Source organism: Cornus florida, unplaced genomic scaffold (genome assembly GCF_030987335.1).
Source record: "Cornus florida cultivar Cherokee Brave unplaced genomic scaffold, ASM3098733v1 CherokeeBrave_3.0.0_Hap2_Chr05, whole genome shotgun sequence".
In the NCBI taxonomy this organism is placed as follows: domain Eukaryota; kingdom Viridiplantae; phylum Streptophyta; class Magnoliopsida; order Cornales; family Cornaceae; genus Cornus; species Cornus florida.
The window spans coordinates 97,426,877-97,498,965 of NW_026775575.1; the positions used below are offsets into that span (position 1 = coordinate 97,426,877).

At 36.4% G+C, this 72,089-nt stretch overlaps 4 protein-coding genes across 5 annotated transcripts; 3 read left to right on the forward strand and 1 right to left on the reverse strand.

Annotated features, from left to right (window-relative positions):
- Window positions 1–4,075: 4,075 nt before the first annotated feature.
- On the forward strand, window positions 4,076–14,250 carry LOC132307830 (protein TPX2). 2 transcript variants are annotated; one of them, XR_009482322.1, is made up of 18 exons: window positions 4,076–4,684; window positions 5,223–5,378; window positions 6,495–6,596; window positions 6,969–7,122; window positions 7,767–7,872; window positions 8,522–8,572; window positions 10,609–10,706; window positions 10,800–10,881; window positions 10,971–11,033; window positions 11,173–11,259; window positions 11,344–11,402; window positions 12,739–12,817; window positions 12,912–12,977; window positions 13,073–13,135; window positions 13,399–13,473; window positions 13,581–13,615; window positions 13,762–13,862; window positions 13,951–13,980. XR_009482322.1 is itself a non-coding variant. In XM_059805703.1 (18 exons), exons 1-18 carry the CDS (start codon window positions 4,513–4,515, stop codon window positions 13,967–13,969), a joined length of 1,578 nt encoding a protein of 525 aa, XP_059661686.1. In that variant the 5' UTR covers window positions 4,079–4,512; the 3' UTR covers window positions 13,970–14,250. The 2 variants fall into 2 exon arrangements, 1 of the variants encoding a protein (XP_059661686.1); XM_059805703.1 differs by having other exon boundaries at window positions 4,079–4,684; window positions 13,571–13,615; window positions 13,951–14,250.
- A 466-nt stretch (window positions 14,251–14,716) lies between these two features.
- On the reverse strand, window positions 14,717–17,373 carry LOC132307829 (guard cell S-type anion channel SLAC1). The gene is made up of 3 exons (XM_059805702.1): window positions 16,787–17,373; window positions 15,630–16,435; window positions 14,717–15,284 (listed from the first exon to the last, which is right to left on the reverse strand). The coding sequence occupies exons 1-3, from the start codon at window positions 17,309–17,311 to the stop codon at window positions 14,903–14,905; spliced, it is 1,713 nt and encodes a 570-aa protein (XP_059661685.1). The 5' UTR covers window positions 17,312–17,373; the 3' UTR covers window positions 14,717–14,902.
- A 1,935-nt stretch (window positions 17,374–19,308) lies between these two features.
- LOC132309801 (blue copper protein-like) lies at window positions 19,309–27,358 on the forward strand. The gene is made up of 4 exons (XM_059808075.1): window positions 19,309–19,466; window positions 19,695–19,862; window positions 26,769–26,881; window positions 27,024–27,358. Exons 1-4 carry the CDS (start codon window positions 19,309–19,311, stop codon window positions 27,356–27,358), a joined length of 774 nt encoding a protein of 257 aa, XP_059664058.1.
- Window positions 27,359–38,864: 11,506 nt separating this feature from the next.
- On the forward strand, window positions 38,865–43,953 carry LOC132309802 (blue copper protein-like). The gene is made up of 4 exons (XM_059808076.1): window positions 38,865–39,021; window positions 39,251–39,562; window positions 43,207–43,368; window positions 43,622–43,953. Exons 1-4 carry the CDS (start codon window positions 38,865–38,867, stop codon window positions 43,951–43,953), a joined length of 963 nt encoding a protein of 320 aa, XP_059664059.1.
- The last annotated feature ends 28,136 nt before the right edge of the window (window positions 43,954–72,089 follow it).

Genomic DNA, 72,089 nt, shown 5'->3' on the forward strand with positions numbered 1-72,089 from the left:
AAGAATAATTTAAATAATAAATCAACTAATGCACATAAAAAAAAAATAAAATCCAATTTAAACAATAAATTAAATACTAGGACTATCCTTTTGAAATTAGGGGTATTACAGGTAAAGAGAGAAAGTTTAGTTGAAAAGAAAAAAAGAAAAGAAAAAAATGTTAAAGTCAGCAACCAATAGGCTACTGACACGTGTTTGAGTGCAGAGATATTGAGGGGCATAATTATTATTTAAAATCAACAATTTCAGTTTAATAAAATATTAATATATAGATAATACTTGGGTCCAACCCAGGTTGGATGAAGTTCATCCAACCTGGGTACGTGGACCAATCAAATTGCGACACGTGGCTAAAAAAATAATATTAAATTAAATTGGGCATTGCCCATCAATTTTCGGGTATAACCCTTTTTTTCTCTCTTATCTCTCTAAAAATTTGCAATCCTCCCTCTTGACGAACACGAGCAGCGTCTTCTTCTTCAGATCAGCCTGAGCTGCCTCCTTTCAATTACCAGCCGAAGCTGTATGAAGGACCCTTAGCCGATGAATGTGCCACAATCGACGGCAGCTGTATGTGCAACAACAGAGGAACGGAGGCCGGACCAGTTCCGGGTCCGGTGCTAGACGACGGCAAAGAATTAATGTTGAGGCCAGAGGGCATGAAGAAGATCACGATCGAAGCTCGAAGCTGGTATTGCAATCGCCGGAGAAGAAGGCGCCGCTCGTGAAAACGCTTTAGATCTACTAGCATCAGCGCGTGATGGCGAGTGGGCGGCGAAGTTCAATCCGGCGATGGTGGTCTGTGCTTGAAGTTCAGTCCGGCGGAGATGGTGGAGATAGTGGCCTGCGAATGAGACTCTCTCTCTATTCAGATTGGGGTGGTAGATGAAGGGTATGTATGGGACTAATTTGGTCTTCCGGCAAGGGTTTGGGTTTGTAATTGGGGTGGTTCTGTTTGGTGGGTGAGCAGGGTTTATGGCTTTCTATGAGATCAGAAAAATACTTCTCCAATGACTTAGAGATTAGATCTAAGGGAGGTTGTTGGACTTGGGGAAGGTACCCTTCAAGAGTACTACTGGTTTAATTGATGTTTGCTATAGTTAAACTATTATATATCTAAATATATACACACATATTTGCGGCAAGTGGGTTTGTAATTGGTGATGGCTGGGTTTGTAATTGCTGTGATTTGAGCTCGCCGCTGCAGATTTTTGAAGAGATGAGAGAGAAAAAATGGGTTCTACCCAAAAATTGATGGGCAATGCCCAATTTAATTTAATATTAATTTTAGCCACGTGTCGTAATTTGATTGGTCCACGTATCCAGGTTGGATGAACTTTATTCAACCTGGGTTGGACCCAAGTATTGCCCTTAATATACTATCAAGAGTATTATTGTCATTTCATAATAATTTAATGATCTGTCACGGAAATAGGGCAACGTGATAGTTTTTGTTAGTAACGATCCACTTCACTACATGTAAGCACTTCACCTTTCCTTTACCCAGGCGATGTGAGATTGTACACTCGTAACTCGCCTAGTGTGGTAGTTTGTCAGTGCCTCGCACCTGCCCACGGCATACCTGTCCACAAGGTCTCCACAATCACCTCCCATTTGGGGCCCAACATCCTCGTTGGTTATACTTCCGACTGAGCCAAACTCTAATACTGTTTGTAACCACCCACTCCACTACATATAAGCATTTCACTTTTCCCTTACCCAGACGATGTGGCATGCAGTGTGTTGCCTGTCAGTACCTCGCACTCGCGCACAAGGTCACCACAATATTATGTATACAAATAGACTTAAAACTATGTAACCCTTGTTACTCATATGTGAAGAATCGGTGAGGTGTTTGGTGTTCCTGTCCTTAATCCACAAGTTACTGCCGATAACGAAACGAATCTATAGGAAGAAAAAAAGACGAAGAATTGATAATGGCCCGGCAATGGTTGATTGAGTGATACGTCTTTCAAATTTGGAAATAAAGAAACAACATTTTATATATATATATATATTTTGCTTTTAATAGGTGTGCTTTGCTCTTGTTTGGGATGCCTGCATCATTTCTTCTTGTTTGGGGTGGTAATGAAACAAATTGATGCATCAGGACTCTGGTGGTGGCGGCGGCGGCGGTGGTGGTGACTAATGATGTATCTGTAGATTTTTTTTATAATATATATTGAATAAGTATTTTTGACTAAATTAATCTCATTTGGTCACTATTTAGCAATTAATTTTTAAGTTTGGTAACTATTTGTCTCTTTTGGAGTTTAAGGTCACTACAAATCAAATTTTTATAATTTTGGTCATTAAAATCTAATTTTCTCAATAACAACATTTTTGAAAGTAATCTTCCAAAAAAAAACATTTTTGAAAGTTTATATTTAATGGCACGGGTCTGGTTGCAACAACTAATGACTCACTATTCATTGAATAGTATGGACTATTGTTGGTGACATGAATTCTATACCCTCCACTTCATGAGTGATAAAGAGTGTATTAAGTTAGTAAACTTACAATTATGCGATTTCAATAAATAGTTTGCAATAAAAACCGAATGATATGAATCTCTTTCTTGTTAGGATATTTATCTCATTGATTATTATATATTTGGAAAATTATAATTGATTGACAAGTTTTTTTTTTGGGTTATGTTATTATTCAATTTTGGTCCTCTCTAAATAAAGAAGATTTGTGACATATTTGACACTTATTATTTTACAAAAAAGTTATTATGAGACTCGAACACTCACCTTGATACAAATGCTAAGAAAATTTTATTGTACCTCACGATAAAACTCAGTTTGATAAATATATAAAGACTATCATGAAAGGTTCTCAAAGTAAGTTTGAATTTCCAAACATTAGATTAAGAACATTATGAGGTCACATTTTCAATCTAACGGTTAAGATGAACCGGCTCATCTGTGTGTTATATGAAGATATTATGTTGAGAAGGGCTTCAAATAAAATACATTTGCTTTTACAAAAACCTTTTCAAAGGTGGAAAAGAACATTTTAAAGTTCACTCTCAATATATTTGTTTTAAAGACATTGATATAGAATTTTTAACTCAAAAAATTTGCAAGCATAATGTGACTCATCTTAAACGATTATAACTAGTTGAGAAGTTACGTGTTCGTTTTGTGACGTGCATTAAGTGATTAAAATTTCAATACATGTACAAAGAATGAGGGATAACACAATAAGATGTACACGCATGCACACTCGAGCATGTAGATAACACAATTTGATGTATATAAAGTAACGTATGTATGTCAAATTCTGTATGTCTGGCATTTTGTGTATCTAATCAATAAACTATCAATATACATATATATATATATATATATATATATTTTTTTTTTCAATCAGATTATGTATTTGTTGTTTCTATTTTTATGGATATTTTGTTAATTGCTGTAATGATAAAGTTAATTTATTTGTCTTGAGTTTTTTAGAAATGAAAACAAGACGATGGAGAATTTTAGGGAGGAAAAAACTTTAAAAAGGCATTACATTGCCGGGTTGGAGTTTAGAAATTTGTGGATGGCATGGGTGGCGGAAGAAATTTGCTGCAGATGACAGAAATAGAGATGAAGAGAGATCGGTGCTCAATAAATTGGTAAGTTTATAATGCTACCAAAAATAGCAATATTAATTACATACTTCTAAACTCTGATTAGTTTTTATTTTTTTAAATTTTTTTTATTACTGTAAAGACCTTGATTTGATATTTAATCTCTTAAATTATCCATTATTTATTGCTAAATTTTAAAATAATTTGTCCTAAGTGGACTTCTAACATATGACAGATGGAAGTTGTATCTTATTCATGGACCTCACCCCACCTCTTTTGAATTTTGCAGTAGGTGGGCCCCATTGTATTCATGCCTTTATAAACTGACAAGTCTGAATAAAACCGTTAGGGGTAATCTCGCAATTCAATGGACTCACAAGGGCAAAGTCGAAGCCGCGCCGAAATTTCAGTATTTTTGACAGTTTTTAGCTCCTGCAGGAGAGTTCAAACCCCAATAACACCGCCCCTCCCGTCAAAGACAAACGAATTCCTCATCTTTCATAAAATTGACAATCTGATCCCCAACCCTTTCTTTCTTTTCCCAACACCAAAACTCTCCACTCTCAACAAACCCTAGGGACACAATCGTCATAAAATAATTAATAACGCTTCCACCATATTATTTATATTACAATAAATGGGCCCCTTTCATTCAAATTTCAGATCGTTCTAAAAGTCTAAACTACACCTCGGTGCCATAAACATATCTCTCTCTCTCTCTCTCTCTCTCTCTCTCTCTATATATATATAGTATACTCATATATCTATAGGTTTTTCTATCTTTCTTGGTACTGCGGGTTTGAACTCTCAGGGTTTTAGAGATTTTAGAGAGATAAATTAGAGAGAGAGAGTGTGTGTGTGTTTGGATGTTACTGCTGGCGTCTGTTTTGTTGGCCTGAGAGTGTTACAGTCCGGCATTGTAGAGAGATATGGACGAAGAAATGGAGGAGAGAATTGAGCTTACCTTCACGGTTGTTGAAATCGATCTTGACTACGAGTTCGACGCCGCTCGGTACTTCGATTTCAGCCGAGAAGAGTCACTCGCCGAGACTCGTGAAGCCGAGCTGTGGTTCGAATCTGCTGGAAGCTATCCACCTTCTCGTAAGTGTCTCATCACTAAGCCCTACTGTGTCTTTGCTCATGTTTGATTCTTTGTATCTCCTATTTTGATTTCTGGTCAATTTCTTTGATTTTAGCATCATTTGAGCTCTCTGCTGTAGCTGTAGATGATTCTCAAGCAATAATCAATCTTGATGCCTTGATTTTTCTTTTTGGTGTCATTTGTGGTGGTGTTTGACTGATTGGAGCTTTAAAAAGTTTCATACATGTAAAATTTGTTCGATTATTGGCAATGGTTAATGGTTTGGGTCATATGATTAGTTATTACCGAAGTTTACATTGTTTTGGAGCAAAACATTTCCCCAAAATTAGTCCAAGAAAAAAAAAGGTTCAGGCGTAAAAGCTGTTTCCACCAATTTTATCACTGTGATTGAACCCAAACCTCGAAAAGGACATTTGAAAATTTCCCTTTTGAGGTTTTATTTATGCGGACAATTTTGCATTTCTGTTTGACAAACGAAATGGGTATTTTGTAGATAATCTTCTTCCATATTTACTTGTTATACCTTTTTTGTTTCAGCTTTTGTAATGAGGTTAGCTCAAAGAGAGAACATCCTACTGGAAAATGTAAATGTCTCTCCGAAAACTAAAGAGGCAGAAAACACGACTCTGCCTGATAATGACTCTGATGCTGGTCTGGACGAAACCTTTTCTATAACGGATGCTAACAGAAGAGGTATATTTTAGCATGATTAAATAATGTTAAGCTATTTATTATTTTTTGAACTTCTTCTTTTATTTTTGATAGTACCATATGTCTTGTGTAGAAGTATTTTGTCAACGGCATCTTTGTCAAGAAAGTATGTGACTAATAGGCACTGGCTGATGGATATATCTTATTATATAAGTTAGGTTATCCTTGTATTTCATTCCATTCCTGATGTTCTAGATTGATTTCATAATTAATATATGTATTTATATGCTTCTATTATGATGTAATCTTAGTTAAAGTTGAACTATGACCAACTCTTGTGTTTTAGATTTGTGTTCAATGCTTTTGATGTTTTAAATTCTCTTTCTCATATTACCCTGCAAAATCACTACAATTTCACTTTCTTCCTGACAATTTTTCTGATGGTTTCTTATTTTTTCTTTCTATCTCATATATCTTCTTTTTCCAGCTGTTTCGTTTAGTGGTTATGATGCTCTTTTTTTTAGGTGGCATCATAACTTACCTTTCTTTATTTTCTCTTTTCACTTGAAAAACTTAACCTTAATTCATTGCTAGGTTAATAACTTAACATTGAAAGTATAAGAGTATCTATATAATATGTCTTATTATCATTACTATTATTATTATTATTATTGAAATTGGATATATATTTAACTCAATCAGGTCTAGAAACTTTTGTAATATGATTCTATGTAAACCTTGACGAGGTAGTCATTCTTGGTAAAACAATGAAGTCAATGAGCTTGTCCTATGATTATGTCTCGCAAAAATCTTTCTCAGCATCCATATGGTGTTTACACGTGTTCCTATGTCTTTCTCATCTTTGTTCTGATTTATTCGTCTTAATTACTGTCTGGTCTTTATTATGTTTAGACAACCTCCAAGGCCGCAACTGAAAGCCTTACACTTTTGGTGCTATTATTATTTGTCTTGCTCATCCCCATTTGACGTCAGAAAGCAAACTCTTATTAAGAAACCTGTAATAGATGTTCAGCAATGAGATAGTTATTCTTTATAGTGTACATGGTGCACACTTAAGATAAAATTTTTGGTTATATTCTCCGCCTTTTTATCTGGAAGAATGATATACTGTTTGCGCTTTGTCATATTGTCTTACAGATAGTGAAGAAATGGATGAGGAAATTTTCACCAACTTACGTAGTGGCAATTTGCAAGCATTTCAAAATCAATTTCACATTCAACCCCAGCAATTAACCACAGGTGTTTTGATTTCTTCCTTTGTGCCATTTAGTATCATTCTGGTGCTTGTGCTGGGATGGTGTTGCTGAGGTTTTTTTCTAGAATTTGACAGCTCAGTCTCTTCAGCTGCTCTTTGAATTTGAACTACAGTATATCTGTTTTCTTTAAGTCCCTTTTATTTTTGATTGAAGAGTTTCAGCTTACATAACCAATTTATGCTTCAAGTGCTTGTGTTTCCTTGATTCTCTGCTCCATAGCTTACTTATACTCTATATATAATGCCTTTCACTTGGGACAATTTGCATGTGTCATTGTTTAATCAGGTTTCTTTAATCCTGTTTCTCTTTCCTCTAGCATCATATCCCTATGTGCTTATCTCCTGTTCTTTTGTAGGTTCGACATTTTATAATCACATGAACAAAGATGATACAAAAGCTCAAACTAAGTCCAATATGAAGCCATCTTTTCCAAGGACCTCAACTCTGATGAAACCTACAGCAAGTCAGTTGGCAAAGCAAAATCAACCACATCAAGTGGCCAATCCCAGGTAATCATTGGAAAATTTTAGGTTTGTAAGCAATGTACAATGCCTTTCTGTAGTTTCATAAAATTGTTTGGACATTTAGGCTGACCGTTAAAAAAACTGACAGCCGGTAGGCACAATGCAAATATTGTTTTTTGTTTTGTTTTTTTGTTTTTTCCTTCGGTGGATTTAATCAGCAAAGGAGTTTGAATAGTGAAAGCTTTGACATAATGAGACATTTTCCAGTGAAAATGCCGCATTTCCCAGCAAGATGTTTAATTCAACAAGGTTTCTGCAATGCGATCAATTCGAATTTTATTTCCCACAACAAGAGGAGGTGCTCCATTTTTCAAACCTGTGGAGACCACCATTGTTTTTTTATTTTTTTCCCCCTTACCTCTACCATCTGATCCTTGCCTTAACAAGAGGAGGTGCTTCAATTTTCAAACATATGGAGGCCACCATTGTTCTTTTTTTATTTTTATTTATTTATTTATTTATTTTACCTGTACTATCCTTGATTTCTGATGATTTTATTACATGTGAGAAATAGGTTTGAGAAGTGGGGTGCGCCAATTTTCAAACATATGGAGGCCACCATCGTTCTTTTTGTTTTTTCACCTGTACCATCCTTGATTTCTGATGATTTTATTACATGTGAAAAGTAGGTTCGAGAAGTTGTTTGGAAACAATGAGAGAAATTCAAATAATCCGTGCGGGATAGAGATCCAAGCTGCTAAGAGACAAAAGCTTGAGGGAGGTCACTTACGGAAGGTCCAAAGTTGTTATTTTATCATTTTGTTTCTGTTGGGTTGCTTATTCTGGCAATAATGTAATGGAAATTATGTGTGCTAATTATTAGATTCCTTATTTATTGTTCTATTTTTGGAGCATGTTTCTACTTATGTGATGGAATGTGTATGCAGTTTTCATACACTAACCTTTAATCACAGAGTGACATATGTTAAGTGTTCATATGATTATATAGATACAATTTAATAAATTCAGTTTGTGTTTGTTCCAATGAATTACTATAGATGAAGGGCTGCCTGAGTATTAGTATAAGTAGTTACCATTATTGGTTACAGGATTTTTGCTTAGCATTATTTGGGTTCCATTGACGAGAATATAGATCGTACTTCTGGAGCTAAATGTGCCTCTAACATCCTCTAGTTTCAGCAATTTCTTTGAATTTCAATCTATAATGATTGTGCTGTACATGGCGCATGCATCTTTTTTTTTTTTTGGGTAAAAGGGTGCATGCATCTTGCGTCTTCCATTTTTACTTCTTTCCGTTTGATATGTTAGTTTGAAGGTATATTAATATGTACATTCACTTCATCAAAATAATATTTGGTCTGGAATTATTTTGGTCATCTGTTCCAAATTTTCCTGAAAAAAGCCTACTTTTTTTGCGTAACAGGTTGGTGATACAAAGCAACAAACAAATTTGGTTCACAAAGCACCTAAAAGGGTAAGTTATTGATCATTGTTATTGCCTTACTTTAATTTGTTGTCTATTTTTCTTTTATAATTTTAATTACAAAAATATCTAAAACAGACTGATAAATGGTCTGTTCACAAAACCTACTGACCAACTTATTTATGGGTCAACATTAAATGAAATCAAAATTATGTTTAAAATCTAAAGGTCTTACTTCTGTCAATTTCCATCCAAAACCTGTGGCTTTTGGAACAGAACACTTTTACCACTATGAAAAAAAAATAACAGTAATAGATATGCTACAATACTAAAAGACCACTTCATCATTTTAGGTAGTCTTTTTTCTTTTAAATTTATTTCTTAAATTTTTTTTAGTCTGCGTTTGGCTTGTTATGTGAACCCCTCGAGTTTACGAAATCAGGCAAGGCAGAAACTTCTTTTAGAATTTAGTGGAATTCACATGGAAAGTGTATTTAGGTTGTAAATTGTTGTGGATTACCCACATGGTTAATTTCAATCTTATGGTTGCCATATATTCTTTTGATGCGAATGTGGCAAGAATAACCATAATGGCATAACTGATAAATCATTTGAACAAGAATTGTTAAGGTCTCCATTATCCCTTCCTGTGTTCTCTGCAAAAATTCATCATCATCATCCTTAACTTATTCCCAATTGAATAGGGTTGGCCGGTTATTTATGCAAAAATTCTCTGCAAAAATCGATCCAGTTATTTGTGCCATTTGCATGTAGGGTATCATGCAAGGATATCACACATGGGTCAATAGAGCATTCTATCACTTCCATTGTCTGAATTAGGCAAAAGAATTTCTGAAAATGTATTGGGATTCAAACGGGGAAGATAATTGGGCTGGTACTGAATTCCTTACGTGGATTTTTTCCCCCCACTTTCTATCTTATGGTAGCTGTAAGTACATTTGATATATGTGAATCGTGACATATTTGTTGGTTGAGTGGAGCTAGCATAGTCAAGGTTTGCGCCAATTTTCCTATGCTTTTAAAGGAATTTTTACCCCCTGGGTAGCTTTTAAAGGAATTTTTACTAAATTGTTTATCATGTATTGGTCATTAGAGAGTTGAATTTGATCACTTTCGTTGCCCCCTTTTTTGTCTAGTTTATTGAGTGTAAGATTGGTGTGATGGGGAATATGGAGATTTATATTATTCTTCAAGGTTATTATTACTTTAAATAATTTGAATAGATCCTTTTACACGATCTTTAGATGATCCTTGAAGATTATTGATTGGTGGTTGTCATTTGCCTTTTGAATTCATGATAGTTGTGTGATACTTCATAATTTAATTTTGAATGTTTTTTTTTTTCTTATAAAGTTTTCATGTTGTCTAGCTTTCAAATTTAGATGATTGCAGCTCCATCTTTGAAGTTGTTATTTATAGTATCATTATTTTTATGGAATTTTAGGGTCTCTACTCTCTATTACTCGTTTTTAAGATTTCAAAAGATCATTGATGGAAAATTTAAATTATTCTTGTATATGGAGAAGTGACAGATAACTGTAGTCTGTTTTCGTGAATGTCATATTGATTGTAAAAGGATTAAGGCAGTTTTGTCAATCTTGCATGGCATAATTGCCATTCAAAAAGTTGGAGTAGATACAAAATTACGGGCAGTTTTGTTGGGGACTGGATGGTAAATATTTTGTACTTTCTTTTCACAAAATAGTTGCAGCACTAATGTGCATAGTTCAGGTTCACATTTTTCATTAAGATTCAAGTTTGATGTTTCCTGGTTTATCTAGGCAATCATAAAGTGATGCCTCATCCTGAGGGCTCACAGGCTGTACGTTAATAGTAACTTTGTATGCATTTGTTCATTTCGGAATGATTGATGCATGGAGTTGCCAAATGAATTTTACTGATAGACAATATTTTCAATGTATTTTGGATGTCGTCCTTTATACTATTGGAGTGAGATTGAGAGAAGGCGGCGAGGGAAGAGGATGTCACTGCACGACAATCTATTCCATGGGGACGTTTTTAATGTTCCATTGGAGATCTCAAAATAATTTTGGATGATCTTGCAGGATGGAACTGTTGATGGAAATTCTTTGCATCCTAAGGTGAAGCTTACTATTCCTAGAGAGCCTGACCTTGAAACAGCACATAGGGCGCAAAGGAGAAGGTTAAGTTTACTTAAATTACTGTTCATGTTCTATCATATCCTTGAGCAGAAGATAATAGTTCTCAGGATGCACATTTGATGTTTAAATTTCAGGCCAAAAAATAGTACAGAAGCTGAACATGTAACATCAACATCAACTGCTTGTAGATTCAAAGCGCTTCCATTGAATAGAAAAGTTCGTAGTTATGCTTTACAAATAACATTTATATTCAAAAGTTCCTCCACTGTCTTTTGTAATATTACTTTCACATGGTATACTTGCAGATTCTTGAGGCTCCTTCACTGGTACCCTCTAAAAGAAGCACCATGCGGTTGCCTGAAACTCAAGTGCATGCTCAAACTCTTCTCCTATTTATCCTTGTAGTTGAATCATTTTCTCTTGTCATGACCAGCAGTGACTTCTGCAGATAATCTTTTTGCATACTTTTTGCAGCTAAGATTTTTTATTCATCTCATTGGTTCTCAGGTATTTCACCTGAAAACATCAGAGAGGGCTATGCAACACACTTCTGCAATTTCTTCATCGTCAATTTATTCCAGTAATTCTGATAAGGTTACTCTTGAATTTATAGATTTGTGTTCTCATCTGTTTATCTGACTCCTTAACCTTCTGGGTACTGAAGATCTGTAGTTGCAGGTGTTTCACAAACCTAGCGCTAATCCAATTGCAGAAAGTGGAAATGGAGGATGCAGAAGGTATCCCCCCTTCCCTATTTATGGTCTATCTTTCGTTTCTTGGGTGTCCCGTACAGTGTTGTTAAAGGCGCGCCTAGGCTCACGCCTAGGCTCGAGGCTCAGATTTTGCGCCTGTTGTCATCTCAGGCTCACTGATGTTTACTAGGCGCGCGTCTCGGTTGCGCCTCGTCCTGTTTGTGAGGTGCGCCTAAGCGCGCCTCACTGATATTTGTTTAAAAAAATACTATTGCTCTATTTCTTAAGCCAAAAATGGTACTTTTGGCAACTTCATAAGCGAAAAAAAGAAAACTCAATCATACGATATAAGAAACTTTTGTTCAAAAGAATAGAAAAATAAGAAACCCCAAGAGTCCAAGTGTTAAACGAACAACGATAGAATGAGATTGTGAGACGAAGACGAAGCCCTCGTCCTGTTTGTGAGGTGTGCCTAAGCGCGCCTCACTGATATTTGTTTAAAAAAATACTATTGCTCTATTTCTTAAGCCAAAAATGGTACTTTTGGCAACTTCATAAGCAAAAAAAAGAAAACTCAATCATACGATATAAGAAACTTTTGTTCAAAAGAATAGAAAAATAAGAAACCCCAAGAGTCCAAGTGTTAACCGAACAACGATAGAATGAGATTGTGAGACGAAGACGAAGCCCTAGTAGCAGAGATGAACGATGAAGCCACGTCAGTTCAATTGTGCGCCTCACTTCACTCAGGCGCGCGCCTCGCCGTGCGCCTCGCGCCTAGGCTCCAAGGGACCTCTAGCGCCTTGGGCCTTTAATAACTATGGTCTCGTAATAGTTGTCCACTTTGAAAAGTCAAAGAACAAGATTTGGTGGGCAAAAAAAAAAAAGTATGATTACAGGAATGATTTTCTATGATACTATGTCTCTTTTTTTTAGACCTTTATTTTCTTTTTATTTCAGAACCTTGTGTGCCCCAAGTTCTATAGATAATCCATGTTTTAACCTTTTAGAAACAGAAAACATGTTGGCAATTCATTTAAAGGATCACTTGACTACTCTTTGTTCGGAGCGAATTTCATCTATTCAAATTTATTTATTTATTTTTCTTTTTCTAATCTGAAATTTTAATGTTTGTTGTCATCAAAGTAGTTAGTATTTGTTCTTATCAATTAATAATTGTAGCTCAGTATATAACTGAAATCCATGTGTATGAAGTAAAAAATGCTCAATCACCCTTTATTTTTTATTTATTTATTCATTTATTTTTTAATTATAAAAATGGCAAGGAACTCACACACCCAATTTGCTCTTATTACCCTTCAACATTGTATTTAATCGGGACGGTTGTGTTTTACTTGGAACATACTTCTCTTTTGGTCAGATCAAATTTTGTGGATGCTCCCAAGCAGCAGAAAAGTGAACCAGTTCACTACTTTAAAGCTCGTCCTCTCAACAGGAAGGTAAAATATTATAGGTGTAACTGTATTATTTGATACACACACATAATAAATATGAACAATTCCAAAAGTGAGACCTCTTTGCATTTAAATGCAGATATTTTTAAGTAAAGGAGATATTGGGGTTTTCCGGAATAGCAAGAGAGAAATCACAGTACCTATGGTAGTCATTGGATGATTTTCTGCCTGCTATATATTTAAGATTGATGCTTCAAAATGCCACTATGTTTTTTGTTCTCATATCATGAACTTCTACAGGAATTCAATTTTCATACAGAGAAAAGGGTTCCGCATAATCCACCTATAGATCTTTTTAACAAGGTAAACCTGAATATATAAATGTTGAGTTCCAGTGTGATCGCGTACAGAAACAGAGAAAAAAAAAATTTGTGTGTGCGCTTTTTTTTCCTTCTAATTTTCTTAGTTAACAATTTTGAACAATAATTCTCGATATAAGTATGGTATTTCACAGTTTCTTGTGACTCTACTATTGGATTCTAGAATTATTTTCCAGGATTCATCTTTGTCATAATTGTAAACAAATGCTTTTTCCGTGATATCTTTCTCTGTCGGACAATTGCTAGCTTTCTTTGACTGAACACCAACCGAATGGTGGATCTCAGCTAAAATCGCTTCGGCCTACTTGTATACCTACAAAGGTTCTACTCTTTCTTATTCTTGTAACGAACAAGTGTCTCATTGATTTTGATTCAAATTTTCTAATATTTTATTGAGTTATTTGTCTTTTGGTACAAGGGCTCAAAAGAGAATAGATTGGGTTCTTTCCAACAAGAACATGAGGTGAGTATGGCATCTCCAATGAATATTTCTTTATGTATTATTTATTAAAATATATTGTGTTCTGTGAGAAGGCATTTTTATGTGATAAGCTATCTTTCTTGTCCCATGTTATGCTTGCAACCACAAATCACAAGTTCATTCTGCAGATAAAACATTTGGTGAAAGAAAAACCACTTTCGTTTGGGGGAAAGCAAATTCAGTTTGAGAATGATGGGGCTGAAGGTGGTCCCTTTTCTGGCATGAACAGGTACATGAAAATGAATGTACAAATTGGTGCTTTCTTTATTTGGTTTTGATATTCTGTATTTATAAGCTAGACCTTGAAATTGGAACAGGAGTTTGGGCATTCGCTAGAGTAAAGGGGGGCAAAATTTCTAAAAGTGGTGTTTGCCATTGACTTCAGGCTTCAAATTTCTGCCAATTGATGGAAGATTTGACAGATAATACTGAGTAGTGATAAGTACATAACAAATGTCAAGCTCCTTTGCCTGTATACAAGATCACAAAATCCACATATTAGCTTAAAAATCATTCTTTTAACTCCAAAAACTGACCTCACAAAAAATTATGTTAATCTGTTTATACACTGTAGCCTCAGTCAAATTGTCAATATATGTTAAAAGGCTATTGTTGTACAGCTCTTACGGCCTCTTTCTCATCATAGGCTTTTCTTCCCAACATTCTATAGCATGAAGAGCGCATGTAACTTTTGTTTTGAGGAAACAAATCGCTCTATGTTCTTTGGAGGTCTCACTAATGCTAAAAAATTTCGAAAGAGATAATGCCTAATAAACAGAAGTTATCTGAAAAGTTTGTTTAACATGTTCATTTTGGATAAATTCTTGAATGGTAATTATGTGAAGCGTTGTTTCTCACTGTCTTTTGTTCTCTTTCACGGTGTCGCTTCTCACCACTGTGATGTGAATGGATGAAAGATCCTAGTTCCTTAAGAGTTTGTTGAACTTTTACAGTTCCTATACTGGTTTGGTAGTGAATATATGCTCTTCTCACCCCTAGAACCCTAGAAATGAGGCTGCACCAATTATGAGTTCGGTATTTGAAGGTCTTTTGTTTGTTACCTAGTAACTGTTTTGGGACCTATTTTAAGAGAACATAATACAAATGTATCTCACTATAGAAGTGACTTTATGCATAGTTCCTTGCAATGGGATCTATGAACTAGGTATTTGACTTCTCATGGTCAAAAATTACATCCACGGGTTGGAAAGCACAAAAGTATTGGCTATAAGCCTATGACATTCATCAATTTCATTTTCTAATGGTAGTTCAGTACCCGACTTCTTTCTCTCCATGAGACTCCTCCTTTGCTGAAGAAGTAGGTTTGGTTATGGATGAAACAAAGGAGAGAGGAGATTGCTTCGTCCATTGCCTTATATTGTAGGTTCTTTTGAAGGGCTTCTTCTCCTTGCCATGTTTTCTCTTTGTTAGGGCAATGGCGATGGCCAGATCATTGGGGAACAAGGTATGCCAAACAAAGGCATGTAGAAGTGTAGAGACGAACAACACAGACACCATTGTTGATGACATGAATGAAAGAGTTAGTGCAAGGCCCTTGCTCATAACACAAGGCACTTGCTCCGCGTACTTGATGGTCGCCAATGATGCAGTTGTCATAGGGAAGGTGTAAGACCACCATGCAACTGAAAACCTGCAAAACATGGTGAGTGATAGTTAACCAGGGTATATATTCAGAATTTTAGGAAAATTTTGAAAGCAAGAATAGTTTGTAAGACCACCAGCTCTGATAATAATTATAGTATATTTTTAGACTCTTGTAATACAATCCTCAAAGTCTTTAGAAGCTGGCTTTTTTATATGACCTCCAACTTGGAAGTTTTTTTGGCCATGTTTGTTCAATTGATGGAGAAAAGGCTTTGTTATTTGTAGCTTTTCAGATGTTGGTCACACTAGGCTGAGTGAGTTCAACTAAATGGTACAAAAACCAAGTGAAAAGCTCTTCTCTTTGACAATTCTATATAGTGGCATTGCTTACCTGAAACCCCTGAAGAAGTTGATACGAACGACCAGCGAAACATAGAGGAACAATGCAATGAAGTAGCAAGTCCTTGACAAGCCATCAAACTCGCCATAGATAGTTTCCCATGCAATGCTTGCAGCTGATGGAGCTGCAATGAACATAGAATACACAGGGTGCAACTCTTTAGGCAATGCTTCACTTGTTGGCAATCTCTGATATAATGTCACAAACACCACCAGATAATGCGCAAAGCCTACTGCCCAAAAGAACTTAGCAGGCTCCTTCCACCCAACCTTTGCAGCCAAAATCGCCCCCACGAAGTTTCCAACTACTGAAAGATGAGAAGATGGATTGGCTACCTTACTGAGACGTCTCTTCCCTCCTGAGAGCCACTGGCCATAGATTTTAAGCTCAAGAAAGAAAATTGGCGCCATGAAGATGCACCAAATGGCAGGGTGAAGGGGTTCTGGTGCTATCATAGATGGTGCACCTATGGCTAAGAACATGCAGACAACCCATGGGGCGAAGAAGAAGTTGACACGGACAGGATGAAAGTACTCTCTTTTGACAGCTTCAAAATAGAATATGCATTTGAGTGTGTAGGTGATGGAGACAAAGAGGAGAACTGTCAGGGCTAATAGCCAGAGGGCAAGGTTGATGAAAGGTGTAATGTGGAGGAATTTGGTGGCTGGACTTGTGGCGAGGGCACGCCACAGGATGGCTTGGCTGCTAAGGCCAAGGCATATACCAAAGCAACCGATTGGGAATCGAAGAAGGAAGGGCCACTTCTCATCTTTTGGGAGGAGAATATCCTCATAGTCCTGTAAATGTTTAGAGCCAAATATAAATTAAGAGGTAAATTATCCACATGGTATTGGTGTCAACTAGACCTAATTAAATCAGATTAAGTACCCATATATGATTTACAAACTTCTGCTGCTATTTCTTAATGTTAATATATATATATATGTTATATGATCAATGAGAGAACATTAGAACCAATTTATATACATGCAGTTCTACACTAGGGAATTGGTTTTTATGGTGTTCACTTCATTTGGGATCAATTAAAGAGATTAAAAAAATGGCCATGATCGACAATACATGGCAGAAAGATTAAGAAAGATGTTAAAGTATACAAAAGAAGCTATGAATTTGTATTAGTGAATTACCTTGACTTGGTCTAATTCAGGTCCTCTAAGAGCAGCAAAGTATCTTCCAGCAGGAACAGTTTTATTGACATCAGACTCATCAACCCCACCAGAGCTATCATTTTTCTGATGAAAATCCATTTCACCTTCTTTTCTCAAAGGCAAGTTTGGGTTCTGCTTCACAATGCCTGATTTAGTCCTAAAGATACTGAAGTCTCCTTTCCGTCCTTCTACACCAACTCTATGAGCCGAACCAAAGCCTCCAAAACTGTTCCCACTTCTCGTAAGCACCCTCCTTTCATCTTTGGCTTTAGACTCCCTGTTAAGCACTGAAAACCCCGTCTCCAGCGACACTTGCCTGCTGAAACTTCTATGGTTTCTCTTCATGTCTTTCAATTTGATAGGCCTGTTTAAACGCTTCTCTGCTTTATCGGCCATTTTTGTCACTCTTTCCTCCTCCTCTTCTTCTTCTTCTTCGGGAAGGACTTCATGGATATCTATGAAATGAGTCTCGAGAGAACTTGGTGGAGTTGATCTATTGTCCATTTTGTTTTAGCAGAAGGAACTCCAAGTTTAATATTTGGTACAATGCTTGTCTTTAGGACTTTTATATGCTTTCTCTGATATTTCATATTGTGTACACATATGTAGTGTGTGTAAATGTTACTGACTGTCACGGGAAGAGTAAAAAAGAGGAGCTTCTTTAGGTGGCGGTTGTTCGTCTAGTAGAAGAAATGTGAACCTCTACTTTTTTATTTTTTATTTTCTGAAAAAAAGTTGGGTTTGTAGAGGGGGTTCTCGTGAGAGGAGATCAAATAATTTGTGGTTTACAAGTCCATTAAGTCATAGGTTCTGAATCCAACTTGGAAGACTATAAGAGATTTTGCTTTACAGTGAAAAGATAGTTTTCAGCATTTCACGGGCTTCAAAGTAGTGACAAAGTCGGAAGTGGTATTATTGAGCATACAATTTGATAATTTTTCAGACAATATGAGATTAAATTCAATACCCCTTTGATCTGCAAAGTGCAAACACATGAATTTGTCGATGCAGCGTGGGTGTGGTTGTGATGTGGGGGTATGCGCAACAGTTTTTTTTTTTTTGTTCGATTTTGAGTCAACAAAGGCATGAGCACTGCACGGGAGGAATGCGATATGTGCTTCTCAAAAACATTTACTAGTATGATCAAAAATTGCTTTTGATTTGTAATTTTCTGCTTTTGAATCTAAAGCTTTATATTTGTAAGGCTTTATTTGTTTGAATGTATTTATTTTTTTAGTGTTTGGCTCAAGAAAAGGAATTTCTGTATCTCAGCAATTTAGAAAATAAATCTTGTTTTTGTTTTGTTTTGTTTTTTCCTCCAAAAAAAAAGAATTGCAGAAAATCTGGTTTTTAGAACCTAAGCAGATTAGAAATTTCATTCTAAAATCAGAATCATATGATCTAATTCATGCTCTTATTTTTGGCACTTTCATTCGGAAAAAAGAAGAAGATAAATTACACTAATCTCTTTTGAGATTTGGGTAAATTATATATGGATAAATTGTTGAACGTTATTACTTTGGCTTTCTTTAAAATTGAGCGAACTCAATCACATCCCAAACGTTTTCATTATAATAGACATGTTGACCAAATTTTATAAAATAATAATTTTAACATTTCCTAAGAATTAGCGCATGTGCACTGTGATCAACTTACAAAAAAAAAAAAAAAAAAAAAAAATTATAAAATAATAATTTTACTTTTCCCTTATATAAAAATGAGGACATTATTAACTTTTTACACTCAAAGTTATCTTGTGCCCTAAGAAAAATCAATATAATTCACCACACAAAAAAAACAAAAAAAAAACCCCTATGACCCAGTGATTGATTGTATATATGTATGAACTCTCTAGAACACATAACACCAAAAGGAACGCCCAAGGATTTATTGGGAGACAAGCCCAAAGCCCAAATGAAGCATAAAATAATCTAGCCCGTGACAAGGAATAAATCCCAGCCCAAATTAGTAGACCGAAGTGTGTGTCATGACTCATGGCCTAAGCCCAACAAAAGTAACTGTTATGTTATCTGTATCTTGTCTTGTTCGTAGCAGTTATGGGCCTACAAAGAATTGGGCGGTTCTAAAATCTAAATCATTGGTTGTGAAATTGATCCAACAACGACTCTTTCTCAAACGCGTTCTTTTGAATCAAATATATAATAATAGTCAGTCTCCAATATCCCATTTTTTTGGATTGACTAATTTTCGGCAAAAATTATACAGTAATTTTCCTACAAATGCCTGCCGCTCCCTCATTTCTGTGTTTGAACGTATACAATAACCTTAAGTTTTGGAGTGTTGCATATGTTGTTGTCACATACAACATTCGAATCTACTTGTGTTATTGGGACCGTCCATGGCCGGTCCAATGCTTTTTCCTTGCTAGTATTTGAATTCTATAAATACACCCCTTTGTGGCAATCACTTCCATAAGCAACTCAATCTGAGAATATAAACTGATCGATAAATTAGAGCTACTAACAATTCTAAAAGTTGCAATGGCCTCTACTCAGATCATCATCATCACCATCCTCGCACTCATCACTCCAATTTTTGCCACAGAATTCATTGTCGGAGACAATGATGGTTGGAAGATTAACTTCGATTACGAAGCTTGGGCCATGGGGAAAATGTTTATGGTGGGAGACACACTAGGTAAGTATACTAGCGCTCTCTCTTATTTTTCATGTTACATTGTAATATAGTATGGTACTATTAATTTTTGTTTTATTTTTTATTTTTGCATAATAAGTATACAACTACTATTTTGAAAATTATAACTAATGGTACAAATCAACTTTCTTAATATTGTAGTTTTCAAGTACACGGAGGGATCCCACAACGTGTTCAAGGTGAACGGAACTGGATTTGACCAATGCATTAAACCATCGGCCAACGAGGCTCTGACCACCGGAAATGATGTCATCACTCTTAAGACTCCAGGAAACAAATGGTACATTTGTGGTGTCGGGCAGCACTGTGCGATGGGGAATCAGAAGCTTGCCATAACTGTGCATGAATCAGTGGCTCCAGCACCTATGCCTGCTGGTCCAATCTCTGCTGCAGCCACACAAGGAATGGCTGCATCTAGATATTATGGGTGGATGGCGGCTGCAGCTTTTGGCATTCTTTTGATTGTCACGGTTTAATATTTTGAATTTGATGTGTGTCGAGTACTTTATGAATTCTTTTGGTTTTGGTTTGATTTATTGGGTTGAATTCTTTTAATTTATTGGATTTGTTGGATTATTTAATTTACTTGTGATCCATACTTGTACCAGTTTAATTTTGGCTCATAGCATTTAGCCTGTTCACTAATGCTTTTTTTTTTTGGGAAGTTAAAGTTGTATATCTACCACAGGAAAATGACGCGATCACGCTGGGAGAAAATGGAACATTAATGAGGTTGGCAACTAGAAGCTTGCATTGGCAAAAATAAAAAAAGTTATGTTTGGAGTATGAATCCGTCCATTAAATTTGAAATTTGAGAAAGTTAAACAAAGCAAAAGTAAAAATTATATGCTATGTCTACTTTCAAAGTGTGATTGTTTTTATTTCTGTTCTTCAATATTTGAAATAGATTTAGAATTAGATTTGCTCTGTCAGAATCTCAGAATCTTCAATCAAGCTCCAATTCCGATGAGATGTAGAACAACACCACTAAATCACTCATGAATATATGTGTGTGCTCTCAAAAATATAATCAGAATAATCAGGTTTAATTTTCTGAAGAATTTCTCTAAAGGCTTTCTCAAAATATTTAATTGATGTTCTTTAAAGCCATACCTCAATAATGAATGAAAGAGGTATTATATAGAAGTTTGGAAGACCTAAACACACTTGCAAAATAAGTAGGATTCGTGCATAGGATTTAGAAGAAAATCTGGACCAAAAAGGAATCAAAACGAAACAGGAAATCAAGTTACCAAAAACTGACTCAGGCTCTTGAACCAATACAAGATTTGGCTACCGGTTCAAGAAGGACACCGGTTCAACCTTTGGCTACCGGTTCATAATTAACTACCGGTTCAAAATTGATAGTGTTGAAATCCTTTTTAACAACATTTGGCTACCGGTACCATGAAGTCCTTACCGGTTCCTAATGAACAGATGTTAACTCTGATGTTCCTTCAACCTTCTAAAATTTCCTAAGTGCTCTCACTCACTCACATACCTTCTTATTTTTTTTCTTAGTTGGTACTCACACATACTACCTCCACTGAGGTTCGAACCCCTGACCTCCCTTTGGAAAGTAGGGGCCTTGTACCGCTAGGCCATAGTTCTGTTGGTCTCACACAATCAATTTTGAACCGGTAGTTAATTCTGAATTGATAGCCAAAGGTTGAACCGGTAGTTAATTCTGAACTGATAGCCAAAGGTTGAACCGGTATAATGCATGAATATCAATGCAATGTGTTCGGCTCCTAAAAATCGGGGTCCTTTCCAAGTGCGGAAAGGAGGGTGAATGTCGGGCGTGCCAGGAACTGCTGTCGTTTTAAAGTGGATATCCAAACAACTATCCAGTAGGAGATTGTAGGGATTAGGTGATTGAATGAAGGACTGGAATTATAACCTTCAAAGGTTCTTTTTGCCTTGGAAAAGGACTTTCGGACTGAACTATGGCTAGTGGAAAGGAAAACGGTATTGAAAGTGCAGGACTGGAAAGTAATGTGCTGGAAAGTAGGAATAATAAGTGCAAGACTTGAATTAAACATATTGAAAGTGCATTACATGAATGAAAATATACATGAATGTAAAGAAATTGAAGGACTGTTGGTTGTGTGTGTTGAATAGGGTTTGCAAACTAGCTCTAAGTGCTCTATTTATAGAATTTTCCATGCATGCAGCAGCTTGATGTGGCAACTCCAGCGATTTCCACGTGGCCAGATTCTGGACTACCAAGTGTCCCATGATCTCTTGGCAGTTGTAACTTCTTCCTTCCATCTTCTCCCCTCCCTGTTGCAGACTTCAGCCATGCTCTCCACGATCTCAGTTTATGGGTAGTTCTTGCAAAATATTTTCCACTTGGTTTCTCCATAAGTTGACATGTGTCTCACGTCTCCATGTTCTTCTTCTCTAGACTCCTTTTCTTCCTCTAATGCCATATATACATGAGTGTATATAAGAATTATTACAGACCCACGTTCCCTTTTTTAACTGAAACTTTCCTTCTTGAATCTTCCATAACATCATGGCCTCCTGAATCTCAGCGTCTTCTTCATCATGAACTATATCTGACATAAATATATATGTACAAATATATATATATATATATATATATATATATATATATATATATATTTATGAATAAAGACCAACCCACATCCATCTCTTCTGTAGACCGCATCTCCTTGAATTTAGCTGAACTTTCCATGGCGTCGTGGTCACTTTTCATTCTTCCACTGACTCTAGATCGTGGGTTGTAGTTATAGCACACTTCCTCAATTTTAACTTTTATCATGGGTTGTTCCTTCCATGAATAGATATATCATCCTCAATATTGTACAATCACGTCTCCTTAATTTTAGCAACTTCCCTTCATCTTTGCCTCATTTAGAACCCATGGCGCCATGGATTCCTTCCTCACAGTAGTTACTTCATCGTAGGCCAAATCTGACAAATATATATATATATATATATATATATATATATATATATATATATATTTATTTATTTATTTATTTATTTATAGAATTTAAACTCCCACGTCTCCTCCCTTTTAGCAACATTGTTTGACTTAGCTAAATGAAGTCTCCTAGAAATAAGGAAAAAATCAATGATAAGCGCCGAATATTACATATTCAAGTGCCCTTAGTTGCATTAGTTAAGTCTATTATTTGATTATTTTATATAGATTAGCTTCATTTGCATGCTTTTGTTTATTTTCAGGTTGGTTCCCCAAAGAGAGTTAAAAGAGATGCTTTGACGAGTTCTTAAAGAATTAAAGCACGCCGTTGCCAGGGACCTTCATTTTGGCCAAAATTAATGATCCATGGGACTCATGACGCTCTATACAAAAAGTTCTAGGAAGAATTGCTGCGTCTTCGGGCTGAGCCAAATCATTTCAGGTTGCAAGTAGCAAATTGGTGCAAGGCTGTAACAGTGCGGGCGCCGGTTCATTTTCCATCAGACTTTGGCCTCCAATTCTGACCCTTTGTATGTGCGAATTTGGTCTTTAGTAAAACATGAAATATGAAGGTCTATGAGTCAGCATTCCATAGACATAAAGTTTTCCTTATTTGGAGTTCGGAGCAAAGAGTTATATCATTTTTACCAAAGGTGCGCAGAACAGCTTGGCAGCAGTGAAGTTTGACTTTGCTCTTCATTTTAGACCCACCAAACTTGAGAACTGGACTTCCATTAAAACATGGCGTACTTAGAGCTTTGAATTAGCTTTCCAAATCTTCAAACGGTTCATCATTTGGAGTTCGGAGCAGAAAGTTATGGCCATTTTACCAAAGTATCTCAAAGCTGAGTAAGTTGACTTCGAGCGCTCGAAGTGCTTACTTCGAGCGCTCGAACTTTGGGCAGAATGTAGCTGAGCAAGCTGATGGAACTTCGAGCACTCGAAGTGCTTATTTAGAGCGCTCGAACTTTGGGCAGAATGCTCTCCGGGATCCATCACTTCAGCCCACTTGCACCTTGATTCCCTCATTTCTGATTTCCATCTTTATGGGTTGGTTGGAGATGTCTTTTGGTGGGAGTTAAGCCTTGTTTGGTGGGAAAGGATGTCTATAAAGGAGGAGAACCACACATAACAACTGGATATCCCATCTTGCAAGATTGGTAGAGAGAGAAAGAGGAGGAGAAGATAGAGTTCTTGAAGCCAAAGAAAGGGAGCTCGAAAATGGAGGTTGCAACCAAGCTTCTTCCTTCTTCTAAGGCTCCCATGGGTAACTAAACCTCTATCTAGGGAGGTGATGAGGCCCCTCCCTTGTAAGCATGTTCTAATTTAGGCTATATTTTGGGGATTAAAATGTATGTTCTATGGTCTTTTCATAACCAAGAGCACTTCATTTCTTGTAATGAATGTTGATATATGTATGGATGATTTCTTTAAGTTGATTATCTTGTTTTAGATGATGTCTTATATTAATCATATTGCTTGAGTTTTTATGGTGAGAATGGAGACAAGGTTATGAAATGGTTTAATGGCATGTTGATAAGGACTTTGATAGATCATTACTTAGGTGAAACCTTTGATGATTTATGCTTATTTCTTACCTTTATGTGCTTCATCATTTTATCTAGGGCTTGATAGTCTTTCATTCATGTATAGGGATGGAGCCGGATTCACTTCCCTAGTCCTCTTTACTTGTATTTCATTTCCCTTAAACTCTTGCAAACTTTTACTTTATGCACTTTACTTTCATAGCTTAAGTGACAATCAACAAATCCTCTATGAACACCCCATATCATTCTAAAAATACTCTAGACACTTAGGTTGCCATAGATTAGCGTAGTTCCAGTGGTTCGACTTACCCGACCAATAGCCCTATTTTACAATGATTTGTGCTATTGCGAAGGTTGATTTATAATTGTAATCGACTCAACCGATCAACCAACCCCACGTTCTCCTTCTTTTTTTGCTAAACCAACTTTGGTCTTACCATATTTAGTAAGATAACAATCCCTTAAGAATTGATATGCCGTGGTAAGTCCCATAGAACTCACCAGGTGTTGAAAATCGATTGATTGGATGAACCTTGTCTTGGATAATTATATGAAGTTGCATGTAGGATAGTGTTTCCATGCAATCCCTATATTCCAAATAGGAAAAAGTGGGCTATTGTTTTAAAGATGGCAAGTCCTAATAGGACTCACCTCTTTCCTTTTAAAATAGAAAAACCCTATATAGTAGGATTGTATTGGTCTACTTTCAATTACTACGTAATATTACATAGTTTCCAATAAAATTTATTAGAGTTACGATCTAGCGTGGTAAGTTCCATTAGAACTCGCCACATGTCGCATTTCCATTGGGCCAAAAATAATGGAGTAAACACAATGTAAATGCAATGATTAATTGTTCTCCCCCTTAATGCAAAAAGTTCTCCCCCTTAATGCAAGTATCTTTCTCCTTATGATATCAATCTCAACTCTCTCTCCCCTTTTGTCACAAATTAATAAGGGTCTCAAGGTAGAAATATCCTAGAAGAAGGAAGCGACCAACCATAAAAAACTTATAAATTGAATCCATTGAGAAAAATAGACTCCACAAGACTATATGTATCAACAAATATAACCAAGATCAATTCAAAAAAGTTCCACAAACTTAGTAAGTGTAGTAAAATCACCACCAAATTCCAAAAAAAAAAAAAAAAAAAATTTGATCTGTCAACTGTTTAGATTTCAGACAATAAATCAATAATATCACATATCCTTAAAAATCAAACAATCAACATGTGCAAAAGACTATTTTTTTTCTCTTTGTGCTCCATTTTTCTTTTTGCACATTGGCGGCTTTCACGCTTATGGGCAGCCAGCTCTTTCCCTAATTCCCATTTGTTTCGAGTCAAGGTAGATTCGAAAAATTTCCAAAGGTAGCATTTTCCACCTCTCACTTTTTCGAAATAGCAATTTTTTTTTTTTTAAATAAACTTTTCATTTCAAACTGTTTTTCAATTTTCTTTTCTTTTCACTCTTTTGGTCTAAAACACATAAAGTAAGTTTAAATTCCAAAACAATGATCAATCATGTTAACATCATCTTTAACCAAAACGATGACATCAAAAATAAGTAAATGTACTATTAATGATCCATTTGCTATACGAAACAAATAAGCAAAACCAATTTTATCAATTCATAGCCATAACATGTTTTACACAGATAATCCATGTGTCATAAAATTCTTTGTGTTCAACATAATCAATCAATATGGTTTGCTTACCTTCCAAAAAAACATAATCTAGACACTCAAGATACGCATGCAAATCCTTTGTAGATTATGTTCTTGCAATGCATCTAATCAAGACAACAGACGCCTATAGATTTTCTAAGATGAGAAAACTTAGGAGCATTTAATGGCTTAATGAAAATGTCAGCCAAATTCTAATCATTATGCACTTTTTCCAAAGACACGGCATTTTATTCAATAAGTTCCCTAAGAAAGTGATGTCGATGTTAATGTGCTTAGTCCTAAAATGTAAAATTGAATTCTTTAAAAATATTAATTGTATTAGTATTATCACAAAAGATAGCAACATAACTCACCACACAAAAACATAACACATTTAGTGATTGATTGGATGAACTCTAGAAATAACACAAAAAGGGACGCCCACCTTTACTGGGAGACAAGCCCAAAGCCCAAAAGAAGCAAGTTTTGCCTATGACAAGGAATAAATCCTAGCCCAAATTAGTAGACCAAAGTGTGTGTCATGACTCATGGCCCAAGCCCAACAAAAGTAACCGTTAATGTTCTTGTTTGTGGCATTATGCCTACAAAAGAATTGCGCGGTTCCAAAATCTAAATCGTTGGGTGTGAAATTGATCCAACGGATTCTTTCTCAAACGCGTTCTATTGAATCAAATATATAATAGTCAGTCTCCAATATCCCATTTTTTGGATTGACTAATTTTGGGCAAAAATTATTATTTTTCTGCATATACCTGCCGCTCCCCCATATCAGTAGCTACACGTGTTAAACAATAGTTACAATACCACCATGGCTGTGTGTACGAATATATACAATAACCTTAAATTTTGGAGAGTTGCATATGTTGTTGTCACATACAACATTGGAATCTACTTGTGTTATTGCCTATTCGGGCCGTCGATGGCCGGTCCAATGCTAGCTTTCTCCTGGCTATTTGAACTCTATAAATAGACCCCTTTGTTGCAATAACTTCCATAATTAACTCGATCTGAGAATATAAATAAATTAGAGCCACTAATAACTCTAAAAGTTGCAATGGCCTCTACTCAGATCATCACCATTACTCTCCTCGCACTCATCGCTCCAATTTTTGCCACGGAATTCATTGTTGGAGACAATGATGGTTGGAAGATTAACTTCGATTATGAAGCTTGGGCCAAGGGAAAAATGTTTATGGTCGGAGACACACTAGGTAAGTACACTAGCTATCTCTCTTATTTTTTATGTTACATTGTAATATAGTATGATATATATATTTTTTTGCATAATAAGTATACAACTATCATTTTGAAAATTCTTACTAATGATACAAATCAACTTTCTTAATATTGTAGTTTTCAAGTACACGGAGGGATCCCACAATGTGTTCAAGGTGAACGGAACTGGATTTGACCAATGCATTAAACCACCGGCCAATGAGGCTCTGACCACCGGAAATGATGTCATCACTCTTAAGACTCCCGGAAACAAATGGTACATTTGTGGTGTCGGGCAGCACTGTGCGATGGGGAACCAGAAGCTTGCCATAACTGTTCATGAATCAATGGCTCCAGCACCTATGCCTGCTGGTCCAATCTCTGCTGCAGCCACACAAGGAATGGCTGCATCTAGATATTATGGGGGGATGGTGGCTGCAGCTTTTGGCATTCTTTTGATTGTCATGGTTTAATTTTTTGAATTGATTTGTGTCGAGTACTTTATGTATTCTTTTGGTTTTGGTTTGTATTCTTTTAATTTATTGGATTTGTTGGATTATTTACTGGTGATCCATACTTTACCAGTTGAAATAAAAATTTTCTTTTAGAAATAAAGAAGATACAATTGCGAAATATCATTTTGTATTAGAAAGTGCTGAATTTAATTTTGGCTCACAGCATTTAGCCTTTTCACTAATGTTTTTTTTTTTTTCCCGGAAGTTAAAGTTGTATATCCACCATAGGAAAATGACGTGATCACTCTCGGAGAAAATGGTACATTAATAAGAACGGCAACTAGAAACTTGCATTGGCAAAATAAAAAAATCATGTTTGGAGTACCGAATTGGTCCATTAAATTTGAAATTCGAAAAAGTTAAACACAGCAAAAGTAAAAATTATATACTATGGGAAGAAAATTCTACTTATGAGTTGGTCAAGAAATGAAAATAAGGAGTGATATTGAGGTAATTAACTGGATGCAAGCCTTTAAAAATCATCACAAAATCATGTGAGTTGTACGCAGCAAAATATTTAGAAAGTTTTGATTATTTTAAAAACAGATTTTGTGTATTTCTAACTTTCTTTATTTTAGCAATTAATAAATTAATATTATGCAATATAAAATAAAGCAAAGTAAAGTTAGAGATGACACCAGGATTTTTAACGAGGAAACCCCAGTTGATAAAATACGTCAACTGTTGGTGTAGGAAAAACCTCGTGGACCATGCAGTCCAAAGTATATCGATCCACTACGCTTGAAACAAAGTATACTGAACTTTGACTCTGGCTCACACCCTATCGTTCTACCAAACACCAATTGTTGACAATTCTCTGGCTTTGCGACTGCCCGTCCAACAGTAACCTGACCTCGGGCTTATGCTTGATCTTTGTAGAAGAGTAGCAGGTATATCAGACAACACTCCTCGAATGCTCCAACCCTTTCAAAGTGTGATTGCTTTTACTTCTATTCTTCAACTTCTGGATTTGATGTAGAAGTATATCTGCTTTTGTTTGATTGATGTAGATGCAATTGTATGATCACGATCAGGATTTTGAACAAAACAACACTAAACCCACTATGTGTTTATGTGTATGTGTTCTCGAAAGACAAATAGAAAATTCTTTAAGAATTTCTGAGACAAAAATCTTCCTAAGGCTTTTAAGAATAATAAACTGATAATGCAAAAGCCGTAAATAAACCTATGTGTATGACAAGGTTTATATAAAGTTTTAGAATGTCCTAGTCCTTTTGAAAATATGATAAAATTCGTGCATAGGACTTGGAACAATTCTAGACCAACTAAGAAAGAAATCTGAAACAGGAAACTGAACTTTCCATAAGCTGTTAGGACTCTTGAATTGGTTCAGGAATGTGGGAACCGGTTCAAGTATGATAGAATAAATTTCGAGGCTAATGATGAAGACTTGAACCGGTTCAAGAAAGTGGGAACCAGTTCAAGTATGGCAGAATGATTTCTAAGCCAAATTTAAATGGCTTGAACCGGTTCCAAGAAGCATGAACCGGTTCAAGTCTGCCAGACTTGATTCCTAAGGTTCTAGGCACTATTTTTGGTATGTTCTGAAACTAACCAAATATAGAATGTGGCCTAACCTTTTTGGATTTCTTCCTAACATGTTATTCTTCCTTTTTTGTGATGATCTCAGTTACGGCATCTTTGACCAACCTTCCAATTCCATAGTCACCGTCAATCTTGATAACTTGCATTATAAGTAACTTGAATTACAATTCGACTTGGATTTGTTTTGTTTATGATAATTGCCAAATACAAAATAATATCTCACAATCTCTCCCTTTGACAATTTCGTGACAAAACCCTAAGCACAATTTGAATAATCTACCCAAAGCAAAAAAGTAAATTACAAATTTATTTAAAGGAAAAACACGGAATATCACTGTTCTCTTCTCTTCTTGGATATATGGCTTGACCTAAATTCCTGCACAATATCAAGCAACAACTACCAGTGAAGTTTAATATATATTTTTTCTTTTAAAAAAACTCTCCCTTAAGTACATATCCAAAAAAAAATTATTTATCTTTATCTCCCCCTTAACATCACATTTGTTCTCCCCCTTTTTGTAACAAATTGACAAAGCAAAGAGACGTAGACAAAACATCCAAACATGTCATTAAATCATATACCAAGAAGATCCAAAAATAATGACCATGTTAACAAGAGTATGATGTCATGATGCATGATAAATGAACACAAAAGTCAGCATCACTTCTCAACCACTATGCCAGAAAAACATTATCTTCAGTCTTCTCTATTATCCTCCTCAGCCTCCTTATCTTCCTCATCCTCATCCCTATCAGAATAGTCATCCTCATCCTCACCTCTCTGACTATTGTCTTCTCATCTGCCATAACTCAAGTTTGAGATCTCTAAGGTCAGCCATCATCATCTCTTGGTTCTGAAAGATAGTCTGCTAATTCTAAAACAAAAGAGAATACAACAGGTTAACATCTGCTCTAGAAAAATTTCCTTTGGGAGGAAATAGCTGAGTAATCTCTGGAGCCTGTGAAAAACCCTCATCAGCAACTCTCCGAGCCTTTCTAGCATTTTACCGGGCTGATTTTGACTTATTCAGAGCACGAACGTCTAACTCAGTTATAATATGCTGATGGTATGCTCTTGGAGGAATCAAAATATTCTTCATTTTGTAAAACTCCATGATGATAATAGGAAAAGGTGAAGAATTTTGGCGCGAGATTTTCTTGGAGTGAACCATCATTAAATTACACAATTAATGGTGCAAGTAGAATAGTCTCATTATCAGCAAGAAAATATAGAACTTGCGCTCGCTCGAGAATGATCTTGTCCTTTTTTCCAAAATACCTGAGGTTAGCCATAGCGAACAAATTAAAGAACACTGCCTCGTTTGTCAGAAATCAAGTTGGAATGTAATCATCATTCCATGGAGAATTTGGAACACAAATATTTTCTGCAATCACCGGTAATTCAGGAACTGAGACTTCTAAAGGTAGAACTTGTCCGGTCATCTGATCTCTATCAGGAAGGTCCAAGATAGATTGAATGGCTTCTTCATCAACCATATAATCAATCCCAAAAACTGATACGATGAAGTGAGTATCCTTAAACTCTCGAATATTGGCATAAAAGCAGTGTACCATATCCGGAGAAAAGTAGCTCTTGCCCAGCTTGATAAAGAACAACCATTTGTTGGTTTCAATGTATGTCACAAGCTTTTATCCGGTAGTGTCATGAAGCTTTTCTAAATTGACATTCCTCTCAGTTTTGATTGGACCATCTTTGTAGTAGTTAATATAAGCATTCCATGCATGGTCATTGTAGAAGTGACATTGTTCAAATTCAACCTTTTCTGTTGGTGATACAGATAGATACCCAGATGGTACCTCTTGAGAAGATGAGTTAGTTGTTCTAGGAGTTGATGTCCTTCTTCTTGCAGCATTTGAACCTTCTTGGGGTTCTTGAATGTCAAATGGTTGTTCTGGGCCTCTAGGGAGGCTTTGGGTGTGCAACCCCTTTGCCTTTAGCCTCCTTGGAGATTTTAGGAGCCATATGATTCACACAACTTTTTGTTTTGAAGCTTACAAATTCTTTCAGTAATTTTATTAAACACCTGGCGTGCAACCCCAAAGGTGTTTATAGATAAAGCTTGATTTGATCTTCAATCCTCCCAAAAACTCAATAACAATGCAAGCCTATAATCCTAAGCACAATTTGAAGCTTCAACCAACCCAAGAATCAAAACAATTAACCAATCCTCTAAATTCTTCAAACCTACACTCTAATTTCATTCTCAAACCCATTTTTCAAGTTCAATCTTCAACATCATGTAATAGTTCTTCAATCCTTAATGATATTCATGCAAGATATGTTATGGAATGATGAATAAAATATATATATGAATGATGTATATATGTGGGTGTATGAGAGTTAGAAGAGATGTGGAGAAGAAGGGCAAAAATCGCTCCTAGAGAGAGAGAGCAAAGTGTCTCTAAAGCGTGTACACAACCAGGCCTTTCAAGCCTTGAACCGAAGCCTTGAACTAGTTCCCAAACATTGGAATCGGTTCCAGATCGTCAGTCCACTTTGGCTTTCAGCTAGTGGATAGCTTGAACCGGTTCCTACCTTTTGGAACCGGTTCAAGACACAGTCTTGAAACCTTGTGTTCTTCTTCTTCTTCTTCTTTTTTTTTTTTTAAAAAAAAAAATTTTGCAGAATATTTCTAACACATTGATGATTAAAAACTTACAATGAAATATCTAGAAACTTAAAAATAAAAAATCTTTTTGAAATTTTAAAATTTTTAAAATTTTTTCTTGTTTTGTTTTGTTTTGTTTTGTTTTTTTTTTTTTTAAAAAAATAAAATTAAAAGAACAAATCACCAATTATTAAAATTATTTGGTCAACACATGATTCAAAACCCTTTTAGAGAATTTTTTAAAAAAATATCTTAGAGAACAAATATTTGACTCTGTAGACTTTTCAAATAATTTCAAATCTCATAAAGTAATAACAACATGAAATCAAACTTGTAAATTTTTCTGAAATTTTTTGACATTAATCTAGCAAGTTCATGTGTGTGTGTGAAATCCAATCCAATCCATCTTTAGTTGAATTTCAATTGATCATTGTCAAAACCTTATTGATCGAAAAGCATCAAGATAAAATTGTTTTGAACAATTTTTCTAAGCAAGGTGACTTTCACTCTAAAGAGTAGTCAGTAATTCCCCAACTCAACTTATCTCCGCTTTTAACTTCAATTCACAGTCTAATGGGAGCTTTCGATCAAATCTCAATAGGCAGACTTTTTCTTAACAAAGTATTCAACAACTTTCAAAATTTTTCTTTTTCAAGCTGAATATTTTTCATCATATATATATATATATATATATATATATATATATATATATATATAATTTTAAGCTCCTATTTTTTTCAGACAATAACCTTTATAACTTTTGTGAATAATAAACCATAGTCAACAAATCAAAAGATTTTCAACCAAATTTGTCAGAGATGGACTAGTGCATAGAAGTCTATGAACTTAAGAGATTTAAATCTAAAAATCCCCTAATCAATGCAAATCATCTTTCATTGTATAGATTACAGACCAAAAATCTATTTTTATCCAAATTATCATGTGTCTCAATTTGCATTCAAAGACAGATCATAAATTCCTTAAAAGAATTTTCACATGTATAACAAGAAGATTATGATCAGATATTCAAAACCCTAACCAAACCCTAATAAGTGATCCAATGGCAACAAAATTTTATTTTAAGCACAAGCCATGATCACTGAATTTCATAAGACTTAGTTTGAAGGTGAAGTCTTTTTGGAATCTGATTCCATGGACTCAACAGGCACAAAATTGTTCAAATCAATCTTTTTGATCCACGTAGTCTTAATTCTCACTTCTTAAAATTCTCTTTCATTCTTTACCTCTTTCTTAGGCAAATTTTCAGCTTTAGTAAACTTAGGTGGCACACAATTCTTTTTCTTTTTAGAAAACACTTTTTTCTTAGCATGAATCTTATGAGAATGAATTTCAGAAAAATCTTTCTTTTTCCAGTGTGAATTCCTTTTAGCATGAAAATTTCTAGCATGAAACATTTTGCTTTCTAGCATGAAACCTATTTTGTGTAAAGGAATTATAACCATGAAAATCTTAAAAAGAATTATCTCTTTTCTTTTTGTAACAATAGTGTTTACTATGTCTGTTCTATCACAATAAGAACAAAAAAGCACCTTGGACATATTCTTAGCATGAATAGGCTCAACAAAAAGTTTAGGCTTAACAATAGGCACATTCAAGTTCATGGGTTTAACATAAACAGTTTGACTCTTTTTACTATATGAAGCCTCATTAAAACCTAATCCAGTTTTATCACCTACATGCTTACCAACACTAATCATTTTATCAAGCTTAATCTGCCCAGAAGTAAAAGCAATTAATTTCTCTTGAGATTTTTTCAATTCAAGTTCAAGAAAATTAGCTTTAGCAAGAAAAGATTCTTTAGCAGAATTAGCTTGACTTACCTCGCTCTTAAGGAATTTTACCTTGTCATGAAGATTTTGAATTTCAAATTTGTTCTCCTCAAGCAAATTTTACTTCTCTCAACTTCTTAGATTGATCCTTGAAATTCTTGCTCTTTTTAAGGACCCTACTAAGACTTTCAGACATGAGAGTTATTTCATCATCACATACAAAATCCAATTTATTCATAGGATTTTCCATCATAATGTTGAAGCTAAGATGAAAAACAAAGACAATTTTATTTTTCCAAAAACAAAAATAATTTTATTTTTCCAAAAACAAAACTTTCACAAGGATCAACTCAATGTATAGAGATAGGCTCTGATACCAATTTGTGAGTTGTACACAGCGGAATATTTAGAAAGTTTTGATTATTTTAAAAACAGATCTTGTGTTTTTCTAACTTTCTTTATTTTAGCAATTAATAAATTAATATCATGCAATATAAAATAAAGCAAAGTAAAGTTAGAGCTGACATCAGGATTTTTAGGGAGGAAACCCTAGTTGATAAAATACGTCAATTGTTTGCGTAGGAAAAACCTCGTGGGCTGTGCAGTCCAAAGTAAACCGATCCACTATGCTTGAAACAAAGTACACTGAACTTTGACTCTGGCTCACACTCTATCATTCTACCAAACACCAATTAATGACAATCCTCTGGCTTTGCGACTCTCTGTCCACCAGCAACTTGACCTCAGGCTTATGCTTGATCTTTGTAGAAGAACAACAGGTAGATCAAACAACACTTCTCGAATGTGTGAGATATATTTTTATAAAGTGGCATATTTCGGTAACAAAACTAATCCTATTTGAGTTGTAATTTCAGTTACCATATCCGACTTGATATCAATTGCGGAATTGGAAGTTTGTACAGAAGAGGAAAGTAATGTTGATCATCGAAAATGAAAGAACAACGATTAGGACATCGTTTCCCACTTAGGACACATTGATATACATGGTAAATTTACAGAGTTCAAAAAATACAGATTTTCCAAGTTCATATTGGAATATGTCAAGTGGGAACCGGTACCAAGATTTAGGAACCAGCTCCAAGTTCTAATATTCGAGAATACTCACTGTCCTTTGGGACTGGTTCCACAAGTCCTGATTGTAAAAGAAGTCCAGTTTCCTTGTTCTGTTTAAATACCTTTTTGATTAAACTTTCCTTCCAAGTCCTATGCACGAATTTTTCTTTATTTTCTGAAGGAATAGGACTTTGCAAACCTCTATATAAACCATGTCATATACATTGGTTTAAGGGCGGCTTTTACGGCTTTTGTTCTACAAATTCATTATTTTTAAAAGCCTTAGGAAGATTATTTTTGCAGAAAATCAGAATTGATTTTTCTGTTATCTTTCTAGAACAAATACACATAAACACATAGAGAGTTTAGAGTTGTGGTGTTCAAATCTTGATCGTGATCATACAGTTGCATCTACAATGATCAGACAAAAGCAGATCTTCTTTTACATCATTCAGATAATTGAAGAACAAAAGTAAAAGCAATCACACTTTGAAAGAAATTCATGCATAGGACTTAGAACAATTTTAGACCAACTAGGAAAGAAATCTGAAACAGGAAATTGAACTTTCCATAAGCTGTCAGGACTCTTAAACCGGTTCAGGAATGTGGGAACCGGTTCAAGTATGGCAGAATAAATTTCGAGGCCAATGATGAAGACTTGAACTAGTTCAAGAAAGTGGGAACCGGTTCAAGTATGGCAGAATGATTTCTAGGCCAAATTTAAATGTCAAGCTTTGCTATACTTGATTCCTAAGGTTCTAAGCACTATTTTTGGTATGTTCTAAAACTAACCAAATATGGAATGTGGTCTAACCTTTTTGGATTTCTTCCTAACATGTTGTTCTTCCTTTTTGTGATGATCTCAGTTATGACATTTTTGACTAACCTTCCAATTCCTTAGTCGCCGTCGATCTTGATAACTTGCATTACAAGTAACTTTAATTACAACTTGACTTGGACTTATTTTGTTTACGATAATTGCCAAATACAAAATAATATCTCACAAATCAAAGTCATTTTCTATATGAAATAAATCTGGTTTTATTAATAAAATGTAAGAAAAAAACAGTTTTACTTGGATGAAATAATCCGGTTGAGCAAAGGAATATTAAATATATTTTGAGCATAGTATATTATATATATTTGTTACAAAGTTTGAAAGTTATTGTTGTGTTTCCAGGTAACAACACTACACACTTTTCACTAATAAATAGTACTCCGTAATGTTTAAATGCAGCTTTTATTATTATTTTTATTTTTGTCCAGAACAATTTCATGATCTGCTTACCTTAGAATGATTCACACCAATATATATATATATATATATATATACATATAGATTTTAAATATCAATGCTTCAAAGTTGCCTGACTCTGGGACCATACCTGATACAACTGAGAGAGAGAGTTTTCGAGGATTTGGGAGATAAAAAGGCTGCAGAGAGGCCTCCCTACTCCGACTTGAAGTGTCTTACATTGCTAGGGTCAGAGAAGCCTCCCTGCTCCGACATAAAGTGTCTTACATTGCTGGGGTTAGTATTTTACTTGTTTTATGTGTGTGTGTGTGTGTGTATATATATATATATATATATATATATATGTTATGAAATAAGGACTGAATAGGAGTTTATCAGAACAAAGAGAAAATTAATGGCAAGAAAAATAAATAGGAACACACATAAACTAGATAAGAATTTATACGTAGTTCACCCTCACAAATAGGGTTACGTCCACGGGCCATGATGATTCTTATCACTATAAAGAAGAAGATTACAAACTGAAGAATGTTTTGGTTCTTCCCCACAATAATATCTCTTCCCACACAACTCATTCACCAACAAAGAAGACTCACACAACACTCTCAAGAAAAACCCCAAATAGTATATGGTTTACACAAAGAGAAAAACCCACCCAAATACAAGTTTCAAGTGTCACTTGAAAATTGCACACACAAAACCAATATACTCTCTTGATCCGAATATTTTCTCTCTCTCTATCTCTTACTCAGATGCTTTTCATCGAATGAGTGCAAGGCTATTTATAGCCAAAAATATACTTGGTGTCCAAGTATATTACAAAGCTTCATTTGGAAGCCAAATAGCACTTGCTGCCCAAGAATAATTCTTGTCGCCCAAGAATTTCAAAGCTTCATTTAGAAGCTTCACCATCACACTTCTGTAGCCAATAGATTTTTCCATGTCATAAATGAATTTTAGGCAAATTTTTATCAAATCTCCACCTTGACTAAAATTCTCCACCTTGGCAAAAATTTCAAATAAGCCACAATTTTCAACAAAACTCTATCTTTGGCAAAATTTCTCCACCTTAGCACATATGATAAGACAACATCATAAGTGTCTTTCTTCAATTCAATGTGAGTTATAAAAATAATGCCATTATCATCTCTAACACAAAACAAATTAATAAAGAATTTTAGTTAAGTTTGAGTCATCCTCAAACTTAACCCTCGGGCTTTCATTCTTTAACCCATGCATGTCTTGCGCAGTCATAAGCATACCTCCAGTATTTCTGTCAAACTTTAAGTGCTTACCCTCAGAAAATCTAAGTTTGACATCTCCTTCAACAATCTTCTCCAACTGCCCACTAACCATCGGTTGGTAATGAAAAGTCATCTTCTCACCATTGTGGAGAATAGAACGTCCTTGACTTTTCCTCGCATCTCTATTGTGACCAACTACTTACCTCTCACACATCTTAATAGCACGCGAATGGACTATCTCATTGCCACCAAGATTATTACTAGTTAATATCACACCTGTCCTCATGGGTTTGCCTCCCTATAAGGACTGTTGCAATTTCGGTTGCCATCTGAAAATGGATTTCATTCTCCCACCACGTTGTGTAGTCCCCTCACAACCTTTTTGAGAACTAGGATCGTAACTCCTCTTTCTAATCCTTCATTTGCCAAAACCAGCACGGCCTACATCTTAATGCGCCAAAGATTAAAACTAATCTTGCCATCAAATTTCTCAATCTCGTATCGATCTGGTCGACATCTCAAAAAACTTCCCAAAATATTTTTCAGTGAAAAGTACCGTATCTGTGTACAGTACCGTACGACACGAACCCGAGCTTTGATACCAGTTTGTTATGAAATAGGGACTGAATAGGAGTTTATGAGAACAAAGAGAAAATTAATTACAAGAAAAATCACCCCCACAAATAGGGTTACGTTCACGGACGATGATGATTTGTATCACTATAAAGAAGAAGATTACAAACTGAATAACATTTTGGTTCTTCCCCATAATAATCTCTTTTCTCACACTACTCATTCAGCAACAAAAGAAGACTCACACAACACTCTTAAGAAAAACCCCAAACAGGATATGGTTTACACAAAGAGAAAAACCCACCCAAATACAAGCTTCAAGTGTCACTTGAAGATTGCACACACAAAACGATTTTCTCACACACACAAAATCAATATACTCTCTTGACCCGAATATTGTCTCTCTCTCTCTTACTCGGATGCTTTTCATCGAATGAGTGCAAGGCTATTTATAGCAAAAAATATACTTGGTGTCCAAGTATATTACAAAACTTCCTTTGGAAGCCAAATAGCACTTGCTGCCCAAGAATAATTTTTGTTGCCCAAGAATTTCAAAGCTTCCTTTGGAAGCTAATTTGAAAACTTCACCATCACACTTCTGTGGCCAATAAATTTTTGCCATGTCATAATTGAATTTTAGACAAATTTCTAACAATATATATCACTTCCTAAAGTAAATAATTGCATAGGGTTGCAGGAGTTTTCGTAATCCCAGTGTAAATCTTGGTTCAACTGCTTCATTCTTTGAATGTGAGTACCACCACTTCTATATCAGTCCAACATTAACAACTCGCATTCACTGCCAGTTATAATTTCAATGGTTGTAAAAGACCAAGTCAAAGACAGATTTTCTAATTTTTATAGTTAAATTGACCCAGTCTTAGTAGTAATATTATAAACATTAACTGCTGCATAATTTAACTTGGCTGACAGCATTTAGCCTGTGGATTCCCTAATGTTAAAAGACTTAAAAAACTCTATAAATTGAACTATAACTTCAAACTCTACGCCTAAATTTGCATACAGACAAACATGCACATATATAAAAATGTATATATTCGAAGATTTAACTCAGAATCATTCAGGATCTAGTAAAATTTGTTGCTGCAGTTTTTTGAGTGTGACATGTTTTTTTTTTTTTTTTTTTAAATGTTGTATCATAGAACTTTGGGATGAATTGGGGCCTGCCATGCCGGTCCATATGCATTCTTGTTCGGATTAGAAATCTATAAATAGGCCCCATTCTATCTCCTTATGGCAATCACTTCTGAGAAGCCACTTGAAGAAAAACAAGTGATAGAATTCGAGCCTGTAACTGCACAAAAAGTTACAATGGCCTCTACCCAGTTCATCATCATTGCCATCCTTGCACTCTCCATTTCAGTTTCTGCAAAGGAATTCATTGTTGGGGATGATAGCGGCTGGACCATATACTTTGATTACCAATCCTGGGCTCAGGGAAAGGAGTTCGTGGTCGGAGACAAACTAGGTACTTTAGGACTACTACTCTTAATTTTGAACTTTGCATCATATTTTGATGTTCCGTTGTACAATGCTAAAACAAAATTATCATGATCTTTGAAAAAACTGCAATTCAATTCTGTGCTTCTATCATACCTTAAATTTTAGATATGAGACTAGTTACCTAGTTCACTCTTATCTTCAAAAGAATAATTTGAAAATTAATACTACTTGACTGAATCAACTCTGTATTGCAGTTTTCAATTATCCTGTGGGAGACCACAACGTCTTCAAAGTCAATGGAACTGCTTTCCAAGAGTGCACGAAGCCGCCTCCCAGTGAGGCTCTGACCACCGGAAATGATGTGATCACCCTAGCCACTCCCGGGAGAAAATGGTACATTTGTGGTGTTGGCCAGCATTGTCAGGTTGGCAACCAGAAGCTTGCCATTACTGTGCTACCTCAATCTGTTGCTCCAGCACCTGAGCCTTTCGGAAATTATGGCTCTGAGCCCGCTGAAAGTACTTATGGTCCCGTGCCATCCCCAATGCCAGCCGTATGGTCTGCACGTAAACAAGCTAGAAACTAAGGATATATAAGTGACTGCTGAAGGTTGCATTCCTCCTATGGTTATGCTATTGGATTTTGAATTCGATATGTGCAATGTTATATTTGCTTTGGCTAGGATTTGCCACGTTTATTGGATTGTACTTTTGAATTTGAATAATTAATTTAATTTACTTGTTTTCTATACTCTTTCTGTTGAATTGAGCAAACTTCTCAAGAATAATGTATTTCACTAATTACATAGACGTGGCTTAGATGGGATACTCTGATGTCTTGCACCTAAAGTTCTAGTGAAAACTTTAACTAGTCCAAACAGCAACATATAAAAGAGGGCTCAGTTGATTTTGTTACATGTCATGTTCACTATACACACACTTTCCAATTTTAAAGAAATGGAAGTCATGATTGTCAAATTTTACTTCACCCTTAATGATCCGGGACTGTTCAGAATGTTGGTCACGCGGTGTTACTGCATCGTATTCTTATCATGTAGATACAAGATTAACAATGTGGCATGAAAATGACTTCATCTATGCCAATTCACTTCGAATGGGTGACCTATAGCATATGGAACGAATTTGCAGAGAAACTTAGTGCCAAAAATGGATACTACACCAAAATTTCTCTCTCATACACGAAGGTAGTATCTTATTAGATCGGTTCGATTCAGTACATAAATAGAATGGAGCAGTTTTTTATCCTCCCAAAAAGTGTGCTTAAGAAAATAGAGAGAATTTTAGAGCTTTGTTGTGGTCTAAAGAGGATATGAGACATATATATACACAAAGAACAAAGTGCACTAGGATTGTGGAGTGATTTAATTATATAGAAACTTCAAGGATGTTGAGTTTTAGGGTCTACTAAAGGCAATTTCTTGTAGGACAAATTATTGGGGGTATATATATATCAACTCTAATCAGATCTTAGGGTCTGGTAAAAAATAGAGAGAAGAAGAAACAGAAATCATCATACGTCTTGTGTGATTGATTAATTTGTACTAATACAAGAGAGAGCAATTAAGAGAGATTGAGAGAAAATTCTTCATTGTAATTCTTCATTTTTTTCTTAGTGAATTTGTTCGGTGTGCTCCATGGACATAGTCCTAAGATTTGGGTGAACCATGTATATCTTGTGTTCTTGTGTGTGATTTTTTTTTTTTTTCCCTTTGTGATTGCTTGATTATTCTTTGAACATCGTTAGATATCAAATCGGGTTGTTTGTGCAGAGCAACTCCGAAGATATTTGCGATCCTAAGAGTGAAGGGGCTTGGGGGTTTTAAAGGAATTGACGCTGGCACATTGATGAGAGACATTTGAGCCTCAAGCAAAGATTTAAATATATATATATACATATATAAATTTTTTTTTTTCTCAACAAAAGTAAAACTTATATACTATGGGGAGAAAATTCTACTTAAGAGTTGGTCAAGAAAAAACCAAAGAAATGAAAATAAGGAGTGATATTGAGGTAATTAACAGGATGTGAGCCTTAAAAAATCATCACAAAATCAAAGTTATTTTCTATACGAAATAAATCTGGTTTTATTAATAAATTGTAGAAAAAAAAAAAAAGGTTTTCCTTGGATGAAATAATCCGGTTGTGCAAAGGAATATTAAATATATTTTGATCATAGTATATTATATTATACTATATATATGCTACAAAGTTTGAAAGTTATTGTTGTGCCTCCAGGTAACAACTGTCAACACTACACAGTTTTCACTAAATAGTACTCCGTAATGTTTAAATGCCGCTTTTATTATTATTTTTATTTTTGTCCATAACAACTTCATGATCTGCTTACCACAGAAGGATTCGCACCTATATATATATATATATATATATTCTAAATATCAATGCTTCGAAGTTGTCTGACTCTGGGACCATACCTGATACTGTGAGAGAGAGAGTTTTCAAGGATTTGGGAGATAAAAAGGCTGCAGAGAGGCCTCCCTGCTCCGACTTAAAGCGTCTTATATTACATAAAATTAGGGCTGTTGGACATTGAAGACAACACACATGGAGCCCAATCCATTGGATCCACCTATGGGTCGGGTCATTTATGTAAGTGTTGATTTTGACAACTAGTTGACTAGTTTGACCAGAACGCAGCATGGTATTATAGTACTACTATAGTTGAGTGAAGCTCATTAATTTACTTGAGGATCCTTGAGTAGATTAACCAACTTTGGAATTGTTTCCCAAGTCAGGTTTTACTTATTGTAATTAGTAAAATCAAAATATGACAAATAAATAAGTTGAAAATCACTTAACAATTGAGATGACTAAATTGGAATTTTTTTTTTTTTTTTTTTTTTTTTTTTTTTTTTTTTTTTTTTTTTCTAAAAGTGAATTGTTAAGGAAGCTTAATCAATTAATTATAATTAGGTTACATGTGGAATAAAATTACCAAAGGTGCATGGTGTCCTAAGCCACTTACGCAATAATGATAAATTAGATACAATTTATGAATATTTTGAATATTAAAAAATAGTAACAAAACAGTAATAATATATATATATATATATATTGTTTTTATGACAACTTGTTCAGCTTCTCTTATAATCTACTCCATCATTTATTGAACTCAAAACCCAAACGCATTGTAAATTTGTTAACGTGGGTGGGAAAACCATTGTGCTCACTCTTATAATCAGGTTAATTTATGAAGTTCTGAAGACTGATGGCCTCTCTGGAGTCTGGACACCCACGGAGTTCTTTTTCAGTATTTTACTTGTTTTATGGACATATGTTTATATATATATCACTAAAATTGCATAGGGTTGGAAATCTTGTTTCAACTGCATCATTCTTTGAATGTGAATACCCTCCACTTGTATATCACTCCAACGTGAACAACTCGCATTCACTGCCGGTTATAATTTCAATGGTTGTAAAAGACCAAGTCAAAGACAGATTTTCTAATTTTTATAGTTAAATCGACAGTCATAGTAATAATATTATAAACATTAAGGTTCTGTTTGTTTTGACGTAAAATATTTTTTTTAAAAAATATTTTTTTTTTTCAGGTAAAATATTCTATTATTTTTACTTTGTTGGTGTTAGGTAAATGTTTACATCGAGGTTGAGATCGAGTCTATTGGGCGGGCATGTAAAATAACTTGCCGAAAATTGATAAATAAGTTATCTTTGTTAAATTTTAATATTTTTTTTCATTCGTAAATATTTTGAGACAACCAAACATTAAAAAATAAAAAAAATACGTCCGGAGCCAATTGTTGCATAATTTAACTTGGCTCACAACATTTAGCCGGTAGATTGCCTAATGTTAAAGACTTAAAAAAACTCTATAAATTGAACTATAACTTCAAACTCTACGCCTAAATTTACGTACAGACAAACATTCACATACAAAAATGTATATATTCAAAGAATTAACTCAAAATCGTTCAGGATCTAATAAAATTTGTTGCTGCAGTTCTTTGAGTGTGACATGTTTTTTTTTAAAATGTTAAATCATAGAATTTTGGGATGAATTGGGGCCTGCCATGCCGGTCCATATGCATTCTTGTTCTGATTAGATATCTATAAGTAGGTGCCATTCTATCTCCTTATGGCAATCACTTCTGAGAAGCCACTTGAAGAAAAGCAAGTGATAGAATTAGAGCCTATAACTGCATAAAAGTTACAATGGCCTCTACCCAGTTCATCATCATTGCCATCCTTGCACTCTCCATTTCAGTTTCTGCAAAGGAATTCATTGTTGGGGATGATAGCGGCTGGACCATATACTTCGATTACCAATCCTGGGCTCAGGGAAAGGAGTTCGTGGTTGGAGACAAACTAGGTACTTTAGCTCTACTACGTACTTCTCTTAATTTTGAACTTTGCATCATATTGAACTTTGCATCATATTTTGATGTTCCATTGTACAATGCTAAAACAAAAGTTTCATGATCTTTTAAAAAACTGCAATTCAATTATGTGCTTCTATCATACCTTAAATTTTAGATATGAGACTAGTTACCTTGTTCACTCTTATCTTCAAAAGAATAATTTGAAAATTAATTCTACATGAATGAATCAACTCTGTATTGCAGTTTTCAATTATCTTGTGGGAGACCACAACGTCTTCAAAGTAAATGGAACTGCCTTCCAAGAGTGCACGAAGCCGCCTCCCAGTGAGGCTCTGACCACCGGAAATGATGTGATCACCCTAGCCACTCCCGGGAGAAAATGGTACATATGTGGTGTTGGCCAGCATTGTCAGGTTGGCAACCAGAAGCTTGCCATTACTGTGCTACCTCAATCTGTAGCTCCAGCACCAGAGCCTTTCGGAAATTATGCCTCTGAGCCCGTTGAAAGTAGTTATGGTCCCATGCCATCTCCAATGCCAGCCGTATGGTCTGCACGTAAACTAGCTAGAAACTAAGGATATAGAAGTGACTGCTGAAGTTTGCATTCCTCCTATGGTTATGCTATTGGATTTTGAATTCGATATTTGCAATGTTATATTTGCATTGGCTAGGATTTGTCAGGTTTATTGGATTGTACTCTTGAATTTGAATAATTAATTTAATTTACTTGTTTTCTATACCCTTTTAGTTGAATTGAGCAAACTTCTCAAGATTAATGTATTTTAGTGATTACATAGAAGTGGCTTAGATGGGATACTCTGATGTCTTGCACCTAAAGTTCCAGTGAAAACTTTAACAAGTCCATGCAGTAACATATAAAAGAGGGCTCAGTTGATTTTGTTACATGCCATGTGTAACGACCTTAAACTGATACCATTTATAAAAAAAATTCGGCATGACCTCCACTAAAAAAGGTCCTACGATAACCTGCTTAATGCATAAAAATACAAAGGTCTCTCTCTTGGACCTTCAAAATTTATCTAACCTTTCCCAACACAATGCAAATAATACATTCTAGCATCCCTTTCATCCATTCATCATGCCTCGACATAGTTCATCTCATGGTAGAACATCCAGATACCATTTAATCCAAATATCGTGATTACAATCCCAACAATACATGGTTAAGATCTAAAGTCCATGTCTTACAACGTTTAGACAATTTATAATAAAATTACAGCCCATAAATATAATTACAATAACAAGAGTTCACAAATCTCTATACCCAATATAACAAACTAAGATTTTACAAAAAAATATGTGACTTAAATACAAAAATAGCAAAACTATCTTCTAATCCAATTTAGGCCTATGGTGGAACGTCATCCACCACTTCTTTCCCGTTTCCTGAAAAAAATGTTAAATATAAGGGGTGAGCAAAATTGCTCAGTAGGTGGTGCTTAAGACACACCTCTTATGGCTCCGTGAATCCAAATAATGAATAGGGATAAAGAATAGGGATCATTCTAAACCAAGGAAAACACGAAATAAATTTCTTGAGTTCAAGACTAACAAATTTCTATGACATGAATGCAATGCTATGCATGTTACTCCCCATTTTCAAATTACACTTTAAAAAAAAAACTTCACTTTTCAAACCGTTAACGTAACTCGTCCCTTGATACCCCGTTGGCGACACGAGAGAAGGATTGGCCATTGTCCCTGACCCTTGGTAACCCCGCGGCGTCATTTGGGGCCCAGTTGGCTCAACTACGCTAGGGCGATCTTCCTAATTCCCTCTAGGCTACACTAACGCCACGGACCCTCGGTACCCCCTTGGCGTCCGGGTTTTCACAAAAATCCTTTTCTCAAAAAGGTTTCCCAAATCCCTTTTTTATTCATTTTCAAAACATTTCCGTCCTTCATACCCAATGACATGCATGTATGTCTCATGCCTTCATTACTATGGAAATAAGATAATTTCAAGTAACATAATTAATCATTCTGCCAAAATTTTCAAAGAAAACATATATAGTTACATACATCATTTCTAGCACGATTCACAACACGATAAACATAGAAAATCAACATGTAAGCATGCTTTTAACATAAATCATCATATATTTATATAGAATCATGAACTTTATACATTACAACATAATCATTCTAGGATAATTATCATGAATTAGATAAATTAACAACAATTACATGAAATTAACTCACAAAGGAATAAGAAAATGTGGGTTAGAGACCCCTACCTCAATTTAAGCCAAAAACCCCAATTTTCACCTCAAACCCTCAAAATGGGTCTCAATTTTCGGACTTCCTAGAGTGGCCAAAAGCTGAAATTGCTGGTATGGATTTGAAGATCTCGTCATAGGCTTTAATTTGCCGCAAACGGCATCCAAAATTTCCAAAAGATGAGGAAGTAATCAAGAGTTGAAGTTGTAAAAGAAAAAGAAAAAAACCAAAGCAGCGAGGGAGAGAACACTGGCTGAGAGAGAGAGAATGCTGATTGGAAAAAAAAAGATAGGTCTGTAAATAACCCTTTGTCACATATGGTAGTAAATGATAGAAATGGGTCCCACCAATTTTACAAAATGTTTTATTTAATTAACATTATATATATATATATATATATAAGACATGTCATAAATATTACATTCTCCCCAACTTTAAAAGATTTCGTCCTCGAAATCAAGCCATACCTGAAGGAGAAAACAATTCTGGATACTTGGAGCGAACCTCCTATTCAAACTCCCAAGTAGCCTCCTCGACTCCGTGGTGTTTTTAAAGAACTTTCACCAATGTTATCATCTTGTTCCTCAACACCTTCTGCTGTGTGTCAAGGATCTGAACTGGTCCCTCCTCCTAGGAAACATCCTCATCAATGTCCATATCAACCCAACTCAAAATGTGAGATGGATTTGGCTCGTACTTCTGTAGCATCGATACATGAAAGACATTGTGAACTTTGTCCATCTGTGGTGGCAAAACAAGTCTGTAGGCAACTTCTCCTACCCGGTCCAAGATCTCAAAATGTCCAATGAATCGTGGCGATAACTTGCCACTCTTCTCGAACCTCAACAACCCTTTCCGTGGAGAAACCTAAAGAAAAACGTGGTCTCCCACCTTAAAGGATAATAGCTGTCTCCGCTTATTTGCATAACTCTTCTATCGGCTCTGAGCTGTAAGTAACCTCTGTCTGATCAGCTTAATCTTTTCAGTAGTCTCGAGTATTATGTCGGGTCCTAAGGCGGCTGTCTCGCCCACCTCAGTCCAACAAACTGGAGACCTACAAGGTTTGCCTGTGATGACCCGAATTTTAGGATTTTAATTTAATTTATTTTATGATTTTTAGTGATCTTATTTTAAATTGGAGACTCAGTTTAGTGGATTTGCTATATATATATTTTTGTATGTAGCATCTGATAGAGGTGAGTGTGCTGGACGAAAATGGGAAAGGCAGGAAAAGAATTGATGGGTTGAATTGGTTTTTATTACATATTATTTGTATGTAATTTTTGATAGTGAATTGGTGTGTTGTGTGAACCAGCTGTAGTGGAGAGAGAGAGAGAGAAATGTTTAATGATTGAATTTTGTGATGTCAGTCTGTGAGATAAGAAAGAGGAGTGTGAATTGGTTTTTATTGCATATTATATATTTATGTATATATATCTATATTACATCTTGTTTGTGGAAGGAAGGGGCAGCCGACAGTGGAGAAAGAAAGAAGAAAAATTGAAATGGTGATTATGACTTTTGCAGGCCCCACAGGAAAAGGTGTAATGGGTTTTGATTTTTATCACATATTTATGTATATATATTATATATATATATATATATATTTAATGCATGATATATATATATATATACATATATAATGCATGTGATGATGGAGGGGTGATGCTACCAGCCGAAAGTAATGGGTGAGCTTATGGTCAGGTTGGCTAAGGGAACTGAAAAAAGATTGAAATTGGAAATGGTGTTGATGTTGGCGTGGGTCCCACAAACTTTGAAGTGCTTTGTTTGGTTTTATTACCTTCTAAATATATATTGTCTGTTGAAGCATTTGTTTGGTTCTGATTCCTTCACGTGGGTTCTGATGAAGTGAAGAATTTGTATTGAAAAGTAATGATAAGATTTGGCAGACCACTTTTTGACTTGGGCTTGATTTTTGCATGTGGGTTTGGTGAGCTGAAAGTGGGATTGAGTCGGTGGATTGGCCTATTTAATTGTGTATGTTGTGTGCATATTTGCTAAGTAAGAAAAGACGAGGCAGAGAAGAGAAAAATTAGAGAAACATAGTGAGTTGAGAGAGATGACAGTGAGTAAGCCGAGAGTCTACAGAGGAGGTCTTGGAGCTTGGAGCTTTGATGATCTAGTGGGGAATTAATCTTTTTCAGTGTAGGGTTCTCTATACCTTGAATGGCATGGGGAGGTTTTGCTTCAATATTTTTATTAAATGTTTTCATGAAATGCATATGTATTTTGTTTATACTCACTTGTGTTTATTTTGTGAAGCTGTTTTTGTTAAACCTCCATGAAATTCTTGTTATAGTTTTTCCTACTCGGACTTTTGTCTCACCACCCTCCAGTTTCAGGTACCGATGATGAACGGGGATTGCTAGAGACGGGCTTAGGATGAAGAGTTGGGGTTACAAGTTTTATTTGGAGATTTTTTTTTTTTTTGTATATTTGAGGAAATTGACTTTGTATAAAAGAAGGCATTTTTTTTGTGATCCTGGGTGTATTTTGATGTATTCGGACTTGTATAAATTGAGGATTTTATTGGAATTGTCGGGTCGTGACACTGCCGTACAACGCCTTAAATGGAGCCATCTCAATGCTCGCCTGATAACTGTTGTTGTAGGTAAACTCAATAAGTGGTAGATGATCTTCCCAACTACCACCCAAGTCAAGCACACATGCCCGAAGCATATCCTCAAAGATCTAGATAGTACACTTCGACTGGCCGTCTGTCTGTGGATGGAATGTCGTACTAAGATGCAACACTGAACCGAACGCTGCTTGAAGTCCTTCCCAGAACTTCGAAGTGAACTTGGCATCCCTATCTGAGATAATGGTTACTGGAACTCCATGCAACCTTACAATCTCTTTCACATAAAGTACACCAAGCTTCTCTGCATCATCAGTTGCCTTAATAGGCAAAAAGTGAGCCATCTTGGTCAATCTGTCAACGATGACCCATACAGCTTCATTGCCCCTCCGTGACCTTGGAAGACCTGTCACAAAATCCATAGCAATATGTTCCCATTTCCACTGCGCTACAGGTAATGGTTGCAATAAACCAGCCGGTTTCTGATGCTCAGCCTTCACATGTTGACAGGTAAGGCACTTAGTCACAAACTGTGCAACATCTTTCTTCATCTCGTTCCACCAATACTGGCGCCTCAAATTGTGATACATTTTAGTACCACCTAGATGAACTGCAAAGCAGGAAGTGTGTAACTCCCGTAAGATGTCCTCATAACAAACTGTGGAAACCACCAACAAATCTTTGAACCGTAGACCCCTATCTGCATGCAAGGTCCAATCCTTCACTGTCTCACCACTAGAGATCAAAGCGTGAATGGCATTTAAATCCAGGTCCTGTCTCTGTGACTTAATCATTCGTACAACAAGAGTAGGCTGAGCCACAAGACTAAACAAGAATGTTGGCTTACTGTCAATATCGTCGTCAAAATAATACAAACCTATCTTTGCCAAATCCTTAAGCATCTTCTATTTCCGAATGGCCAAACTAGCCAAAGTTCCACGAGATTTCAGGCTTAAGGCATTTGCTACCATATTTACCTTGCCCGGATGATACTGCAAGTCAAAATTGTAATCTTCCAAGAATTCAACCCATCGCCTCTGTTTGTTGTTCAAGTCCTTTTGGGAAAAAGGGTACTTGAGACTTTTATGATCCGAGTACACCTCGAATATTTCACCATACAAGTAATGTCTCCAACACTTCAAAGCAAATATGACTGCTACTAATTCTATATCATGAGTAGGGTAGTTGTACTCATGAGTCTTCAACTGTCGAGACCCATAAGCCATTTCTACCATCCTGCATCAGCACATATCCTAAACCATCACATGAAGCGTCATAATAAATCACATAACCCAAGCCACGCTCAGTTATCACCAACACTGGAGACGTAGTTAACCTTGTTTTCAACTCTTGAAAAGATGACCCACATGCTTCATTCCACGTAAACTTGATCCCTTTCCGGGTCAAACGGGTCATAGGCGCTGCTAAACAGGAGAAATTTTTCACAAATCTCTAATAGTAACCCGCCAGGCCAAGGAAACTTCGGATCTCAAAAACATTCTTGGGTTGCTCCCAATTCAAAACTACTCAACCTTTGATGGATCCACTAACACTCCACCTTCTGAAACAACATGCCCCAAAAACTTCACCTCCTATAGCCAAAACTCACATTTCTCATATTTGGCATACAATCCGTGCTCCCACAAAATCTGTAAAACAATACTCAAATGGACCTCGTGCTCCTCCCGAGTCCATGAGTACACAAGAATGTCATCCACGAAAACTACCACAAACTGGTCCAAGTAATCGTGAAAGACGCGGTTCATCAAGTCCATGAATGCTGCTGGCGTATTCGTTAAGCCGAAAGGCATAACAAGGAACTCATAATGTCCATACCGTGTACAGAACGCTGTCTTCGAGATATCCTCATCCCTAACTCGTAACTGATAGTTTTTTGACCTCAAGTTAATCTTCGAGAAACAACTGGCTCCCCTTAACTGATCAAATAAATCATCTATCCTTGGCAAAGGATACTTGTTCTTGATGGTGGCATGATTCAACTTCCAGTAATCAATGCACAACCTCAAAGAACCATTTTTTTTCTTTACAAACAAGACCGGTGTGCCCCACGGTGACACACTCGGTCAGATGAAACCTTTCATCCTCAAATCATCAAGCTGTCTTTTCAATTCTTTCAACTCCATCGGTGCCATACGATATGGTGCCATAGAAATCGATGCGGTACCGGACATCAAATCAATAGTGAACTCCACTTCTCGTTGTGGAGGAAACTCTGTTAAAACCTCCGGAAACACATCCAGAAAATCACGAACAACTACAGGATAATCTTCTTCCACTACATCATCTTCTTCAGCTAGAAGACTAGCCAAGAAGTAATCACCACGACTTCGTCCACGAACTCCATAAAATGATGAAGTATGGGAATCACTCTGATCTCCCATGAAAAAGAAACAGTCTTCCTCAGGAGTGCAAACTGTGACTCTACCTCTAAAATTGTCGATCGTGGCACAAAAAGGAAGTTAATTAATCCATCTCGAGAATGACATCAAAGTTAGTCATCTCCAGGAGGATAAGGTCAAACAAAAAAGTCCACTCGGCTATCACAATGGAACAATCCCGCACAACTCGGCTCAAAGACACTGAAACCCCAACTGGCGTATCAACACACAACGCCTGATCCATGAAATTGACCTCTAACCCCGATGCAAGTGCAAATGATGATGAAATGAAGGAATGAGATGCACCAGAGTTAAACAAAACACGGGCCTAAGAACTAAACACTGGAAATATACCTCGGAGAACTGATAGACCAGAAGATGCATCGGCTTGAGCAAGTGCAAAGATACGTCCCTGTGGTGCTTATGCCTGAGAACTGCCAACCTGAACACCTAACTGCTGCACTAACATAGTAGGAGTATCCCTCCTAACTGGCCGTGAACCCTGAAAGGACATGGCAGGCTGTGATGGTGGTGGTCTAAAACCTGACTGAACTGTAGCCGACTGTGACGGCCTGTGACCCTCTGCCACTACCGGTGCCTGCTCCCCGAGTAGGACAATCCTGAATCAGATGGCCCTGCTGGCCACACCCATAACAAGCTCTCGATGGCGCAGAAACTGTGATTAAGTTCGTAGGACATCTGGACTTGTAATGTCCAGGCTACTGATACTAATAACAAATAACTGCACTCTTATTTGACCCAGCTGGTATTAGGAGTAGTAAGAGTGGATCGTGCAGATTGCTGGCCCAGAAACTGAGATGAACCACCTCTATTCCTCTTCCCTGAAGGTCCCTCTGAAAATGACCTTGCATTTGTCTTTTGCTTCCACTGTTCCCTTCTTGCATCTTTATCTTTGGCCTCCGTCTTTAGCATCAATGCTCTTTCCACTGCCTTAGAATAAACCTTGATGCCCTGTGCTGTTAATAATGGCCTCATCTTGTAGTTAAGTCCGGAGATAAACTTCCAAACCTTATCAACTTCATTACTCACCACCTCTGGAGCAAAGCGAGAAAGTGAGGTGAACTTGTTCTCGTACCTCGTCACTGACATATTGCCTTAGATAAGGCCAATAAATTGATCCGTTAACTCCCACCTCTTGGGAGCAGGAAAATACTTCTCATAGAACAGCTCCTTGAACCTATCCCAACTCATCTCTTCAATCTTATACTGATTTATGATCGATTTCCACCAAAACTTGGCATCTTTTAAAAACTTGTAAGTGGCTAGGATGATTTTTAAGTGATCATCCATCACATCTATAGAAGTTAATTGAGTTTCAACTTGATCCATATAGTCATCCGCTTCCATTGGATCTGCACCACCTTCGAACATCGCTGGCATTAACTGAGAAAACCCTTTAATAATCTTAAGACGTTTCTGTGCTAGCGTCTCCTCTACCTAAACTACCGGTTGTGGTACTGGCTGCGGTATCGGCTGTGGATGTGTAGCAATTGTAGCCCTCAAGGCTCTCTGTAACAAACGGTTCAATGCAAGTTTTGCCGAACTTTCACCCTCTTTAACAGGTGCTTCCACATTATCCCTCCTTGTAGGAACAACTCTTGGGGTAATCAAATCCCTAAGAAGTGTGTCCTCATCAACTAGCTCCGCCGGATTGGAGCTAGAGCTCTCGCCAACATCACCCCTTGTTGGCCTAGGGCTAACTTCCCTGGTTCCTCACGCCGTGACATTGTTCTATAAAACAAAGAAAACAGTTCAATAACGATAACACTAAGGTCTAACTGTGAACAACTAAACATAAAAAGATGCTATACTAACACTTAGCAAGCAATACTATGTAATGAACACATTAATATAAGCATATAAGCACATAAGCAAGTAAATAGTTAATCATGTTTTTTCACATAGCAAAACACTTTTGCAAATAAGGAAATAACAATGCAAATAACTTCCCAGACAACCCTAGGTAGGCCTCTACCCGTGTCTTAATGGTTTTCGAACCAAGGCTCTGATACCAAATTTGTAATAACCCTAAACTGATACCATTTATAAAAAAAATTCGGCATGACCTCCGCTAAAAAGGGTCCTACGATAACCTGCTTAATGCATAAAAATACAAAGGTCTTTCTCTTGGACCTTCAAAATTTATCTAACCTGACCCAACATAATGCAAATAATACATTCCAGCATCCCTTTCATCCATTCATCATGCCTCGACATAGTTCATCTCATGGTGGAACATCCACATACCATTTACTCCAAATATCATGATTACAGTCCCAACAATACATGGTTAAGATCTAAAGTCCATGTTTTACAATGTTTAGACAACTTATAATAAAATTACAGCCCATAAATATAATTACAATAACAAGAGTTCACAAATCTCTATACCAAATATAACAAACTAAGATTTTACGAAAAAATATAGGACTTAAATACAAAAATAGCAAAACGATCTTCTAATCCAATTTAGGCTTGTGGTGGAACGTCATCCGCCATTTCTTTCCCGTTTCCTAAAAAAAATGTTAAATATAAGGGGTGAGCAAAATTGCTCAGTAGGTGGTGTCTAAGACACACCTCTTGTGGCCCCGTGAATCCAAATAATGAATAGGGATAAAGAATAGGGATCATTCTAAACCGAGGAAAACATGACATAACTTTCTCGAGTTCAAGACTAACAAATTTCCATACCATGAATGCAATGCTATGCATGTCACTCCCCATTAACAAATTTCACTTCAAAAAAAAAAACTCCACTTTTTAAACCGTTAACGTAACCCGTCCCTCGGTACCCCCTTGGCGATATGAGAGAAGAATTAGCCACTGTCCTTGACCCTTGGTAACCCCACGGCGTCATTTGGGGCCCAGTTGGCTCAACCACGCTAGGGCGATCTCCCTAGTTCTCTCTAGGCTACATTAACGCCACGGACCCTCGGTACCCCCTTGGTGTCCGGGTTTTCACAAAAATCCTTTTCTCAAAAAGGTTTCCCAAATCCCATTTTTATTCATTTTCAAAACATTTCCCGTCCTTCATACCCAATTACATGCATGTATGTCTCATGCCTTCACTACTATGAAAACAAGATAATTTCAAGTAACATAATTAATTATCCTTTGCCAAAATTTTCAAAGAAAACATATATAGTTACATACATCATTTCTAGCACAATTCACAACACGATAAACATGGAAAATCAACATGTAAGCATGCTTTTAACACAAATCAACATGTATATATATAGAATCATGAACTTCATACATTACAACACAATCATTCTAGGATAATTATCATCAATTAGATAAATTAACAACAATTACATAAAATTAACTCACAAAGGAACAAGAAAATGTGGGTTAGAGACCCCTACCTCAATCTAAGCCAAAAGCCCCAATTTTCACCTCAAACCCTCAAAATAGGTCTTAATTTTTGGACTTCCTAGAGTGGCCAAAAGCTGAAATTGCTGGTATGGATTTGAAGATCTCGTCATAGGCTTCAATTTGCCACAAACGGCATCCGAAATTTCCAAAAGATGAGGAAGTAATCAAGAGTTGAAGTTGTAAAAGAAAAAGAAAAAAACCAAAGCAGCGAGGGAGAGAACACTGGCCGAGAGAGGGAGAACGCTGATTGGAAAAAAAAAAATTTGGGTCTGTAAATAACCTTTTGTCACATGTGGTAGTAAATGATAGAAGTGGGTTCCACCAATTTTACAAAATATTTTATTTAATTAACATTATATATATATATATAAAAGACATGTCATAAATATTACATCATGTTCACTATACACACACTTTTCCTATTTTAAAGAAATGAAAGTCATGATTGTCAAATTTTACTTCACTCTTAATGATCCGGGAACTTTTCAGAATGTTTTTCATGCCATGTTACTGCATCTTATTCCTATCATGTAGCTACAAGATTAACAATGTGGCATGAAAATGACTTTATCTATGACCATTCACTTCGAATAAATGACTTCAGTCTATCCTGCTAGCATAATGAATGGATTTGTGGAGAAACTCTGTGCCAAAATTGGATCACTACATCAAAATTTCTTATTCATACATGAAGGTAGTATCTTATTAGATCGGTTCGATTTAGTACATAAGTAGAATGGAACAATTTTTTATCCTCCAAAAAAGTGTGCTTAAGGAAATAGAGATAAAATTTCAGAGGTTTGTTATGGTCTAAACAGGATATGAGACATATATATACACAAAGGCCAAAGTGCACTAAGAAGATGTTTGTGATCCTAAAAGTGAAGAGGGCTGGGGTCTTTGGGCTTTTAAAGGAATAGACGCTGGCACATTGAAAAAAAGACATTTGAGCCTCAAGCAAAGGATTTAAATATATATATATACATATATATTTATATATATTCTCAAGCAAAAGATTTAATTCCTAAATTCTATCATTATATTTGATTTTGTGAGATAATATTTTATTATTGGCAATTATCGTAAATAAAACAAGTCCAAGTCGAGTTGTAATTAAAATTACTTGTCTTGCAAGTTATCAAGACCGACAGTGACTATGGGATTGGAAAGTTGTTCAAACTTACCATGATTGAAGATCAATTGAATAAAAGGGTAAGAACAACACATTATGAATTATTCTAAATAGGTTAGGACACATTCTACACTTTCCACATTTTTCAGAAGTTACCGTAGAATGTTTTTAGGTTGAAAAGAACCAAATTCAAGTTCTGGACAACTTAAACTGGTTCAGCCCCTCTGAACCGGTTCAAGGCTCAAGATTGGCTTCAAAATTCCTTCTGCCAATCTAGAACCAGTTCAGCCCCTCTGAACTGGTTCAAGAAGTCCTGTTCACAGTACAACTTTCAGTTTCCTTTCCTAATTTGTTTCCTAGTTGGTTTAGAAGTGTATCAAATCCTATGCATGAAATTTTCCATATTTTCAGAGGGATTAGGTCATTCTATACTCTATATAAACATTGTCATATACATTGGTTTATTTACGGCTTTTGCATTATCAGTTTGTTATTCTTAAAAAAGCCTTAGGAAGATTTTTTGTCTTAGAAATTCTTAGAGAATTTTTTATTTGTCTTTCGAGAACATATACACATAAACACTTAGTGAGTTCAGCTAGAGTTGTGTTGTTTGAATCCTAATTGTGATCATAAAGTTGCATTTACATCGATCAGACAAAAGCAGATCTACTTCTACATCGAATTTAGACGAGTGGAGAATAGAAGTAAAAGCGATCACACTTTGAAAGGGTTGGAGCATTCGAGGAGTGTTGTCTGATCTACCTACTACTCTTCTACAAAGATCAAGTATAAGCCTGAGGTCAAGTTACTGTTGGACGGGGAGTCGCACAGCCAGAGGATTGTCAGCAGTTGGTGTTTGGTAGAACAATAGGGTGTGAGCCAGAGTCAAAGTTCAGTGTACTTTATTTCAAGCATAATGGATCGGTTTACTTTGGACTGCACAGTCCACAAGGTTTTTCCCATACAAGTAGTTGACGTATTTTATCAATTGGGGTTTCCTCGCTAAAATCCTGGTATCATCTCTAACTTTACTTTGTTTTATTTTATATTGCATGATATTGATTTATTAATTGCAAAAATAAAGAAAGTTGATAAAGACACAGATCTGTTTTAAAATAATGAAAACTTTCTAAGTATTTTCCGTTGCGTACAACTCACAAATTGGTATCAGAGCTAATCTCTACACATTGAGTTGATCCTTGTTGGAAAGTTTTGTTTTATTTTTCAAAAATTGTTTTCAAAATCATGTCTTATGTGTTGAAAGAAGGCGGTTCTAATCAATGTGGTCATTTATTTGAAAGAGATAATTACAATTTTTGGAAATCAAAGATGAGAGCCTATTTGCAAAATTCTGGTGGTAAAACTTGGGCAATAGTTGAATTTGGTTATACATCACTTACAGTAGATACAACTGTAGATGGTAACGTAATCAAAGAGTTAAAAGATGCTTTTGCTTTTACTGCTGTTGAAACTGAGCGTAATGATGCTAATGGCAAAGCTTTATATGCAATTATTAATTCTGTTGTTCCATCTGAATATGCTAGAATTTCTGATTGTAAAACTGCTAAAGAAGTTTGGGATATTTTGCAAGTTACTCATGAAGGAACTTTAAAAGTGAAGTTATCCAAAATTCAGATGCTTTCTCATAACTTTGGGAACATCGCGATGAAAGAAGATGAATCATTTTCTGATTTTTATTCTAGTCTTCTTCAAATAATTTCTGAACTGCATCACTTAGGTAAAAAAGTTAGTAATAAGAAAATCTGTGAGAAAATCTTAAGGACTTTACCTAAAAGATTCCAGATTAGAGTTGAAACCATCACTGAACATTGGGATTTGACTACCTATAAAGTTGATGAGATGATAGGTTCATTGAAAACTTTTGAGATGTAGAATTTTGATTTAAATTAGAAGGAGAATAATCTTGCTTTAAAATCTACACATGTTGAGAATTCTGTGGATGACAACTTTGATGATGATCTTGCATTTTTGTTAAGACAATTCAATCAGATTTGCAAAGACAATATTGGAGAAAGAATAGCAACATGGCTAATCCTCAAATTTTTGACAAGATGTCAAAGTTTAGGTTTAATGAAAAGAAAGTAGAAGAATCAAAAGAAACTGAATTCACTTGCTGAAATTGTGGTGGCAAAGGTCACGTATCCAATGTTTGTCCTAATCCTACGAAAGAACAAAAGGATAGGAATAAAAAAAAAGTAATGAAAGTTTCCATGTCTGAAAATTCTACTTTAAGTGATAATGATTCTCCTCAGGATGCTACTAATGATTTTTCTTATGTAGCTTTTCTTAAAAGAAGTCTTTATGTCGTTACTTTATCTGACTCTGACATTTCAGATAATGAAGACAGTGAAATTCATGATGAACAGGTTGAAGAGGTTGAAAAGGACGATGAAAGATTGAAAAAGATGGTCAGAGAAACCATGGAAGTGAAACAGATAATCAATAAGCTAGCAAAGGAGCTTACCCAAGCAAAAGGAGAGAATGAAGATATAAGGAACCAGATTGCTGATAGCAAGAGGGAAGTTTTTGAAAGTAATTCTGTCATCACTGAGCTTGAGACGTATATTATCATTTTTGAGGATAAGGTAAGTATTGCTAACTCATTGAAGGAATGTAATGTTTTCAGTTTTTGTAATTTTTTAATTTCTGGAATTTTCTAATTTTCGAGGGTATTTTCGACTTTTTCTCATTTTGCGTGCTGGACATCGTGGGGTGTGCCGGGTGTGTTCGAGAGTCGGTTGGGACATTTCTTTGAGTTCAGGACTCTTAGAAATACAATGGTTGCCATTTCGGCATTTCTTTCCATTTTTCGGGCCGGACGGTCCCAGACGGGAACCGCTACCGGGATTGTTGTCACGGGAGTTGTGTCTCAGGTCATTTGCATGTCATGCATAATTATTATGTACCAAAGTAAATTGTTCAAATGCTTAATTGTGTGGTTGTAGTAAATTAAAAACATGTACATGGAATTGTGGTAGAAAATTAAAGGGAAAAGATAATTAAAAGTGGTGGGACCCACCACCACCATTTTGGTGGCCAAGAGACCACAATTGGTCTCATTTTCTCTCTCCCTGTAAGTTCACTGTCTCCCTCATTTTTCTTCTCTTTTTCTTTTTCTTTTGTTTTGTTCTCAATCTTCAATCTCTAATTACTTTCTCAATTTTGAGAATTTTTGGGTGCCGTTTGCGGCAAGACGGAGGGCTCGTCGAGATCTTCATTCCAATAGGAGCAATTCACACTTTTGGCCCTCCTAGGAATTTTAAAAATTAGGGCTTTGATTTGGAGTTTTGGGGGTTTTCATCTCCATTGAGGTAGGGGTGTTCTAATGCATGATTTCTTTTACTTTTGTGAATTTTATAACTTGAATTGATGTGTAGCATGTTCAATTAGTATAAATTCTTGTAAAATTTGCTTTAATGATAGGTATGGACTATATGTGACTAATTGTTAGTTGTTTATAGTGTTGAAACATGCTTACATGAAGTTAAATCCATGTCTTATATGTTTGTTATGCAAAGTTGATGTTAAATGAGAATTTTAGTTACGTAGTTTAGAAATTTGCTTTACATAGCATGTGTGAGAATTTTATGGTTAAATTGATGAATTTAAGTATGAAATATTCCATGCATTCATTGGGATAGTAAAAGGGGAAAAATGACTTTAAAACAAGTGATAATTGTTTTGGGAAAGGTTTTCTAAAAGTGTTTGCGAAAATTCGGACGCCTAGGAGGCGCCTAGTGGTTCGTGGTGTTAGTGTAGTCTAGAGAGGAGTTTGGTTGAGCTAACCAGGTTGGATGTGACGCCTTGGAAGTGCCTTGTGGTCGTGGATGGTTAGCCAATCCTCCTTTCATGATGTCTTGGAGGTGCCTTGGGTCGGATTACACTAATGGTTTGAAAGTTGAAACGGAAATGTTTCAGATACGGGGAGCGACATTGCATGACATTGCACTTCATTAGAATATTTGGTGTGTATGTGTTTGGGTGACAATTGTTATTTACTTGTCGTTGTAGTTATTGCCATGTACCTCTATGCAATGATCCCGTTTTCTTTTACCTATTCCTTACGTGGATTCACGGGGTCACAAGAAGTGTGTCTTAGACACTTCCTACTGAGCGTTTAGCTCACCTCATTTTTTTAAAAAACATTTTTAGGTTCAGGAAAAGAAATGGTGGGCGACAATCCACCACAGTCCTAGTTTGTATTAGAAGAATGTATTTTTTGCTACCTTTTGTATTAGGCCCCATTTTGTACAGTGTTGACCCAAAGTGTATCATTTTGTAGCTTGTGATGTATTTAGGTTCATTTTATATATGACCATTGGGGAAATGTAATTAAGTTTTAATCACACAAAATTCTTTAGTGCATTTTTAAGTAACGTGTGGTAATTTATGTTAACAATGTGGTGGTTGTTATTGTAATTAGATGTTAAAATGTATTTAGATATGTACGTGAGTGTAGTGGCGTAGGTGGTTGGTCACCCACGTTGATGTATCTGGATTTTCTTTGGACAGTGAGTGAAGATGACCCAAACCAGTCGACGTAACATCCCATACGTCGACCGAGTTGCGTGAGCCAGTTAACGTAAAATCCCATAGTCGACATCTGGATTTTTTTTTCTACCTTTTCACTGTTCACGTCTCAAACCAGTCGACGTGAATATCCCATACGTCGACCGGTATCTCGGTAGTGGGTTTTCCACTATTTATAACCCAAACCAGCTGACGTATAATGTATATACGTCGATCGGTTCTTGTCCCATAAGTACAATAAAATATTTTAATCATAGAAAAGACTATATTACCTGGACTTGATCTCATTTATCATGTAATACGAGTAAATGACCATTATGTCCTTTGAGTCTCAAATTATTGAGTTGTGGCAAATGACTATCTTGTCCTTGTTGGACTTTAAATTTAACATGAAAGGACCATATTACCCTTGCATGATTTTGGGTCGGGTAAAGACCCGTTTAATGATCCGAACCCAGTGGATTTGGGTGGTTACAAATTTGGTATCAGAGCCATGGTTCGAATACCATTTGGACGATGGGTAGAGGCTTACCTAGGATTGTATGGGGAAATTGATTTGCATATTTCTTTGTTTAGGTGCAAGGTGTATAATTATTTGGGAAGCGTGCTTACTTGCTTAATTGTTTACCTATTTATGTGACTGCATGATAATTGTTAAAGTTGATATTTATGGTTAGCATGATTAGGCTTATTATCGATTGGGTGTTATGGGAATATGGAAAGTGTTTAAGTCTTAGCATTCCTATAGAGTTTTTATGTGAGGAATCCACTCTTTTTGTGTATTTTAGTGTCATCGTTTTTGATCCGTTCTCTCGTTTTATAGCGTTATACCACCATGAAGGGATCCCAGGGAAAGTTCTAGTTCCAATCCCGTAGAAAAGGATCAGGAGCAAGTTAAAGACGATATATTGTTGTATGATTTGGTCCCACCAAGAGGGGGACAAACGAGGGAGACTGTTGATCCACCTTTTCAGATAAATGAGGAACAGTTGCAGTTGGCCGTTCAGGCGGCTCTTTTCAAAGCCTTTCGGCAGGCAAGAGCATCATCGTCACAGTTTGTGCCACCATCGGCACCACTGTGACACCCCTCGGATCCGAGACGCGGGTTGATCAAGCCCAAGCCCGAACCCGAGGGAATATCAAACAATTAATATTTAAATCGAACACAGAATACCAATTGAAATAATAAGAAATAAATAATAAATGGTTGGAAGAATTCTAATGAAAATCCTCAAAATAATGTTATAAAATTCCAAACTCCAAAACCTCCAATTATTTAACAACTCAGGAATCCATCTAGTGGACCCCTAATAAAAATCCAACTGTAAAATAAAATAATTGAAATAAGATCCAAAGCTAATAAGTAAGCAGTCCTATGTAGTCGGTGGAATAAAAGTTTGTATCCGCTCTGCACGACCAAGCTCTAACCCTGGAACTGATGAGTACTTGAAAAATAAAAGAGTGGGTCAGGCCCACATGCAAGTCCTATTCTACTACGATCTAAACAGGAATCCGATACGCAGATACATCCTAGATAGACTCAACAGTATCTAGAGTAGTCCATGTATGTATATATTAAACACTATAGGACACTCACTAGTCTAATAGGTCTATCTCAGCCTGAGTAGAGATACCATGCAAATCGCACATTACGTGGTCATGAGTACCTAGACCTACCAGGGAACAACAACTATTGTCCAGCTATCCATCCTAGGCAATATACGCACCCTAACCATGATCCTGAAACTCAAACTCATACCATGGCACCATAACATAAATATATAAAGTTCGTATCCTCTTAATACAAAATATCATCCATCTGGTATAGCGGCTTGATATCTGTATAACAATCCATCCCAGAAATCTCATTATGTCATTCAGTTATTTACTGAGCTGACACTATTAGGAGTTGGACTTAACCTTTACGGTTAATTCACACCTTAATCCATTTTAGGTAGGATTTAGTGTTGAACTAATCCATACCTAGTATGCCACCGTCTCATACCGGTGCATACAGTCCTCCAATCCACATAATTGATAAAAATAAAATTAATTAATTTATCAACCGTTCTCCAAAATATGCATCAGTATAGTTTAATACATATATAATGACATTAGGAAATCACTACAGAACCTAAAAATCATTCTCCAATTATTTAAACTGCTAAAATAAATCATAGCGTTCAAAGCATCCAAAACAGCCGATAAATCGATACAATATGACAATTTAAGTATTAATTAAATCTAAGCTAAGTATAGTTAAATATAATTAATTCACCATACTTACAATACTGTAAAAAGCATGATTATATATAATTAAATTATATATAAAAACCTTGCCAAGTTACAGTAAGTAAAACCAACAAGATAGTGTGCACGCTACCAGTTTTCTCTTAGGTTTTTCTTACTCTCTTCCTCAATCCAATTATGAATTTATATTTTTCTATCATAATACCAATCTTATACAGTCCCATACATCATTTAAAACAATTTAAACGAAGTGCATACACCTAGTATAGCCCAAACAGCCCCTAAAAATCAATTCTGTAGCATTTTAGGAGAGAACAGGCTCTTTCAAAATTTAGAGCCTACTCAAACTCACTTAGAGCCTGCTCTAATTCACTTAGAGTCGGCTCCAACTCTTTGGGAGCCGGCTCTAAGGGTTTTGGGAGCTTACTCTCCCTCCCTTAGTAGCCGTTGTCCGTTTTCCCTTTGTCTTCTTCGACTCCGGTAATTTCCAGTCTCTGAATTCAGTTTTATTACTCGTTTTAAGGTTCCATCCTCATCCCAGATTAATCACAAGATAGAATTATACAACTAAGAATTGAATTAAACATCAGTTTTTAAAACAACGGTAGTAAGATTCAACACTGAACTTTTAAACAACTGAAAACCAGATTAATTCAATGCTTCTAAATACTGATTAAACATGTATAAAAGATGTAATTAAGACTTAGTTTGATCCCTGGAGTCTATCTAAGCATGCACAGAACACAGATTAAAGGGATAGAATAGAACATAACTTGCCTTTGAGTTTCAGTCTGAAACTCTAAACCACCGTTCTCTGAATTTTTCGTCCAACTCCCCACTGCTGTTCCACCTCTGTTGCTCTTGGTTTCACCAATGAACAACCACCCTTTCCTCTTCCTTGGTCTAACCTTGATCCAAACAAAATCCTAGTTCCCTCCTCTGCCGTTCTCTCAAAACTCTCTCTGCCTCTCTATATACTCTATTTCACAGAATTTTGTTTATTTTTTTTCTAAAACCCTAAACCACCATATTGCTTATACTTATAGGTGAAAACAATAACCCTAGTTCATGTGTATTTAGAGACTAAGCCCTAATTCCAATCCTAGTCGGCCCATGAAACTTTCTATGTTTCCCTATGACGGCTTACCTATATGTGAAATGTAATCCAAAGTTAACTGTAACTTAAAATGTTCAATAATTAAATCAAGTAAATAAGTTAAAATCCAATTAAGTAAAAATAACATAATGAAAAACCAATTAAATAATTAAATACACGTAAACAATTAATTCCAAGTAAATAATGAAAAATAACTCAATTAATCTCAAGTTAATCACCATAATAAAACAATTGAGCAATTAATCAAATAAAAATGCAATTAAATCATAAATTAAATACCAGAAATATCCTTTTAAAATTAGGGGTATTACAACCACCACCATCACCACCACCTCCAAAGAAAAATGAGTTAGATGATATTCTTTATCACATTGCCAAGTTTGTGAAGTTGATGCCAACCTTGTTTGAGGGCGGTCCAGATCCACTTGTTGCGGACAATTTCATGGATAGGGTGGAGAAGCATATCAACGCCATGAATTTGGCAACAGATAAGTTAAAGATTATATTAGCAACTTATAACTTTGTTAGGGATGCTGAGATTTGGTGGAAGACCGTTTCTCACACCCATAATTTGGACATCATGACATATGACACGTTCAAGAAGTTGTACAATGAAAAGTATTTTTCGGCACCCAAACGGAGAGAGTTAAAGAAAGAGTTTGATGGGTTGAGGCAAGGGAACATGACAGTCACTGAATATGAAAACCAGTTCACATCACTTTTGAGGTTTGAACCGGGGATTGCCAATGATGAGGAAGGGAAAATAGAGAAGTTTGTTGATGGCCTCGATCTTACCATCAGGCTAATTGTAGCCACTTCAAAACCAACAGATTATGTGAAGGCAGTGCGGAAGGCCTTAGTGGTTGAAGCTGAAAGCAAGGATAACAAAGCTATCAGAGAGTCTTATAAGCACAACAGGAGTATATGTGCTTTCTCCGAGGGTCAATCAAGTAAGAAGCAAAAGTATGAGTAGTCAGGGTTCAGAGGATAGCAGTCAACCAGATCCGCACCCACAGCTTCCGTGTTAATGGGGTCTTCTAGATCTAGTGTCACTTATTTCAGATGTGGACAACCAGGGCATTTCAAATCCCAGTTCACTCAGACCCAGGTATCTCAGATGGTTTATTTCAAGTATGGGCAGTCAGGACACCACGAATCTCAGTGTACTCAGATTCAAGTGGCGTCTGGTGGATGTTTCGGGTATGGCCAGCAGGGCCATAGGGTAAAAGATTATCTATAGTGAGGTAGTGGTTTAGGCAGAGGTGGAGGTTCACAGCAAAGGCAGATGCAGTCTGTCATAGTTCAGTCAGGGTTTCGACTGCCACCACCACCTCAGCCGTCTCAGTCAGCCATATCAGCCCAAAGTTCTTGACCGGGTAGGGGAGCTTTTTCGAGTACACCCACTCAGCAGTTTGGTTATTAGACAGGCGGTTCATAGGGGTAGAGGACTCAGAGTCGTGTCTTTGCACTCACTCCAGCCAAGCCATCATCCAGTCCTTTAGTTGTCAGGGGTATGTTCCTTATGTTCCATTCTTGGGCTCGAATGTTGTTTAATTCTGGTGCTTCCTATTCATTTATTGCTTCATCATTTGCATGGGCATTGGGTTTGGAGGTTAGTCAGTTAGACAGACCACTTTGCGTTGACACGCCTATGGGGGTTCGGTCACTCTTGGTAGAGTTTGTAGGAATTGTTCTATCATCATTGCCGGACGGATTCTTGAGTTTGATCTTATCTTTCTCGAGATGACAGGGTTTGACGTCATTCTTGGGATGGATTGGTTGTCACCTTTTAGAGCCGTCATTAATTGTTTCAGGGGCAGAGTGTCAGTGTGTACCCCGGATGGGGATTGTTTCTATTTTGTGGGAGATCGGTGTAATCCCCTAACTCATTCATTCTATGGTGTTAGGGGTCGCAATCGGAAAACATTCTTCTTGGCTAGTCTTTTCGTCAATGACGATGTTGAGTTTGGTGGGGTCAATTATCCAGCGGTTGTCCGTGACTTTCTGGATGTGTTTCCAGAGGACTTGACTGAATTACCTCCACACCGAAAGGTGGAGTTCACTATTGATTTGATGCCTGGTACCGCACCAATCTCTATGGCACCGTATCATATGGCACCAATTGAATTGGAAGAATTGAAGAAACAGCTTGATGATTTAAGGGTAGAAGGTTTCATCCGACCGAGTGTGTCACTATGGGGTACACTGGTCTTATTTGCTAAGAAGAATGATGGTTCTTTGAGGTTGTGCATTGATTACTGGAAGTTGAATCGTGCCATCATAAAAAACAAGTATCCTTTGCCAAGGATAGATGATTTATTTAATCAGTTGAGAGGAACTAGTTGTTTCTTGAAGATTAACTTGAAGTCTGGCTGTTATCAATTGCGAGTGAGGGATGAAGATATCCCGAAAATAGTGTTCCGTACGTGGTATGGACACTACGAGTTCCTTGTTATGCAATTTGGCTTGATTAATGCGCCAGCGGCATTCATGGACTTAATGAACTGCGTCTTCCACGATTACTTGGACCAGTTTGTGGTAGTTTTCGTAGATGACATCCTTGTATATTCACGAACTCGGGAGGAGCATGAGGTCTATTTGAGGATTGTATTACAGATTTTGCGGGAACACCGTTTGTACGCCAAATATGAGAAGTGTGAATTTTGGCTGCAAGAGGTGAAGTTTTTGGGACATGTCATCTCGGAGGGTGGAGTGTCAGTTGATCCATCGAAGATCGAAGCAGTTCTGAATTGGGAGCAACCTAAAAATGTCTTTAAGATCCGAAGTTTCCTTGGTCTAGCAGGTTACTATCGGAGATTTGTGAACGATTTTTCCCGTTTGGCAGCTCCTATAACCAGATTGACCCGAAAAGGGATTAAGTTTGCATGGAATGCAGCCTGTGAGTTCCTTTCAGGAGTTGAAGACAAGGTTAACCACGGCTCCAGTGTTGGGGATACCCGAGCGTGGCTTGGGTTAAGTGATTTATTGCGATGCGTCACGTGATGGATTGGGTTGTGTACTAATGCAGGATGGTAAGGTAGTGGCTTATGGGTCTCGACAGTTGAAAACTCACGAGCTTAACTACCCTACTCATGACCTGGAGTTAGCGGCAGTTATCTTTGCTTTGAAGTGTTGGAGACATTATTTGTATGGTGAGAGATTTGAGATTTTCTCGGACCACAAGAGTCTCAAGTACCTTTTCTCCCAAAAGGACTTGAACAATAGACAAAGGCGATGGGTTGAATTCTTAGAAGACTACAACTTTGACTTGCAGTACCATCCGGGCAAGGCTAATGTGGTAGCTGATGCCTTAAGTCGGAAATCTCGTGGGACTTTGGCTGGATTGGCCATCCGGAAATGGAAGATGCTTGAGGATTTGGTAGAGATGGGATTGTATTGCATTGACGACGATGTTTGTAGTGAATCAACATTTTTGTTCAGTCTTGTGGCTCAGCCTACTCTTGTTGGACGAGTGATTGGGTCGTAGAGATATGATCCGAATTTGGATGCCATTCACACTTTGATCTCCAGTGGGGAGATAGTGAAAGATTGGGCCCTACATGTAGATGGAGGTCTACGGTTCAGGGATTTATTGGTCGTTCCCACAGTTTGCCGTGAGGACGTCTTACGGGAATGTCATACTTCCCATTTTGCGGTTCATCCAGGTGGTACCAAGATGTATCATAATTTGAGAAGACAGTATTGGTGGAGTGGGATAAAGAGAGATGTTGCATAGTTTGTAGCCAAATACCTTACTTGTCAGCAGGTGAAAGCTGAGCACCAGAGACCAGCGGGTTTGTTGCAGCCATTGTTGGTAGCGCAGTGGAAATGGGAGGAGATTGTAATGGATTTTGTGACAGGTCTTCCTAGGTCACAGCGTAGAAACGAAGCCATATGGGTAATTATTGACAGATTGACCAAGACGACTCACTTTTTGCCTATTAAAGCAACAGATGATGCGGAGGCACTTTTAGCACTTTATGCGAAAGAGATTGTGAGATTACATGGAGTTCCAATGGCTATTGTGTCGGATAGGGATGCCAAGTTCACCTCGAAATTTTGGGAAGGACTTCAAGCAGCGTTTGGTTCATCGTTGCACTTCAGTACGGCATTCCATCCATAGACGGACGGCCAGTCGGAGCGTACCATCTGGATATTGGAGGATATGCTTCTGGCTTGTGTTCTTGATTTAGGAGGTAGTTGGGAGGACCACCTTCCACTCATTGAGTTTGCCTACAATAAGAGTTATCAGGCGAGTATTCAGATGGCTCCATTTGAAGCGTTGTATGGCAGGCCTTGCAGGTCTCCTATTTGTTGGACTGAGGTAGGCGAGACAGCTGCCTTAGGCCCCGACATTATACTCAAGACTATAGAGAAAATTAAGCTGATTAGACAGAGGCTGCTCATGGCTCAAAGCTGACAAAAGAGTTATGCGGATAAACGAAGACGACTACTATCCTTTGAGGTGGGAGACCATATTTTTCTTCGAGTTTCTCCACGGAAGGGGTTGATGAGGTTCAGAAAGAGTGGCAAGTTATCACCACGATTCATTGGATCATTTGAGATCTTGGATAGGGTAGGGGAGGTTGTCTACAGGCTTGCATTGCCACCACAGTTGGACAGAGTCCACAACATCTTTCACGTATCGATGTTGCGAAAGTACGAGCCAGATCGGTCCCATATTCTTGATTGGGTTGATGTGGACATTGATGAGGATATTTCCTATGAGGAAGGACCAGTTCAGATCCTTGACACATGGCATAAAGTATTAAGGGACAAAACGATACCATTAGTGAAGCTTTTCTGGAGGCATCATGGGGTTGAGGAGGCTACTTGGGAGCTTGAACAGGAGGTTCGCTCCAAGTACCTAGAGTTATTTTCTCCCTCAGGTATGGTGTGATTTCGTGGAAGAAATCCTTTTAAGTTGGGGAGATTGTAATGTTTCCAATTTTTGTAATTTTCCAATTTCTGGAATTTTCTAATTTTCGAGGGAATTTTCGTCTTTTTCTCGTTTTACGTACCGAACATCGTAGTTTGTGCCGGATGTGTTGGTTTGGACATTTCTTTGAGTTCAGGACTCTTAGAAATATAATGGTTGCCATTTCGGCATTTCTTTCCATTTTTCAGGCCGGATGGTCCAGGTGGGAACTGCTACCAGGATTGTTGTGCACGGGAGTTGTGTTTCGGGTCATTTGCATGTCATGCATAATTATTATGTACCAAAGTAAATTATTCAAATGCTTAATTGTGTGGTTGTAGTAAATTAAAAGCATGTACATGAAATTGTGGTGGAAAATTAAAGGGAAAAGATAATTAAAAGTGGTGGGACCCACCACCACCATTTTGGTGGCCAAGAGACCACAATTGGTCTCATTTTCTCTCTCCCCGTAAGTTCACTCTCTCCCTTATTTTTCTTCTCTTTTTCTTTTTCTTTTGTTTTGTTCTCAATCTTCAATCTCTAATTACTTTCTCAATTTTGAGAATTTTTGGGTGCCGTTTGCGGCAAGACCGAGGGCTCGTCGAGATCTTCAGTCCAATAGGAGCAATTCACACTTTTGGCCCTCCTAGGAATTTTAAAAATTAGGGCTTTGATTTGGAGTTTTGGGGGTTTTCATCTCCATTGAGGTAGGGGTGTTCTAATGCATGATTTCTTTTACTTTTGTGAATTTTATAACTTGAATTGATGTGTAGCATGTTCAATTAGTATAAATTCTGGTAAAATTTGCTTAAATGATTGGTATGGACTATATGTGACTAATTGTTAGTTGTTTATAGTGTTGAAACATGCTTACATGAAGTTAAATCTATGTCTTATATGTTTGTTATGCAAAGTTGATGTTAAATGAGAATTTTAGTTACGTAGTTTAGAAATTTGCTTTACATAGCATGTATGAGAATTTTATGGTTAAATTGATGAATTTAAGTATGAAATATTCCACGCATTCATTGGGATAGAAAAAGGGGGAAAATGTCTTTAAAACAAGTGAAAATTGTTTTGGGAAAGGTTTTCTAAAAGTGTTTGCGAAAACCCGGACGCCTAGGAGGCGCCTAGTGGTCCGTGGTGTTAGTGTAGTCTAAAGGGGAGTTTGGTTGAGCTAACCAGGCCGGATGCGACGCCTTGGAGGTGCCTTGTGGTCGTGGATGGTTAGCCAATTCTCATTTCGTGAAGCCTTGGAGGTGCCTTTGGTCGGATTACATTAACGGTTTGAAAGTGGAAACGGAAATGTTTCGGATACGGGGAGTGACATTGCATGACATTGCACTTCATTAGAATATTTGGTGTGTATGTGTTTGGGTGACAATTGTTATTTACTTGTCGCTGTAGTTATTGCCATATACCCTTATGCAATGATCCCGTTTTCTTTTACCTATTCTTTATGTGGATTCACGGGATCACAAGAAGTGTGTCTTAGACACTTCCTACTGAGCGTTTAGCTCACCCCATTCTTTTTTTAACATTTTCAGGTTCGGGAAAAGAAATGGCGGGCGACAATCCACCACAGTCCTAGTTTGTATTAGAAGAATGTATCTTTTGCTACTTTTTGTATTAGGCCCCATTTTGTAAAGTGTTGAACAAAAGTGTATCATTTTGCAGCTTGTGATGTATTTAGTGTGATACCCCTTGATTCTAGAGCCACGGGTGATCAAGTCCGAGCACAGATCCGAGGGATACCAAACAATTAATACTTTAATGAACGCAGAATACAAAATGAATTGAAGAAATAACAATAATAAGCTAAAGGAATACTAAATTAAAAATCCTTAAATATAAATATTTACACTCTGATAATCCAAACTCCATACGTTTACAACTCGGGAATCCATATCTAATGGACCTCTATTAAAAACCCAAACTGAACAAAAGTAAATAACTGAAGATAAAAGCCCAAATCTAATATCTGGAAAGAAGTCCTACGTCGTCGGTAGAATAGAAGATCGTCTCTGCTCAGCCCGAACAAGCCTTAAAATTGGAATCGTCCAATACCTGAAAAATGATAAATGGGTCAGGCCCACAAGCAAGTTCTATACTACTACAATCCAAGCAGAGACCCGATACGCATGTACATCATAACCAATCCAACAATAACTAAATAGTCTGTAGATACATATATATATAATCACACTACAGGACTTTCACTGGATTACAGGCCCGTCTCAACCTGACTAGTAGGCACCATGCAAAATGCACCTTAGGTGGGCATGACTACCTAGACCTAGCAGGGTACACATCCAACCATTATAGCCAGCTATGCATCCCAATGCATATACGTTCCCTAGCTAACGACTCTGAGACTCAGGCTCATATCGTGGCACCATAAAAATATATTTAAAATCCGTTCCAAACCAAAAGTGTCACTCAACTATTTAGTAATCTGACACAAAATACTGGTAGGACTTAACTTTTGTAGTTAATCCATCCCTTAATCCAGAGTAGGTAGGACTTAGTATTTTTGAGCTAATCCACCTAATATGTCACCGTCCCATACCGGTGCATATAAACCATCCATCTAGTGTTAATAATACAAATGATGAAATAAAAATCAACATCAACCAATCCATAACAAGTATAACACCATCCATCCAATTGTTAATAATACAGATGATATTATAAATATCAATATCCATACATCCATAACAAGTACAGCAAGAATGTATAAATAGCATGCTTGTCATATATGAACAATACATGATTCTCTAACAGTTTAAGAACACAGATAATAAGTGTAATCCACCCTTTAATCCCCTATCATCATACTATTATCAATCTCAAAATTAACATGTTCGTTTAAACTACTCCATATCATCTGGTAAGTTGATAATACATAGTAACTCGTAAACATCAACTAATTTCCTGTTAGGCATAACCGATATTATATAAATTTAGATGCTTAATCATATACCACTGTTATATGATTTAAACATAAAATTCCTAATTCGATTTCTAATTTTAAAACAAGCAACTTGAATTATCCGCATCACAGTAATATTGATCTCTTTCCTAAGAGTTTCCGGCTGTTCCCTATTTTAGCTTCTTATAGAAGATTATGAATTACTAGGCCTTCTGAAAATTTAATACAGGTTTAGACCTTTCTGAATACCTTTAAAAACATTCTGTTTTAAGCCTAGAACGTAAAGAATTCAATCCCCGTAGCCCAGGTCTCGTAGAAAATTAAAACAGGAAGCAAAAATCACAGGAGCCGGTTCCACACAAGGTGGAGCCGCCTCCACAACAAGGTAGAGCTGGCTCCCCCATGATGGAGCCGCCTCTAGATTCTAAAGAGCTGGATCTACCTAAGGTAGAGCCTGCTCTACTCTTTGGTGGAGCCTGCTCTACTCAAACTAGAGCAGGCTCTTCCCTTGTGCGTTATCTTTTCCAACTCCGGCGGTGTCTGGCTATGTTGATCCTCCAAACCAAGCTTATTACTGATTAAAACTAAGTCATAGGGTGTTCTAAACTTGATTACATCCATTACTTATTAATCAAGACCATATGGAACAAGAATTACGCAAAACAGTTTCTAAGTGGATTAAAACCCATACAAGAACACATACTGTTCAAATTTATTTAATCTTTCAAACCAACTTCCTTTCCAGTTTAAAACTAAATCCCAAGATGCTCCAGAGTAATTTAAATTCATTATTCATTAATTAAATTCAATTTGAAACAAGAATTAAACACAAACAGTTTAAAAAATGAATAAAACACACATACAGGAAAACATACTGTTATGAAGCAATTTACGTGCAAAACAAATTAATTTAATCTTTATTTCTTCCTGAGACTGTATTAGGGATGCAAAGAACACAGGTCAAAGAGATAGGGTTAGTTATAGAACTTTCCTGTGAGATTCGGTTCAAAAATCTCAACGTCTTTCTTATAAGTTTTCCGGCGAACTACAGTAATTCTCCTCTGCTCCTAACTCCCCTGATTCTTCTGCCTTCCAATACGTGTGATTAGGGTTCTAAACCCTTGGCAGCCTTATACAGATATGTATATAGGCCAACTAAACCTCAGTGCAGTT

Excerpts from the sequence above, each read along its gene's own strand:
- LOC132307830 (XM_059805703.1), top strand. The coding sequence starts at position 4,513 with ATGGACGAAGAAATGGAGGAGAGAATTGAGCTTACCTTCACGGTTGTT. Across the intron at positions 6,597-6,968 it reads ACCCCAGCAATTAACCACAG|GTTCGACATTTTATAATCAC; the intron begins GTGTTTTGATTT and ends GTTCTTTTGTAG. Across the intron at positions 10,707-10,799 it reads CATAGGGCGCAAAGGAGAAG|GCCAAAAAATAGTACAGAAG; the intron begins GTTAAGTTTACT and ends TTTAAATTTCAG.
- LOC132307829 (XM_059805702.1), bottom strand. The coding sequence starts at position 17,311 with ATGGACAATAGATCAACTCCACCAAGTTCTCTCGAGACTCATTTCATA. Across the intron at positions 16,436-16,786 it reads CTGAATTAGACCAAGTCAAG|GACTATGAGGATATTCTCCT; the intron begins GTAATTCACTAA and ends AAACATTTACAG. Across the intron at positions 15,285-15,629 it reads AACTTCTTCAGGGGTTTCAG|GTTTTCAGTTGCATGGTGGT; the intron begins GTAAGCAATGCC and ends CATGTTTTGCAG.
- LOC132309801 (XM_059808075.1), top strand. The coding sequence starts at position 19,309 with ATGGCCTCTACTCAGATCATCATCATCACCATCCTCGCACTCATCACT. Across the intron at positions 19,467-19,694 it reads ATGGTGGGAGACACACTAGG|ACCATCGGCCAACGAGGCTC; the intron begins TAAGTATACTAG and ends CCAATGCATTAA. Across the intron at positions 19,863-26,768 it reads GCACCTATGCCTGCTGGTCC|CGCTCCAATTTTTGCCACGG; the intron begins AATCTCTGCTGC and ends CCTCGCACTCAT.
- LOC132309802 (XM_059808076.1), top strand. The coding sequence starts at position 38,865 with ATGGCCTCTACCCAGTTCATCATCATTGCCATCCTTGCACTCTCCATT. Across the intron at positions 39,022-39,250 it reads CGTGGTCGGAGACAAACTAG|TTTTCAATTATCCTGTGGGA; the intron begins GTACTTTAGGAC and ends TCTGTATTGCAG. Across the intron at positions 39,563-43,206 it reads GCCAGCCGTATGGTCTGCAC|TTACAATGGCCTCTACCCAG; the intron begins GTAAACAAGCTA and ends ACTGCATAAAAG.